Below are 56670 nucleotides of genomic sequence, written 5' to 3'. Positions count from 1 at the left end.
ATTATTGTAAAAGAATTTTAAAATTAAAATGGAACAATATTGAAATTGACGTAATTGTAAAAGAATTTTAAAATTAAAATGGAACAATATTGAAATTGACGTAATTATTGTAAAAGAATTTTAAAATTAAAATGGAACAATATTGAAATTAACGTAATTCTAAAAGAATTTTAAAATTAAAATGGAACAATATTGAAATTAACGTAATTATTGTAAAAGAATTTTAAAATTAAAATGGAACAATATTGAAATTAACGTAATTCTAAAAGAATTTTAAAATTAAAATGGAACAATATTGAAATTGACGTAATTATTGTAAAAGAATTTTAAAATTAAAATGGAACAATATTGAAATTGATGTAATTATTGTAAAAGAATTTTAAAATTAAAATGGAACAATATTGGAATTGACGTAATTATTGTAAAAGAATTTTAAAATTAAAATGGAACAATATTGAAATTGACGTAATTATTGTAAAAGAATTTTAAAATTAAAATGGAACAATATTGAAATTAACGTAATTCTAAAAGAATTTTAAAATTAAAATGGAACAATATTGAAATTAACGTAATTATTGTAAAAGAATTTTAAAATTAAAATGGAACAATATTGAAATTAACGTAATTCTAAAAGAATTTTAAAATTAAAATGGAACAATATTGAAATTAACGTAATTATTGTAAAAGAATTTTAAAATTAAAATGGAACAATATTGAAATTAACGTAATTATTGTAAAAGAATTTTAAAATTAAAATGGAATAATATTGAAATTAACGTAATTGTAAAAGAATTTTAAAATTAAAATGGAACAATATTGAAATTAACGTAATTGTAAAAGAATTTTAAAATTAAAATGGAACAATATTGAAATTAACGTAATTGTAAAAGAATTTTAAAATTAAAATGGAACAATATTGAAATTAACGTAATTGTAAAAGAATTTTAAAATTAAAATGGAACAATATTGAAATTGATGTAATAAAATTAAATGGAAACAATATTAGAAAACAATATTTTTTATTAAATGCAGAAAAATTTTTTAAACGATTTTTATCAAATACAGAAACAAATAAACATAATTCGAAATGATATTGTTCTCAAATCCATAATATGAGAAACATTTTACGTCATGTAATTCTTGCGGCGTTAGTACATGATCATTTGTTGTAGGTTTTCTTATATTGCATTTTCGATTTCGTTTTCTTATATTGCATTTTCGATTTCGTTTTCTTATATTGCATTTGCGATTTCGTTTTCTTATATAGCATTTTCGATTTTTTGCTTAGTATTAATGAGATCTTACTAGATTTTTTCTAATTTTAAAATAAAATAAAATGTTTAACTTTCAATAACTAATCAAACTGCATGGCTTTTAAAAATTATTTTACAATAATATAGTTTTATAATAATTAAGTAATTAATGATTAAAAAAATAATTAAATTCTTTAACAATTTTTTTTTTTTTTAATTTTTTACATTACGTTAATTTCAATAACCAATCAAATTATATTCTTACAAGCGGTGAAACCCCAAATATGTCTTAGTATTTTCCATCATATTTTGGTTTAAACTGCAAGAGAGCCTTCATTTCCTTTACATGTTGGCAAAATACATAAATTCCACTGAACAGAAGTTTAATGGCTAATTTATTGATTAAATTAAAGTGATTCTAAATTAAATAGAAAATAGAGTAATCTCCCTTACATTATTGTTATATAAACGATGTTAAAGAAAGGTAACTAATAACGGATTATATTGATTAAATTGAAATTAAATATAATTATCATTCTGAAAGTATTTTTATGTTAACTCAGTTAAAGAGCCGATTAAATAACCGTTATTTCTCTTACATTTGTGTGTATTAACACCGTTAGAGATTCTAATGTTCAATTTTATTGATTAAATTAAGTAAAATAGATTTATCTCCCGTACATTAATTTTATTATTATATAAATGCCAGAAATGAGATTATATCGATTAAATATAAGTTAGAATATATTATCTCCCTTAAATTATCGTTATATTTACTGGCTAAATACATTTTGTTATTGCCGATTATATTGATTAAATAAAAATTATCTCCTGATCATTATTGATATCTTAAGGTCGCATAATAATGGTTAGATGTTAAATAGGTATTACACTTACATTTTTAGCAAAATGAATGCCGATGATCCAAATGTATAAACATTTTGACCCCTCCCTTTACTTAAAAATTCACCAAAAATCAGGAAATTAACCAATTTTAATAATATTTTCAGGATTTATCAAGTAATGATCGCGGAATATAATGAACTAATTATTTTTATTTAAATATTAGTGAAAATGTATTATTTTGCTTAAACAAAAAATACCTTTACTAAAGTTATGGTTTTCAGTAGTAAATAAAAAAAAACGCAAGAATTTAATTTTGCTTCCTTTATATAAATAAAGCATCGTAATTTGTAACAATAAAAGAAAAATAAAATAATTTTTACACGGACATTACAAAAAAAAAAGCCCCTAAAGTCCGTATTAATGAATTCGATATAACTCGAAGAAAAATGAATTTCTCAAACTACCGATATTATAATTGCATTACAGCATAGCATTGTTTATTTAACATTTTCACACAAAAAAAATTATAATTGCAAAAATATTTCTACTTTTTTTTTTTGAAATTACAGATTTTGCATAATTTTTATATGCAAGATTTTAATAAGTTCCTTGCTCGCAAGAATGTGAAACTTTCAGCGCAACATAATTTTTATATAATCTCGAACAATAATTAAAAAAAAATTTAATTTAAAAACAGGAAAATAAAAAATAATTAAATTAAAAAATGATAAAAATTGATATAAACCTTCAGATTAGGATTGTACGGATTCACGTCTGGGGGAAAAAAAAAAGAAATCTGACACCCCTACCTCCTTTTACTATCATGACTTCATTTTGAAACAGCATTCTGATTGGCTATAATTTTGGGCTTTCATATAATCGTGTTTACAAACCTTTATTTGTTGCGTTTTTGGCGAACCGTACAATTACTTGCTTTTTGAAGGCTAATTAAGTTATATTTGCACAAACAAGATGTTTTTTTTTTGTTTTTTTTTCATTTAATTCAATGTTAGGACTTTACTAAAATAGGAAATAGACCTAGAAAATTAATGTTTATCTTTTAAAGGATTTTTACAATGAATTTATTTAACTTCAAAATTTACCTAAATTGGTTACCTCGCCGTAAAAACATTTTTCATAACTTTTTTTTTCACATGCACAAATATTTTTTTTCCTTTAGGAAATTAACTTTAGTCTCTAATCTTTCAAATACAGTCAAAAATTAATTTTAATCTTTCAAATACAATCAAAAATTAACTTTAGTCTCTAATCTTTCAAATACAATCAAAAATTAACTTTAGTCTCTAATCTTTCAAATACAATCAAAAATTAACTTTAGTCTGTAATCTTTCAAATACAATCAAAAATTAACTTTAGTCTGTAATCTTTCAAATACAATCAAAAATTAACTTTAGTCTCTAATCTTTCAAATACAATCAAAAATTAACTTTAGTCTCTAATCTTTCAAATACAATCAAAAATTAACTTTAGTCTCTAATCTTTCAAATACAATCAAAAATTAACTTTAGTCTCTAATCTTTCAAATACAATCAAAAATTAACTTTAGTCTCTAATCTTTCAAATACAATCAAAAAGTAGTCGGAAACCTACAAAAAATTATGATAAATCGGCTTTCAAAACAAGGTCCCTCTATCCACCCATTTTTTCCTTTACCTATTAAATAGAGATTCTAACGGCCAATTCTATTGTTTAAATAGCAATTAAATAGTTATCTCCCTTATTATATAAACGCCGCTAATGGCAAAATTATGTTGATCGAATAGAAGTTACATCCTTTCATTTTTTTATATATTAATACATCTCATTAGAGATTTTTAGGATTTATCTTGATTAAATAAAAGTTAAATTGTTAATTATGATTAAACTAGCGGGATGGGGGGGGACAAATTTCCCCAGGCAAAATATGCTTAAATATGATATTTTAATTTGTGAAGATTTTGTATATATTATTATAGTGTCATGATTTCAAAAAGTAAAAAACAAGTATTTAGGTGTCATCACCGAGAATCAAAACCGAAACTAGCATTCAAAGCTGGTGACGTTACCACTGTACCAACGTGACGCATATAAATCGATCAAAAATCAAATGTTTAATGATTTTTTTTCAATTTTGACCCATTTTTAAACCCTTATAAACAAATTTAACTGGCTAATGATCCATAAAAGAACGGCCCATAAAAAATCCAATCAGTCGAAGCCCCTAGCGCCGCTCTACGATTTTTAGTTTTGGAGGAGATAAAGTTTGAAAATATGGAGACAGACAAACAGACATATAGCCGTTTATATATTAGATTTTTTTTTTTATATAATCGTGGCTAAATCGAGTTAATGTTGAATTCGATTGATTAAATGGAAATTGAATAGAGTTTTTCTCCCTTGTGTTATTGTTACGTTAACATTGCTAATTAGAGATTTAAATGAATGATTCCATTGTTTCAATAAAAGTTTCATAAAGTTATTTCCCATACACTGTGGTTATATTAAGATTAGAGTTGTTTTTTTGTTTTTTTTTGAGAGTCACCACTTATCCTTGAGTGGCTTTTAAACCTTGATAAGGGTTAATGAATGTAAGGTGGTAGATTAGTAATTGTTAATGATGTAAATAAGGTAGAATTTTATTATTTGTGGGGATGGCTCAACAAGAACTTGTTTAAATTAGATTTGAAGGTTACTATATTCTATTCAATCGGGAAGCAGGTGAGCATAACAGTATTCCACAGATTCACACAAAACTATTAAATCTCCCCAGTATGCATGCTCATCATGTACTTTTTCATGCAGTATTACACAATAACGATAATGATACAAGCCTCACAAGAATATGGCTTATTGCCCACATGCGATTGCATGTGTGCACTCAATTCAAGCTCTGTCTTGTACGCTGCACTGCATAATTTGCAACATTTCTTTGCAGCGTGCATTTTTAAATATCATCAAAATGTCAATTTATTTTATATAATCATGGCTAAATAGAGTTAACAATCGATTCTATTGTTTAAATAAAGTTATTTCCCATACACTGTCATTATATTAGAGTTAGGGATTAGGATAAGGGTTAGGGTTAAATAAAGTTATTTCCAACAAACCATGGTCATATCAGAATTAGGCTTAGGGGTTAGGGTTAAGTTTTAAGGTTAGAGTTAGGGGTTAGGGTTAATAAATCATTAATTCACTAATTTAAAGGTTCAGCAAGATAAAATAAAAAATAGGTTTGTGTTCAGTATGAATAGGATGCAAACTTTTGGTACTTGTGCAGAATTTGAACCGTGCATAACTGACCCTCCACTCAGCTTTGCTTGGAACATAACGTCATGCATTCAGGTTTTACTGTAATCTATAATATAAATCTCACCTGTGTGTTTAAATGTATGTATGTTTGTTTGTATGTCTGCCTAAAACTTTCGACAGGCAATGGATTTTCACGAGATTGGTATCATTTTGAAGCTCGACCTTTCAGATGCCAAATATCGAAAAATTGGCTAAAAACATTAATTTCTTCACTGGGCACTTTTTTTTACAAGGCGGGGTCACTTTTTTCACTGATATTTTCGAAAATCATCCCCTCTTTTCATCTGACTAGGCTTAATTTAAAACTTTGCCACTTCCAGTTTGGCAATAGACGTAATGGCAAAGAAGTGAGGCTTTTTTTTCACTTTTATTTTCTCCTTCGTGGAACGGTTCGAGCTTGCTTGCCTACTACCACTTTCTTACTTTTTTTATTGCTCCAAACACCCAGGTAATGCCAAGCACCCAGGCTAGTCTGACATAAGACGCAGATCAATGCGCGACAAACGAGCAAATGATTTTTGGGGAAAATATTGAAAAAAAAAAATTAATGGGGCCAGCCGGGAGCTTCTAGACAGTTATCTTTATATTAGAAATAAGAGTAGGGGTTAGGATTAATGTATGGGTTAGAGTTAAGTTTTGTGGTTATTTTAGAGTTAAGGATGAGGTTAAGGATTAGGGTTAGTTAAAGTTAGAGTTAGGGTTAAATAAAGTTATTTCCCACACACTATGATTATATTAGGGTTAGAGATTAACGTAAGGGTTAGGGTTATGTTTTAGGGTTAGGGTTAGTCAGGTTTAGTGGTTAGGGTTAATAAATTACTAAATAACTTATGTAAAGTTTCAGAAACACAAAAATAAACAAAAAATCGATTTATGTTCAGTATAAACATGATATAAACTTTTAAGTATGTTTCAAGAGTAATTAACAACATAAAATTGCACAAAACTATGAAATCTCCCCGGTGTGCATGCTCATCATGTGTTTTTTCCATGCAGCATTACTTGATAACGATATGATACAAGCTTCACAAGAATATGGCTTATCGCCCACGTGCGATTGCATGTGTGCATTTAATTCAAATTTTGTCTTGTATGCTGCACTGCACAATTTGCAACATTTCTTTGCAATGTGTATTTTTAAATGTCGCCGAAATGTCGCATTATGTGCAAAAGACGAGCCACACAAACCGCAAGAATAAGGTCTTTCCCCGGTGTGGGTTCTCATGTGGATCGTTAAATCAGTTTTAGCACGATAAGATGAGTTGCAGACATTGCATAAATACGGCTTCTCGCCGCTGTGTATGCGCATATGCGTCTTGAGGTTGCCTTTGAAAGTGAATGATGCACCACACACATCACATAAGTAATACTTCTCGCCAGTGTGTATGCGCATGTGGATGTTTAGGACGGCATGACGTGAGAATGAGGCGTTGCAGACGTCGCACGAAAATGGCCGCTCATCCGTGTGCGTTTGCATGTGCGTTTTTAGGTTTCCTTTCAACGCAAATGATGCAACGCAAATGTCACAAGAAAATGGCTTTTCACCTGTGTGAGTTCGAATATGTCGTTGGAGGTCGGATTTCATTGCAAATGACACCCCACACACTTCGCAAGGATATCGCCGCTCTTCGCTATTGCCTGCGTTTCTGTTGCTCGTTTCGATCTTTGTTGTAAGGTCAGATTCACTTGGTGGTGATGATGATTCTTGCGCTTGGGATGATGCAATGGAATTGTCTGTTTGAAATGAAGACGAAAGAGGTTTATTATCTTCAGTGAGTTTTTCCATGGTTGGTTTAAGTTGGTTGATTGAAGTTGGTTTGTTATTTAGCTAAGACACTTTCCAGGAATGATATTTCTCTTTACGCTAGAATTTATACGGCACAATCACGTTGACATACCGGTTCTCGACAGATCACCAAAGTTAAGCTACGTTGAGCCTGGCCAGCACCAGATAGATGACCATTTGGGAAGGCAAGGCGCTGTATATACTGTGAGGTAAAATACCAGGTTGAGAAATTGGTGCAGTCTATCCTTCTCTTGGTAGATGGGACTCTCTTAAGCCATGGTAGGCACCCCATCTAATGATGGCGTCACAATAAAAAATACTCTTGATAACCCTTGCAAACCATCAAGTATTCAGCTACCGACAAGATTTGAATTACACTATAAACTAGTGTAATAAGTTCAATCTTGGCTGCAGCTGCGCTGGATGGATGGATGCTGGAATAGCATATAAATACCAGATCATTGTTTTGGAGTTTAAATATTTTTATCCATATGCTTTAAAATATTCATCTTTTTATTTCATAATGTTTGTTGTAAGACCATATTAACTTGGTGGCGATGATTCCTTCACTTGGGATGATGCAATGTACTTGTCCATTTGAAATGAAGACGAAAGAGGTTTATTATCTTCAGCAAGTTTTTCCATTGTTGTTATGGAATTTGAATGCAGATATAATATTTATCCATATGTTTCAAAAATATTAACCCTTTATGACCTGGTTGAACTAGTTCACCATAAGGTCACATTCACTTGGTGGTGATGATTCCTGCACCTGAGATAATGCAATGGACTTGTCTGTTTCAACTGAAGATGAAAAAGGTTTATTATCTTCCGTAAGTTTTTCCATGGTTCGTTAAAGTTGGTTGATTAATTTAGATAAAACATTTTCCAGGAATTATATTTATCTTTAGGTTGGAATAGCATGTAAATATTGGATCAATGTTTTTGAGTTTAAATGCAATCATAATATTTATCCATATGCTCCAAAAATATTAAGCTTTTTATTCCATAATTCTTCATTTGATATTTTCATTTTTGGCCTGTGAATGAATAAAAGATTTTATGTTACATTAATTCGAATATACATTAGCAGACAGATAACCAAAATTAAAAACAAATTTTACTAACTTCCTTAACTTAAAGGCAGTGGTGATATTCATTTTCACATGTAATTAATTAATCTCTAATTCAAATGTTCCGAAAGGAAAGAATGAGGAATAGTTTACAGCAAATACATTAATTCAAATATACATAAACAAACAACCAAAGTTGAAACCAAATATTATGACAAAAATATTTATTTGTACAAATTTTGAATATTAACATTTTCTATGAGAATGAACAAATATTTGTAAATTGGATTTTACTGTAAACGATAAGCAACACACTTCACAAGAATAACGTTTGTCTTCAGTGTTGCTGTGCATGTTTGTTGTTAGATCAAATTCACTTGAGGATGAGTTCTGCACTTGAGATGAGAAAGGTTTATCTTCAGTGAGTTTGTCCATGTTTAGGTTAAATTAGCATGTGAATGCTAGATTGATGATTTGTGCTTTAAATGCACTGGTAATATATATCCATATGCGTCAAAATATGTTTGGTTAGGGTTGATTGAATATTTAAATGAGACACTTTCCAGGAATGATACATCTTTAAGCTTGAATAGCAATATGTATATTGGACTTTCTATAACTAGTAATGCAGAATAAATTCAAGTACAGTAGAACCCTGGGATACAGTGGCCTTAGGATACAGTTTTTTCAGGTTACAATGTTGAATACAATGTTTTTCTGGCCCCCTGGTTATGGTATTTGTCCTGCCTGACGGTGTTATTTATATTTATAATATTATTTGATTATATACATGTGTATTATATACTGTACCATATTTTGTTACTAATTCTTAATGCCATATCTCGGGGTTCTACTGTATATATTAGCAGACAAAGCTAAAATAAAAAACAAATCATCAGCGGCTCTGCTTTTTTAACAGAATCAGCAACCATGCCTCTCCAAATTGTAGAGCTATGGTAATCTCAGAAAGACAAGTGAAGATGGTACTTTTCCTTTGCTTTCTGCCTTGATTTGGGCGTGCATCTCCCCTAGCCAGTTAAATGCAACCCCAATCAACCTGGAAATTTCTACAAGGAAAAGTGTCTTGTGATTAATAAATAACATAATTCCAGTTTAATTTTAAAATTTTACATAAAAGAATAATCTTTACTTTTAAATGATTTTATTTTGGAATAATTTTATTTTTCATAAAATGTTATAATCAAAATATATTTGTTTAGTTTTTACTTTGAAATGTTTTTTTTTTTCAGAATGGATTTATATACTAAAATATATTTTAAAAGTTTCAATACAAATAATTTTTAATTTAAAATGTTTTACCTTCTGATTAATTTTTACAGAACGGTTTCCAGTTTATAACTGAAAATTTAATGTGAATTTGTCTTTTATTCATATGTATAAATCAGAAGGGGCATTTCATCAATATAATTTCTGCTAAACAGAAATGGCCTAACTTTCACTACACAGAAATGGCCTGACTTCCACTGAACAGAAATGGTATAACTTCCGCTACCCATAAATGGCCTTACTTCGACTAAACAGAAATGGCCTGACTTCCACTCAACAGAAATGACCTGACTTCCGCTACACAGAAATGGTCTAACTTCTGCTAAACAGAAATGGTCTAACTTCTGCTAAACAGAAATGGCTTAACTTCTGCTAAAAAGAAATGGTCTAACTTCATCTAAAAAAAATGGTCTAACTTCCTCTAAACAAAAATGGCCTGGCTTCTACTAAACAGAAATGGCCTAACTTCCACTAAACAAAAATGGCTTGGCTTCCACTACACAGAAATGGTCTGACTTTCACTAAACAGAAGTAGCCACACTTCCACTAAACAGAAATGGCCTGACTTCCACTAAACAGAAATGGTCTACCTCCGCTACAGAAATGGTCTAATTCAAATAAACAGAAACGGTCTACCTTCTCCTAAACAGAAATAGTCTAACTTCACCCAAACAGAAATTGCCTGACTTCCACTAAACAGTTATGGTTTAACTTCCACTAAACTAAAATGGCCTAGCTTCAACTAAACTAAAATAGCCTAGCTTCCAATGAACCGAAATGGTATAACTTCAACTAAAGAGAAATGGTCTAACTTCAAAAAACAGAAATGGTCTACCGTCTGCTACACAGAAATAGTCTAACTTCCGCTAAGCAGAAATGACCTGACTTCCACTAAACAGAAATGGTCTAACTTCCACTAAACAGAAATAGCCTGACTTCTGCTAAATAGAAATGGTCCAACTTCCAATAGACAGAAACGACCTGACTTACACTAAACAGAAATGGTCTAACTTCAACTAAACAGAAATGGTCTATCTTCCGCTAAACAGAAATGACATGACTTCCACTAAACAGAAATGGTCTAACTTCCACTAAACAAAAATGGCCTAGCTCCACTACACAAAAATGACTTGACTTCCATTAAAGAGAAATAATCTCACTTCCGCAAAACAGAAATGGTCTAACTTCCGCTACACAGAAATGGTCTAACTTCCGGTAAACAGAAATGGTCTCACTTCTGCTACACAGAAATGGTCTAACTTCTGCTAAACAGAAATGATCTACCTTCCGCTAAACAGAAATGGTCCAACTTCCACTAAACACAAATGGTCTAACGTCTGCTAAACAGAAGTGGTCCTGACTTTCACTTACCAGAAATTATCTAACTTCCACTAAACAGAAATGGTCTAACTTCTGCTAAACAGAAATGTCTAACTTCCACCAAACAGAAATTGCCTGACTTCCACGAAACAGTTATAGTCTAACTTCCACTAAACTAAAATGGCCTAGCTTCCACTAAACTAAAATAGCATAGCTTCCAATGAATCGCAATGGTCTAACTTAAACTAAACAGAAATGGTCTAACTTCTGCTAAACAGAAATAAGCTTACTTCCACTGAACAAAAATGGCATCACTTCCAGTAAACAGAAATAGTCTAACTTCCACTAAACAGAAACTGGTCTAACTTCAAAAAAACAGAAATGGTCTACCTTCTGCTAAACAGAAATGGTCTAACTTCCGCTAAGCAGAAATTACCTGACTTCCACTAAACAGAAGTGGTCTAACTTCCACGAAACAGAAATAGCCTGACTTCCGCTAAATAGAAATGGTCTAACTTCCAATAGACAGAAATGACCTGACTTACACTAAACAGAAATGGTCTAACTTCCACTAAACAGAAATGGTCTAACTTCCGCTAAACAGAAATTACCTGACTTCCACTAAACAGAAATGGTCTAACTTCCACTAAACAAAAATGGCCTGGCTCCACTACACAAAAATGACTTGACTTCCATTAAAGAGAAATGGTCTCACTTCCGCTAACAGAAATGGTCTAACTTCCGCTAAACAGAAATGGTCTAACTTCCGGTAAACAGAAATGGTCTAACTTCTACTAAACAGAAATAGTCTAACTTCTGCAAAACAGAAATAGTCTAACTTCTGCTAAACAGAAATGATCTACCTTCCGCTAAACAGAAAAGGTCCAACTTCCACTAAACAGAAATGGTATAACGTCTGCTAAACAGAAGTGGTCCTGACTTCCACTAAACAGAAATTATCTAACTTCCACTAAACAGAAATGCTCTAACTTCTGCTAAACAGAAATGTCTAACTTCCACCAAACAGAAATTGCCTGACTACCACTAAACAGTTATGGTCTAACTTAACTAAACTAAAAAGGTCTAGCTTCCACTGAACCGAAATGGTCTAACTTCCACTAAACAGAAATGGGGTGACTTCCACTAAACAGAAATGATGTCACTTCCACTTCACAGAAATGGTCTAACTTCCGCAAAACAGAAATGGTCTAACTTTCATTAAAAAAAATGGCATGGCTTCGACCAAAGAGAAATAGCCCTGACTTCCACTAAACAGATATGGTCTAACTACCACTTTACTAAAATGGCCTTACTTCAACTGAACCGAAATGGTCTAACTTCCACTAAACAGAAATGGCCTGACTTCCAATAAACAGAAATGGCCTGACTTCCACAAAACAAAAATGGCGTGGCTCCGCTCACAGAAATGGCCTGACTTCAACTAAAGAGAAATGGTCTAACTTCTGCTAAACAGAAATGCTCTAACTCAAGCAAAACAGAACTTCCACTAAACAGAAATGACCTGACCTCCACTAAATAGAAATGGTCTAACTTCCAATAAACAAACATGGCATAGCTTCCATCATACAGAAATGGTCTGACTTCCAATCAACAGAAATGGCCTGGCTCCACTAAACAGGAATGGCCGGATTTTGACTAAATAGAGTTGGTCTAACTTCCAATAAACAAAAAAAGCTAAAAAGAAATGTCTAACTTCCACCAAACAGAAATTGCATGACTACCACTAAACAGTTATGGACTAACTTAACTTAACTAAAAAGGTCTAGCTTCAACTGAAACGAAATGGTCTAACTCCCACTAAACAGAAATGGGGTGACTTCCACTAAACAGAAATTATGTAACTTCCGCTACACAGAAATGATGTAACTTCAACTACACAGAAATGGTCTAACTTCCGTAACACAGAAATGGTCTAACTTCCACTAAAAAAATGGCCTGGCTTCGACCACAGAGAAATCGCCTGACTTCCACTAAACAGATATGGTGTAACTTCCACTAAACTAAAATGGCCTAACTGCCACTGAACCGAAATGGTTTGACTTCCGCTAAATAGAAATGGCCTGACTTCCAATAAACAGAAATGGTCTAACTTCCGCAAAACAGAAATGGCCTGACTTCTACAAACCAAAAATGGCGTGGCTCCACTCAACAGAAATGGCCTTACTTCAACTAAAGAGAAATTGTCTAACTTCTGCTAAACAGAAATGGTATAACTTCCACTAAACAGATATGGTCTAACTCCCATTAAACAGAAATGGTCTAACTTCCACTAAACAGAAATAGCCTGACTTCCGCTAAATAGAAATGGTCTAACTTCCAATAGACAGAAATGTCCTGACTTACACTAACCAGACATGGTCTAAATTTCACTAAACAGACATGGTCTTTGTTGCACTAAACAGAAATGGTCTAACTTCCGCTAAAAAGAAATGACCTTACTTCCACAAAACAGAAATGGTCTAACTTCCAATAAACAAAAATAGCCTGGCTCAACTACACAAAAATGACTTGACTTCCATTAAAGAGAAATGGTCTCACTTCCGCTGAACAGAAATGGTCTAACTTCCGCTAAACAGAAATGGTCTAACTTCCGCTAAACAGAAATGGTCACACTTCACCTAAACAGAAAGGGTCTCACTTCTGCTACACAGAAATGGTCTAACTCCTGCTAAACATAAATAGTCTAACTTCTGCTAAACAGAAATGATCTACCTTCCACTAAACAGAAAAGGTCCAACTTCCACTAAACAGAAATGGTCTAACGTCTGCTAAACAGAAGTGGTCCTGACTTCCACTAAACAGAAATGGTCAAACTTCTGCTAAACAGAACTGTCTAACTTCCACCAAACAGAAATTGCCTGACTGCAACTAAACAGTTATGATCTAACTTAACTAAACTAAAAAGGTCTAGCTTCCACTGAACTGAAATGGTCTAACTTCCACTAAACAGAAATGGGGTGACTTCCGCTACACAGAAATGGTCTAACATCCGCAAAACAGAAAAGTTCTAACATCCGCAAAACAGAAATGGTCTAACTTCCACAAAAAAAAATGGCCTGGCTTCGACCAAAGAGCAATAGCCCTGACATACACTAAACAGATATGGTCTAACTTCAACTAACCTAAAATGGCCTAACTTCAACTGCACCGAAATGGTCTAACTTCCACTAAACAGAAATGGCCTGACTTCCTATAAACAGAAATGGCCTGACTTCCACAAAACAAAAATATCGTGGCTCCGCTCAGCAGAAACGGCCTGACTTCAACTAAAGAGAAATGGTCTACCTTCTGCTAAACAGAAATGCTCTCACTCAAGCAAAACAAACTTCCACTAAACAGAAATGACCTGACCTCCACTAAATAGAAATGGTCTAACTTCCAATAAACAAACATGGCCTAGCTTCAACCAAACGGAAATGGCCTGACTTCCAATCAACAGAAATGGCCTGCTCCACTAAACAGAAATGGCCGGACTTCGACTAAATAGAATTGTATAACTTCCAATAAATAAACATGGCTTGGCTTCCACCAAAGAGAAATGGCCGGACTCACACTAAACAGAAATGGTCTAACTACAGCTAAATAAAAATGAACTAACTTCCACCAATCAGAAATTGTCTAACTTTCACTAAACAAAAATGGCCTAGCTCCACTACACAAAAATGACTTGACTTCCATTTAAGAGAAATGGTCTCACTTCCGCTAAACAGAAATGGTCTAACTTCCGCTACACAGAAATGGTCTAACTTCCGGTAAACAGAAATGGTCTCACTTCTGCTACACAGAAATTGTCTACCTTCTGCTAAACAGAAATAGTCTAACTTCTGCTAAACAGAAATGATCTACCTTCCACTAAACACAAATGGTCTAACGTCTGCTACACAGAAGTGGTCCTGACTTCCACTAAACAGAAATTATCTAACTTCACTAAACACAAATGGTCAAACGTCTGCTAAACAGAAGTGGTCCTGACTTCCACTAAGCAAAAATGATCTAACTTCTGCTAAACAGAAATGTCTAACTTCCACCAAACAGAAATTGCCTGACTTCCACTAAACAGTTATGGTCTAACTTCCACTAAACTAAAATGGCCTAGCTTCCACTAAACTAAAATAGCATAGCTTCCAATGAACCGAAATGGTCTCACTGAAACTAAACAGAAATGGTCTAACTTCTGCTAAACAGAAATGGTCTAACTTCCGCTAAGCAGAAATGACCTGACTTCCACTAAACAGAAGTGGTCTAACTTCCGCTAAACAGAAATGGTCTAACTTCTGCTACACAGAAATGGTCTTACACCTGCTAAACAGAAATAGTCTAACTTCTGCTAAACAGAAATGATCTACCTTCCACTAAACAGAAAGGTCCAACTTCCACTGAACAAAAATGGTCTAACTTCTTCTAAACAGAACTGTCTAACTTCCACCAAACAGAAATTGCCTGACTGCCACTAAACAGTAATGGTCTAACTTTACTAAACTAAAAAGTCTTGCTCCCACTAGACTGAAATGGTCTAACTTCCACTAAACAGAAATGGGGTGACTTCCGCTACACAGAAATGGTCTAACATCTGCAAAACAGAAATGGTCTAACTTCCACTAAAAAAATGGCCTAGCTTCGACCAAAGAGAAATAGCCCTTACTTCCACTAAACAGATATGGTCTAACTTCAACTAACCTAAAATGGCCTAACTTCAACTGAACCGAAATGGTCTAACTTCAACTAAACAGAAATGGCCTGACTTCCAATAAACAGAAATGGCCTGACTTTCACAAAACAAAAATATCGTGGCTCCCCTCAGCAGAAATGGCCTGACTGCAACTACAGAGAAATGGTCTAACTTCTGCGAAACAGAAATGCTCTCACTCAAGCAAAACAAAACTTCCACTAAACAGAAATGGTCTACCTTCCAATAAACAAACATGGCCTAGCTTCCACCAAACAGAAATAGCCTTACTTCAACTAAAGAGAAATGGTCTAACTTCTGCTAACCAGAAATGGTCTAACTTCAACTAAACAGATATGGTCTAACTTCCATTAAACAGAAAGGTCAAACTTCCACTAAACAGAAATAGTCTGACTTACGCTAAATAGAAATGGTCTAACTTCCAATAGACAGAAATTACCTGACTTACACTAAACAGAAATGGTCTAACTTCCACTTAACAGAAATGGTCTAACTTCTGCTAAACAGAAATGACCTGACTTCCACTAAACAGAAATGGTCTAACTTCCACTAAACAAAAATGGCCTGGCTCCACTACACAAAAATGACTTGACTTCCATTAAAGAGAAATGGTCACACTTCGGCTAAACAGAAATGGTCTCACTTCCGCTAAACAGAAATGGTCTAACTTTCGGTAAACAGAAATGGTCTAACTTCCGCTAAACAGAAATGGTCTAACTTCTGCTACACAGCAATGGTCTAACATAAATAGTCTAACTTCTGCTAAACAGAAATGATCTACCTTCCGCTACACAGAAATGGTGCAACTTCCACTAAACAGAAATGGTCTAACGTCTGCTAAAAAGAAGTGGTCCTGACTTCAACTAAACAGAAATTATCTAACTTCCACCAAACAGAAATTGCCTGACTGCCACTAAACTGTTATGGTCTAACTTAACTAAACAGGCCTTGCTTCCACTGAACCGAAATGGTCTAACTTCCACTAAACAGAAATGGGGTGACTTCCACTATACAGAAATGATGTAACTTCCGCAACACAGAAATGGTCTAACTTCAAAAAAACAGAAATGGTCTACCTTCTGCTAAACAGAAATGGTCTAACTTCTGCGAAGCAGAAATGACCTGACTTCCACTAAACGGAAGTGGTTTAACTTCCACTAAACAGAAATAGCCTCTTCCGCTAAATAGAAATGGTCTAACTTCCAATAGGCAGAAATGACCTGACTTACACTAAACAGAAATGGTCTGACTTCCACCAGAAAGAAATGGTCTAACTTCCGCTAAACAGAAATGACCTGACTTCCACTAAACAAAAATGGCCTGCCTTCACTACACAAATATGACTTGACTTCCATTAAAGAGAAATGGTCTCACTTCCGCTAAACAGAAATGGTCTCACTTCCGCTAAACAGAAATGGTATTCCTTCTGGTAAACAGAAATAGTCTTACTTCTGCTACACAGAAATGGTCTAACTTCTGCTAAACAGGAATAGTCTTACTTCTGCTAAACAGAAATGATCTACCTTCCGCTAAACAGAAATGGTCCAACTTCCACTAAACAGAAATGGTCTAACGTCTGCTAAACAGAAGTGGTCCTGAGTTACAACTAAACAGAAATTATCTAACTTCCATTAAACAAAAATGGTCTAACTTCCACTAAACAGAAATGGGGTGACTTCCACTATACAGAAATGATGTAACTTCCGATACACAGAAATGGTCTAACTTCCACTAAAAGAATGGCCTGGCTTCGACCAAAGAGAAATAGCCCTGACTTCCACTAAACAGATATGGTCTAACGTCAACTAACCTAAAATGGCCTAACTTCAACTGAACCGAAATGGTCTAACTTCCACTAAACAGAAATGGCCTGACTTCCAATAAACAGAAATTGCCTGACTTCCACAAAACAAAAATCTCGTGGCTCCGCTCAGCAGAAATGGCCTGACTGCAACTAAAGAGAAATGGTCTAACTTCTGCTAAACAGAAATGCTCTCACTCAAGCAAAACAGAACTTCCACTAAACAGAAATGACCTGACCTCCACTAAATAGAAATGGTCTAACTTCCAATAAACAAACATGGCCTAGCTTACACCAAACAGAAATGGCTAGACTTCCAATAAAAAGAAATGGCCTGCTCCACTAAACAGAAATGACCGGACTTCGACTAAATAGAATTGGTCTTACTTCAAATAAACAAACATGGCCTGGCTTCCACCACAGAGAAATAGCCTGACTCCCACTAAACAGAAATTGTCTAACTACCGCTAAACAAAAATGACCTAACTTACACTAAACAGAAATGGTCTAACTTCCACCAAACAGAAATGGTCTAACTTCCACTAAACAGAAATGACCTGACTTCCACTAAACAGAAATGGCCTGACTTCCACTAAACAAAAATGGCCTGCCTCCACTACACAAATATGACTTGACTTCCATTAAAGAGAAATGGTCTCACTTCCGCTAAACAGAAATGGTCTCACTTCCGCTAAACAGAAATGATCTACCTTCCGCTAAACAGAAATGGTCCAACTTCCACTAAACAGAAATGGTCTAACGTCTGCTAAAAAGAAGTGGTCCTGACTTCCACTAACCAGAAATTATCTAACTTCAACTAAACAGAAATGGTCTAACTTCTACTAAACAGAAATGTCTAACTTAGACTAAACAGAAATGGTCTAACTTCCGCTAAACAGAAATGATGTAACTTCCGCTACACAGAAATGATGTAACTTCCGCTACACAGAAATGGTCTAATGTCCGCTACCCAGAAATGGTCTAACTTCCACTAAAAAAAATGGCCTGGCTTCAACCAAAGAGAAATCGCCTGACTTCCACTAAACAGATATGGTGTAACTTCCACTAAACTAAAATGGCCTAACTTCCACTGAACCGAAATGGTCTTACTTCCACTAAATAGAAATGGACTGACTTCCAATAAACAGAAATGGTCTAACTTCCGCAAAACAGAAATGGCCAGACTTCCACAAAACAAAAATGGCGTGGTTCCACTCAACAGAAATGGCCTGACTTCAACTTAAGAGAAATAGTCTAACTTCTGCTAAACAGAAATGGTCTAACTGCCACTAAACAGATATGGTCTAACTTCCATTACACAGAAATGGTCTAACTTCCACTAAACAAAAATGGTCTAATTTTAATAAACAGAAATGGTCTAACTTCAACTATACAGAAATGGTCTAACTTCAACTATACAGAAATGGTCTTACTTCTGCTAAACAGAAATGGTCTAACTTCCGCTAAACAGAAATGGCCTAACTTCTGCTAAACAGAAATGGCCTGATTTCCACTAAGCAGAAATGTTGTAACTTCAGCTGAAAAGAAATGGTCTAACTTCCAACTGAACAGTAATGGTCTAATTTCCACTATACAGAAATTGTCTGACTTCAACAGAAAGGTCTTACTTCCACTAAACAGAAACGACCTGACCTCCACTAAATAGAAATGATCTAACTTCCAGTAAACAGAAATGACCTGATTTCCACGAAATAGAAATGGTGTACATTCCAATAAAACAAAATGGTCTGACTTCCACCAAAGAGAAATGGCCTGACTTCCACTAAACAGAAATGGTCTAACTACCGTTAAACAAAAATGACCTAACTTACACTAAACAGAAATGGTCTAACTCTCACTAAACAGAAAAGGTCTGGCTTCCACTAAACAGGAATGTTCTAACTTCCACAAAACAGAAATGGCCTTATTTCCTCAAAACAAAAATGGCGTGGCTCAACTGGCCTTACTTCCACTAGAGAGAAATGGTCTAACTTCCGCTAAACAGAAATGGTCAAACTCTAGCAAAACCGACATGGTCTAATTTCCGCTACACAGAAATAGCCTACCTTCTGCTAAACAGAAATGGTCTACTTTTGCAAAAAAGAAATGGTCTAACTTCCGGTAAACAGAAATGGCCGGACTTCCACTAAACAGAAATGGTCTAACTCCTGCTACACAGAAATGGTCTAACTTCTGCTACAGAGAAATTGTCTAACTTCTGCTAAACAGAAATAGTCTAACTTCTGCTAAACAGAAATGATCTACCTTCCGCTAAACAGAAATGGCCCAACTTCCACTAAACAAAAATGGCCTGGCTCCACTAAACAAAAATGACTTGACTTCCATTAAAGAGAAATGGTCTCACTTCCGCTAAACAGAAATGTTCTAACTTCCGGTAAACAGAAATGGCCGGACTTCCTAGTGGAAGTGAAACAGAAAGTGAAAAGAAGTGAAACAGAAAGTGGAAGTGAAACAGAAATGGTCTAACTTCTGCTAAACAGAAGTGGTCCTGACTTCCACTGAACAGAATCATCTAAATTCCACTAAACAGAAATGGTCTAACTTCTGCTAAACAGAATATCTAACTTCCACCAAATAGAAATTGAATTACTACCACTAAACAGTTATAATCTTAACTAAACTAAAATGGCCTAGCTTCCACTGAACCGAAATGGTCTAACTTCCACTAAACAGAAATGGGGTGACTTCCACTGAACAGAAATGATGTAACTTCCGCAAAACAGAAATGGTCTAAAATCTACTAAAAAAAAATGGCCAGGCTTCCAACTAAACAGAAATGGCCTGACTTCCACTTAACAGATATGGTCTAACTTCCACTAAACAAAAATGGCCTAACTGTCACTGATCCGAAATAGTCTAACTTATATTAAACAGAAATGGCCTGACTTCCAATAAACAGAAATGGTCTAACTTCTGCAAAATAGAAATGGCCTGACTTCCACACAACAAAACTGGCGCGGCTCCACTCAACAGAAATGGCCTGACTGCCACTAAAGAGAAATGGTCTAACTTCTACTAAACAGAAATGGTCAAAATTCCGCTATACAAAAATGGTCCTGACTTCCACTACACAGAAATGGTCTAACTGTAACTAAATAGAAATGGTCTAACTTCTGCTAAACAGAAATGGTCTAACTTCTGCTAAACAGAAATGGTCTAACTTCCGCTAAACAGAAATGGTCTAACTTCTACGTTCACCTAAACAAAAATTGCCTGGCTTCCACTACACAGAAATGGTCTGACTTTCACTAAACAGAAATAGCCTAACTTCCACTAAACAGACATGGCCTGACTTCCACTAAACTGAGATGGTTTTACTTCCACTACACAGAAATGGTCTAATTCCCAATAAACAAAAATGGCCTGGCTTTCATCAAACAGAAATGGCCCGCCTTCCAAGCAACAGAAATATCCTGGCACCACTAAACAGAAATGACCGGACTTCGACTAAATAGAAATGGTCTAACTTCCAATAAACAAAAATGGCCTGGCTTCTACCAAAGAGAAATGGCCTGACTTCACGTAAATAGAAATGACCTGATTTCCACTAAATAGAAATGGTCTAACTTCCAATACAAAAAATGGCCTGACTCCCACCATAGAGAAATGGCCTGACTTCCAATAAACAGAAATGGTTTAATTACCGTGAAACAGAAATGACCTGACTTACACTAAACAGAAATGATCTTACTTCCGCTAAACAGAAATGGTCTGGCTTCTGCTAAACAGAAATGGTTTAACTTCCACTAAACAGAAATGGTCAAACTTCCGCTAAACAGAAATGGTTTAACTTCCACTAAACAGAAATGGTCAAACTTCCGCTAAACAGAAATGGTTTAACTTCCGCTAAACAGAAATGGTTTAACTTCCACGAAACAGAAATGGTCAAACTTCCGCTAAACAGAAATGGTTTATCTTCTGACTTCCGCTAAATAGAAATGGTCTAACTTCTGCTAAATAGAAATGGTCTAGCTTCTGCTAAATAGAAATGGTCTAACTCCCAATAAACAAAAATGGCCTGGCTTCCACCAAAGAAAAATGGCCTGACATTCAGTAAACAGACATGACCTGATTTCCACGAAATAGAAATGGTCAAACTTCCAATAAACAAAAATGGCCTGGCTTCCACCAAAGAAAAATGGCCTGACTTCCACTAAATAGAAATGGTCAAACTTAAAATAAACGGAAATGACCTGACTTACACTAAACAGAAATGGTCTAACTTCCACTAAACAACAATTGTCTAACTTCCGCTAAACAGCAATGGTCTACCTTCCACTAAACAGAAATAGTCTAACTTCAGCTATACAGACATGGTCTAACTTCTACTAAACAGAAGTTAGCTTACTTCCACTGAACAAAAATGGCCTGGCTTCCACTAAACAGAAATGGCCTGGCTTCCACTAAACAGAAATGGCCTGACAGCCACTTAACAGAAATGGTCTAAATTCCGCTAAACAGAAATGGCCTGACTTACACAAACAGACATCGTCTGACTTCCGCTAAACAGAAATGGTCTAACTTCCAGTAAACAGAAATGACCTGACTTCTACTAAATAGAAATGGTCTTACTTCCAATAAACAAAAATGGCCTGGCTTCCACCAAACAGAAATGACCTGACTTCCACTAAACAGAAATTGTCTAACTTCTGCTAAACAGAAATCACCTGACTTACACTCAACAGAAACGGTCTTGCTTCCGATAAACAGAAATGGTCTAACTTCCACAAAATAGAAATGGCCTGAGTTCCACTCAACAGAAATGTCCTGACTTTCACTCAACAGAAATGGCCTGGCTCCACTAAACAGAAATATGCGATTTGAAATGGTCTAGCTTCCGCTAACCAGAGATGGCCTGACTTCTACTAAAAAGAAATGGTCTAACTTCTAGTAAACAAACATGGCCTGGCTTCCACTAAACAGAAATGGCCTGACTTACACTAGACAGAAATGGTCTAACTTCTGCTAAACAGAAATGGTCTGGCTTCCGCTAAACAGAAATTGTCTAACTTCCGCAAAACAGAAATAGCCTGAGTTCCACTAAACAGAATTTGCCTTACTTCCATTCAACAGAAATGACCGGACTTTGACTAAATAGAAATGGTCTAACTTCCAATAAACAAAAATGGCCTGGCTTCCACCAAAGAGAAATGGCCTGACTTCCACTAAACAGAAAGTGTCTCACTACCGCTAAACAGAAGTGACCTGACTTACGCTAAACAGAAATGGTGTAACTTCCACTATACAGAAGTGGTCTGACTTCCGCTAAACAGAAATGGTCTTACTTCCGATAAACAGAAATGGTCAAACTTCCACTAAACAGAAATTGCCTAACTTCCGCTAAAAAGCAGTGGTCTACATTCCACTAAACAGAAATTGTCTAACGTCTACTAAACAGAAATGATCTAACTTTCTCCTGAACCGAAATGGTCTAACTTCTGCTAAAAAGCAATGGTCTACATTCCACTAAACAGAAATAGTCTAACTTCTCCTAAACAGAAATGATCTAACTTCCGCTAAACAGAAATGCTCTCACTTCCGCTAAACAGAAATGGTCTACCTTCTGCGAAACAGAAAGGTGTAACTTCCGCTAAACCGACATGATCAAACTTCCATTACACAGACGATCTAATTTCAACTATACAGAAATGACCTGACTTCCACTAAACAGGAATGGTCTAACTTCCACAAAACAGAAATGGCCTGTTCCTCAAAACAAAAATGGTGTGGCTCCATTCAACAGAAATGGCGTGACTTCAACTAAAGAGAAATGGTCTAACTTCTGCTAAACAGAAATAGTTACACTCTAGCAAAACGGAAATGGTCTAACTTCCGCTACACATAAATGGCTAAACTTTCACTAAACAGGAATGTTCTAACTTCCGCTAAACAGAAATGGTCTAACTTCCACTAAGCAGAAATGGTCTAAGTTCCACTAAACATAAATGGTCCTGACTTCCACTGAACCGAAGTGGTGTAACTTCCACTAAACAGTAATTGCCTTACTTCCACTAAGCAGAAATGGTGTAACTTCCGCTAAACAGAAATGGTCTAACTTCACACTGCACAGAAATGGTCTAACTTCACACTGCACAGAAATGGTCTAATTTCCACTAAACAGAAATTGCCTGACTTCCATTAAACAGAAATGGTCTAACTTACAAACTAAACAGAAATTTCCTGACTGGCACTGAACAGAAATGGTCTAACTTCCACTGAACAAAACTGGCCTGGCTTCCACTAAGCAGAAATGGTCTAACTTTCAGTAAATAGAAATGACCTGATTTCCACTAAATAGAAAAGGTCTAACTTCCAATAAACAAAAATGGCCTGGCTTCCACCAAAGAGAAATGGCCTTACTTCCAGTAAACAGAAATGACCTGATTTCCACTCTAATAGAAATGGTCTAACTTCCAATAAACAAAAATGGCCTGGCGTCCACCAAAGAGAAATGGCCTTACTTTCACTAAACAGAAATGGTCTTACTTCTGCTAAACAAAAATGACCTTACTTACACTAAACAGAAATGGTCTAAGTCTCTGCTAAACAGACATGGTCTGGCTTCCGCTAAACAGAAATGGTCTAACTTCCACAAAACAGAAATGGCCTGATATCAACTCAACAGAAATGTGCTGGTTCAACTAAACAGAAATAACTGGACTTCGACTAAATAGTCTCACTTCCGCTAAACAGAGATGGTCTAACTTCTGCTAAACAGAAATGGTCTAACTTCCTCTAAACATAAATGACCCGACTTCCACTAAACAGAAATGGGCCGTCTCCTGCTAAACAGAGATTGTCTTACTTCTACTAAACAAACATGGCCTGGCTTCCACTAAATAGAAATGGCCTAACATCATCCAAACAGAAACCTGACTTTCACTGAACAGAAATAGCCTTACTTTCACTAAACAGAAATGCTGACGCCCACTAAACAGAAATGGTCTAACTTCCACAAAAAAGAAATGGTCTAGTTTCCACAAAAAAGAAATGGTCTAGCTTCCGCTAAACAGAAATGGTCTTACTTCCGCTAAACAGAAATGGTCGAACTTCCGCTAAACAGAAATGGTCGAACTTCCACTAAACATAAAATGTCTAACTTCCACTGAACAGAAATGGTATAACTCACGCTAAATAAAAATGGTATAACTTCCACTTAATAGAAATGGCCTAACTTCTGCTAAACAGAAATCGTCTTACTTCCGCTAAACAGAAATGGTCTAACTTCCGCCAAACAGAAATGGTATAACTTCTACTAAACAAACATGGCCTGGCTACCACTTAACAGAAATGGTCTTACTTCCACTAAACAGAACTTACCTGACTTCTACTAAACAGAAACGGCCTGACTTCCACTAAATAGAATGGTCTTATTCCACTAAACAGAAGTTGTCTAACTTCTGCTAAACAGACATGGTCTAACTTCCGCTAAACAGAAATGGCCTTACTTTCACTAAACAGAAATGTTCTAACTTCCACTAAACAAAGATGGCCTTACTTCAACTAAACAGAAATCGTCTAACTTCCCTAACAGGAATTGTCTATCTTTTGCGAAACAGAATTGGTCTAACTTCTAGTAAAGAGTAATGGTCTTAATTCCGCTAAACAGAAATGGTCCAACTTCCACTAAATAGACATGGCCTGACTTCCACTACACAGAAATGGCCTCACTTCAACTAAACAGTAATGGTCTAACTGCCACTTAACAAAAATGGCCTTACTTTCACTAAAAAGAAATGGCCTCACTTGTGCTAAACAGAATTTGTCTAACTTCCGCTAAACAGAAATAACCTGACTTCCATTAACAGAAATGGCCTGACTTTCACTAAAAAAAATGGCCTAGCTTCCTCTAAACAGAAATAGCCTTACTTCCACTAAACAGAAATGGTCTTACTTCCGCTAAACAGAAATGGTCAACTTCCGCTAAACAGAAATGGTCTCACTTCGGCTAAACAGAAATGGTCTCACTTCTGCTAAACAGAAATGGTCTAACTTCCGCTAAACAGAAATGGTCTAACTTCCACTGAACAGAAATGGTATAACTTCCGCTAAACAGAAATGGTCTAACTTCGACTTAATAGAAATGGCCTAACTTCCGCTAAAAAGAAATTGTCTTACTTCCGCTACACAGAAATGGTCTAACTTCCACTAAACAGAAATGGTCTAACTTCCACTAAACAGAAATGGTCTAACTTCCACTATATAGAAATGGCCTGACTTCTACTAAGCAGAAATGGTCTCACTGCCGCTAAACAGAAATAGTCTAACTTTTACTAAGCAAACATGGCCTGGCTTCCAGTAAACAAAAATGGCCTAGCCTCCTCTAAACAGAAATGGTCTTACTTCCTCTAAACAGAAATAGTCTTACTTGCACTAAATAGAAATGGCCTGACTTCCACTAAATAGAAATGGTCTAACTTCCACTAAACAGAAATTGTCTAACTTTGGCTAAACAGAAAAATGGTGTAACTTCCGCTAAGCAGAAATAGCCTGACTTCCACTAAAAAGAAATGGTATAACTTCCACCAAATAGAAATGGTATAACTTCCATTACGCAAAAATGTTTTCTACTTCTAACTTACTTCTTATGTCTAACTTCTGCTAAACAGATATGATCTAACTGTCACTAAACAGAAATGACCTGACTTCCACTAAACAGAAATGGTCTAACTTCTGCTAAACAGAAATGGTCTAACTTCCACTAAACAGAAATGGCCTGACTTCCACTAAACAGAAATAGCCTGACTTCCACTAAACAGAAATGGTCTTACTTCCACTAAATAGAAATGGTATAACTTCCACTATGCAAAAATGACCTTACTTCCACTAAACAGAAATGGTCTAATTTCTACTGAACAGAAATGGTCTAACTTCCACTAAACAGAAATTATCTGAATTCCACTAAACAGAAATGGCTTGACTTCCACTAAACAGAAATGGTCTAACTTCTGCTAAACAGAAATTGTCTAACTTCTGCTAAACAGAAATGATCTAACTTCTGCTAAACAGTAATGGTCTTACTTCTGCTAAACAGAAATGGTCTTACTTCTGCTAAACAGAAATGGTCGTACTTCCACTAAACTGAAATTTTCCTGACTTCCACTAAACAGAAATGGCCTAACTTCCACTAAACAGAAATGGCCTGACTTCCACTAAACAGAAATGGCCTGACTTCCACTAAACAGAAATGGTCTAACTTCCACTAAACAGAAATGACCTGACTTCCACTAAACAGAAATTGTCTAACTTCTGCTAAACAGAAATAGTCTAACTTCTGCTGAACAGAAATTGCCTTACTTCCCTTAAACAGAAATGGCCTGACTTTCACTTAACAGAAATGGTCTCACTTACGCTAAACAGAAATGGCCTGACTTCTGCTAAACAGAAATAATCTAATTTCTACTGAACAGAAATGGTCTAACTTCCACTAAACAGAAATGATCTGAATTCCACTAAACAGAAAAGCTTGACTTCCACTAAACAGAAATGGTCTAACTTCCGCTAAACAGAAATTGTCTAACTTCTGCTAAACAGAAATGATCTAACTTCTGCTAAACAGTAATGGTCTTACTTCTGCTAAACAGAAATGGTCTTACTTCTGCTAAACAGAAATGGTCGTACTTCCACTAAACTGAAATTTGCCTGACTTCCACTAAACAGAAATGGCCTTACTTCCACTAAACAGAAATGGCCTGTCTTCCACTAAACAAAAATGGTCTAACTTCCACTAAACAGAAATGACCTGACTTCCACTAAACAGAAATTGTCTAACTTCCGCTAAACAGAAATTGTCTAACTTCTACTGAACAGAAATTGCCTTACTTCCCTTAAACAGAAATGGCCTGACTTTCACTTAACAGAAATGGTCTCACTTACGCTAAACAGAAATGGCCTGACTTCTGCTAAACAGAAAGCATGAGTCAAAATAACATAAGTTTATTTACTTTACCCACAATAGATCTCGAAGAGCTAAATCTCAGTAAAAAATTTCTCTATACTCTATGGACAGTTGCAGTTAATAATTTAAAAGGATGGCAAAACATTCCAAGAGGTGTGTGGACCAGAAATCAGTAATTACTTTTGCTTCTGCCCGAGTATTTGTTGAATAATCTGCAGTATAACTGAGAATGATTTTCTTAAATACCATCTCAAGATAGTTCTTCTATATTACAAGCACAAGGAATGATATTATGACTCTAATACTTGTGGCAGATGCAATTGCAACAAACATAAGCAGCAGCGAATTCTAGCAGCTGGAGATTTTGAATACACTTCTTTCCTGGCTTGTTCAATCAGACACCAGCTCTCAGTCATGTAATCGTGTTTATAAACGGTTAAACTGGCAACACACTCTTTTTCTAGATCTTGGACTGACACATCTCTTTTAACAGGTGTGTCTAATCTTTAATCTATGTCTCCGCACAAGAACACTTTCCACAACTAACCTGTTTCCTTATTCTTACTAACAAAGATAACCAATAAAGTTGTTTCTAGAATGAGATTTTGTCAACTTCATTTTCTACATTTTGACGACTATGGACATGATTTTTTTTTTTTTTTACAAAGGAGTCACCATTCAAAAAGTCCCAGAAGTCACTCGAGGATAAGAGTTAATGAGTGTACAGTAGTCAATGGGAAAATGTTGTAGTAATCGTTAGTGGAAATTTGGTAAATTGGAATATGTAAGGGGACAATTCAACAAGAATTGGTTTACATTGGACTTCAAAATGACCAAATTGTAGTCAACTGGAAAGCAGGCAAACGGAAGAGAGTTCCACAGGTGTGCACTTCTAAGAAAGAAGCTTTGTTCATGGAATCTACGTTTAGGTTTAGGTTTAGGCACAGATAAAGAGTGGGGAAATAATTGATAGTGGTTTTAGTGGTTTCAGCTAGATGAGTGTTTTTCATGAAAGTTTGGTAAGGAAGGACCATAGATTGGAGCTCAGACAAGCACTTACCACAAAAATAACAATAAAGCAGAGACAGGCTCACAACATCTCTTCTGTGGGAAAGAGGTTGCAGGGGAGAGAGAGGCGCATCCTCCACTAGGCTACGAAGTCTATTTTGTACTCTGTCAAGGCAAGATAAGTCCTTTCAAGCAGCTCCTGGCCAGATGTGGCAACAGTACTCCATTCTTTGACGTACCTAGCTTTTATACAGGTAGAGAATTGCATCAGCAGTGAGATATCTACTGGAGTGATAGAACGATCCCACCATTTTTCCAGCAACCTTGGCAATAGATTTGATGTAAGTTTTCCATTTCAGATCAGGAGTAAAGGTCAAGTCCAGGAGCTTGTTAAAACATGGAGCCTCCCCAAGACGAGAGCCACTCATTTCAATTGATGCCAGATGAGGATCAGAGCGTTGATGATGTAAAAATAGAATCTTGGTTTTAGATGCATTAAAAGTAACCAGCCACCTCTTTCCCCATTGTACTACATGATCAAGATTAAAGGAGAGAGAATCAGAGAGAACTTGGTCATTATGGCCTTTGATGTGTTGCCATAGATGGTAGTGCCGTCAGCATAAATGTCTATGAATGATCTTAGGATGTGATTTGGAAGATCATTAATGTAGATCAGGAAGAGAGTTGGTCTCAGGATGGACCCCTGAGGGACTCCAGCATTAATACTGTGAGCTTCTGATTTTTGCCCATCAACTACTACTCTGATGATTCTATCAGAGAGAAATGATTTAATAATTGAGAAGACATTTCTAGCTATACCATAGTTGGAGATTTTATGAAGTAAACCTTTATGCCATACCCTATCAAAGGCCTTTGATGTGTCAAGAGCAATTGCCCTAGAAAAGAAGCCACCATCAATAAAGTCACTAATCATATGAGATATAACCATTAGCACATCTGCTGTAGATCTAGCAGAATGGAAACCATATTGCATATCACAAAGAAGGTTATTTTTACTGAGGTGATTGACTACTTCTCTATTTAACACAGATTCCAGCAACTCATGATGCACATACAATGTTTGCTGACATCTAATTCTATACATACTATTCATTGGATTTACAGTTACTAAAAGTGGGAGCCCAGATTTTTAATTTAACTGATGTTGTTACAATAAGTTTATGATAAAGCAAATAGCGATAGGAGACTAATTTTATCATTGCAATGTTATCCAATGTTAAAGCCAATGAAACAGCATTCATCTGATTTACATAGCAAAATTAGAAAAGATGCTGATTATGAAGTAAAGGATGGAACAATAAAATTGTTGCCATAGAAAAGACATGACTTCATTTCCATTTGATGAAAAGCAGTTTTTTAGGGGTTTTTTGGTGAAGACTCTCTACTAGTTTGTCAGTTGTGTGCAAATCCCAAGAGCGATAGGAACCTTCTATCATGCCTGAAAGTGACACAATGTTCAATGAGCAAAATCAATGATGCCCTACTGTACAACTCATGTTCTCTACTAATCCAAGTTATGACAACGGGACCATTGCCATCAAAATGCATCACTGGTTGGCCACAAATAACATGCCCAGGGTGATGAAAACAAAGGTTATGCCCATGTTATGGCGTTTGATGTGGTTTCAAATGAGAGCTACATCATGCCACCTCGCATCTTCGAAGTTGTCTTGAAAGTCAACACCAAAGTTGTCTTTGAAATCAACACCAAAGTGTACCAGGATGTGCTGAAGAGTGTGATGATCCCTTGGTGCAATCTGGTGGCCACTGAAAGACCTTGAGTGTGGCAACAGGACTCGGTGCTAGCTCACAAGTCCAAAGAGACCCAGGCTTGGCTTCAGAAGGAGTGCTACAACTTTGTACTCTTCTCTAACCCTCCCACTGCATTACTTTGTTTGATCATACGTCAAAAATATCATAAACATGACCTCCCACAACACCAAAGCCACTTACACTGATATTTACATGTCATGCATACAAGGGAAATATTCTATTATTACATTTAAATTTCATGGAAACTGTTATTAAAAATCACATGAAATATTTTTGCAATTATTGTAGAAAATTCCAGCTGCCTACCATGGTAGCTGGAATGATAAGAGGAAACAGTGGCCTTCTTTAGTATGCCTTATATTAAGTTTGTTGACATGAATGACGTTTTTACGGGATTTCATTACATACCTCCTCACTTTTTTCTTTAAAAGTGGCTTAGGTGTTGCTCAACTCTTTTGACAGGTTTAACGCATATCAGTCTACCAGAACTTGGAGATAGACCTAGACTGCAACAAGGTAACTTGTTGCAACGTCATTTACTTCTACATTTTATTTTGTGGGAATTCCTCATATTATTTCGATCACTTTGCAGTAAATTTTTTTTTCATATCTACCCAGATTAAATTCTTTTACAGGAATACAGTCTTCCCAGTTTGCATCTCTAAGTGACAATCGAGGTGATCATCCACTGGAAAGACTAGAGGCATTGAAACCCCTTGAAGCAGAAGTTCTAGAACTACATAGTCGGGAATCGATTTATGGTTGGAGGAGTTGAAACAATTAGATAAGGATATATAATCAGAGTAGCTCGTCTTGATGAAGTGAGTGCTCTGTTTGATGACATCTTCACCTATCAGACTGGCATATATTTATCACAAAGAGGCATAAGGAACTCTCTTCCCTCAGCAGAATTTACCACTCTTTTAACAGCTACCCCTCAACTAACTTTGCCAAAAGCTAGTCAGGTGGGATATGAGCTGGCAAAACCCAAGATCTCTTAGCTTACGTTTGATGGCCTCGATCGTGACAACAAGTTTGCCTTGAGGGATTTTTTTAGAAAAATTCAAGTTCTGCACATCGGGACTTAATACCGATAAAGAAAGGCTAATATGTTTAAAAACGTGTCAGGATGACCGTTCCACCTCAATTATACTCTTTCTAAGAACAAGTGGAATTACAATATTGCTATTGATATTCTCAAGGCAGAATACTGCGATAAGAATGCCATTCGAGAGGAGAGTTTTGAGAAAATTATTCAAGGCCAGCCCAAGATGGATAAAAACTATGAATATTTGAAGGAATATCTGGCCCAGGTGCACTATGAGCTTGGGGAACTAGACTCCAATTATGGATATGATTTTCTAGTGGAGGGTTCAGACAGTGGTGCCTTGGTGGTTCAAATTTTCTTTGAAAAGATTCCATATGAAGTCAGGGCTGAGCTGATTAGAGGATCAAACTTGCCTTATCCTAGCCAGGATTTCATACTTCATTATACTAGTGATGTGTAAAGGCCATCCTTTGAGCGAGACCTGAGCCTGCGCACGAGACTAATATCTCTCGTTTCCGTCCTAGGACAAATTCTTCATGGAATAGGAATGATCAAGGAGGGACCACAGAGGGATTTCATATTGATCTTGAGGAGAGTCCCTACTTCTGCAATTTTTGTGCCAGGAATGGGCATTCCAGTGTTAACTGTAAAGCCTATCCATCATACAGGGAATGGCTCAAGCAATGTAAACAACTGAGTTTGTGTCAGAGTTGTTCAGATCCCAGTCACCATAGCAGAGCTTGTCCAAATGGCAATTTTTGCCATGCTCATGGACATCTGTCAGTGTTGTGCCTGGAACTAAAATCAGATAAGTCTGGAATTAACATTAACGTGAGCACTAATGCTGAAACAGCCCAGAACATATTGCCTATGATCAGAACTACCATTAGAAGGGGAAATTAGTCGGTTTCACTGACCTGTCTTTTAGATTCCGGTAGTCAGAGGTCATATTTTTCTAAAAAGCCTTAGACCATATGCATTGTGACCAAGACTCATTTGAACATGTGGCTGTAGATATTGTCTCTTTTGTAAGAAAGAGGCACCGCCGTTTTATATTTAATGATCGTGGTTGATTTGTTCCTGGGTGCTGTCCCTCAAGTTCCAATTCTTATCGACAGTTAGCTAGATCTTAGTTAGCTAGGTTCTTGCTTTGCCTCTAATCTGGAAGAATCTCTGACGCTTAGGCTTGGATCTGACAACTGATATTACAAGTGGATCTGTTTACCTTTGGAGCCTGATGAGGGTGGATCTCTTGCAGCATATGTATCCTATTAGGGTAGTGGAGCGCATGCACAGAACTGCTTGGGAAACCCCAGTTGGTATAATCCTCTTCGAGGATACCAGACATTTCCTGTTCGATGACCAAATGAAGCCTCTCACTAAATTCTCCAAGAACCAAAGCTATGACTGAATTGTTAGAAGGTTTCCTTTCAATAGTTTGATGAATCCCTGCCCTTCTTATGTTGATCCTTTTTCAGACGTTTTTGAGGATAGCCAAGTGGACAGGGGTTTGAAGTGGATGTTCAGCCTCGAGTCACTAGGACTTCCTTTATTCCGAAGATGATTCTATGTTGGACGAGTTTATGGATAACATCTCTCTTAGAGACGGACACTATTTGATCACGTTTCCATGGTATGAGAATAGACTGAAAAGAGTTCAAGCTAACCACCATGTTGCCATTAAGGTCTTAAATAGAGTAGTTTGTGATTTGGAGAAAAAACGACTCCATGATGAATATTTAAGGGTTTTTGAAAATCTGGAACAAGAAGGAATAACAGAAGCCCTAAAGTGTTCCATTCATTCCTAACAGCATTCGTATGATTTACCAACACATTTTTTTTTTAAATTGCATTTTCACCCCAAACAAGGGTGCCAATTTGATGTAGGGGGCTACTATCTGGGCCATGATTGCAGGAATATTGTGTAGGGAGCTGAGCATTAAGATGTCTGCTTACACCAAAGGAATTCCAAAATTTAGCAGTTCTGGAAAAGAAACTATTAGAGTAGGCGGCTTTCTGTCATCTGGGGATTTCTACTGTGAAGAGGTGGGATTTTGCTGCTTGTCAGGTTTATTGGGAGTATTTATGTCGAGGGGGTACAAGGACTTGTAGTTCATCGGAGCATATGCCATAAAAATACTTGTAAAATAGGCAGAGGGATGCAACATTTCATCAATGGGACAGAGGCCAAAACCTAGTTCAGGACCTATTGGGTTGGCGACTCTTTTGAACCCTGTCCAGGAGTGAGAGTCCAGTAGCAGATGCACCAGCCCAAATGTGACAACACTACCCTATACATGGGCGAATGGTGGCCTGGTAGAGGTACAGGATACTTTCATGCGTAAGTAACTTTCTAGCACAGTAGAGAGAGCCCACCTTCTTCGCAGCAATGTCTCCTTCTTCAATGTATCTGTTCAAATTCATGTTCCCTCTAAACATTAAGCCGAGGAATTTGAAAGAAATACTTTCAGGTAATGTATCATTAGCCATAGTTATTATTGGTAGAGAAGGTTTCTTGTAATTATTGAAGGAAATAGGCTTGGTCTTGGTAGCATTCAATGTCACCATCCATTTTTGTCTCCATTCTACTACAGATTGGAGGTCTTCTTCTAGGGTTTCTGCTATTATCTTAGTTCATTTGTTTTCCCCTTGCACCTACTATGGAGTGTGGTGTCATCAGCAAATATCCTCATCTCAGAAACTATTTTATCAGAGAAGTCAATTATGAATATCAGGAATAATAAGTCCAAGGATCGACCCTTGAGGTACATCTGCATTTATATCATATTGATCTGACGTACGTCCATCAAGGACAACCTGGATTCTTCTCTTACTGAAGAAGGATTTAATTAAATTATCATCCAGTAATACCGTAGGATCTGATTTTCCTGAGAAGACCCTCATGCCATACCCTGTCAAAAGCTTTGGATATATCTAGGGCTACTGCCCTACCTTCTCCTGCTTTATCCAGTGTATGGTAAATATGTTCAGAGATTACAGTTAGGATATCTGCAATAGAAAGGGCTTGCCTAAAAGTGGTTTCTCTCCGCAAAGGAAAATCAGGGAGGGAGTGGTTTGCTGGGTCCACTGTAGAGTTTGAGACAAACTGACTGGCAAACATGTTAGCCTTCTCAGTTGCCATGCAAGCAATCTCATGATTGTTGAATAGTGGGGGAATTGTAGATTGCCCATTATGCACTACACTGTTGTAGATTTTCTAGAAATCACGAGTTCTTAATTTCTGCATTTCAATGCATTTTCTGGTGGTTTTGGTGTATTCCCCCTTACCTGTCATGATTTCCTTCTTTGCAATTACTTCCAGCTTCTATTAACTTTTGTCTGTTTGTACTGGACTTATGCCGGATAAATCTGTAGTATGCATGTTGCCTTTGAGCAATGACAGCTGTGCAAGTAGAAGTAAAATATTGGGGAGAGTGGGTTTGCTATAGAACTTCCATTGTGAGAACATGTGCTTCAATTGCCGCTTTGAACCATTTGGTGGTCTCATTTTTTCTGCAGGAAGAGAACAGATACTTCCCCATGAGCCATCTCTGATGAAATCTCTGATGGCTGCTCAGTCTGCTTTCTTAGAGTATCTTGTTGTTTTAAGCTTCAGCTTTAGGTCGAGAGTTAAAGTGATTTCTATCATTATCGCAACGTTATCAGCATTCCCGAGTGGGCTATGGGCATTCTTACACAATCCTCGAGAACTGTGGTCAGAAATAGATCAAGAAGTGAGGCTTGTTGATCTTGTTGATCTGGGAGATAGGTCGAAAACGTAACTGTCTCTGATGGGGAATGAGTTATAGAGAAGTTATATGTCATACTACCAGCTGCATCTGTATAAAAACCAAGCCAATTACTGTAGTGGACAGTAAAGTCACCAAATACATGTACTTGTGTGCTAATATCAAGGGAGAGTGCTGTATCTATGCCGTCAGAGACTTGGTCGATTAGGATGCAGTCTTGGGTCGAGGGAGACCTGTAGAGAAAATATAAGTAGCTAACGCTATGTTACAAGTCTAAAGCACATGAAGATCTGGTCATCTGATTCTAGTTTTGATTCTCTAGTCAAGAGTGTTTCGAATATACACTTCAAGTCCGTGCATATGTCTAAGTCCTTACGGCAAAGTGGGAGATAGGCATGTTAAAGTGGTTGTAGGGGATGAAGGAGCATAGGTTAGTTTCATTTAGCACTAAGATATCCGAGGAGTTTGTTAGGAGAAATGATTCAACAGCATCCAAATTAGTTCTAAACCTGTGGATATTCAATATGCAAGCCTCAAGGGGAGAAGCGAATTAGTTTTGTTTGAGTTTGCACTTGGTTTAATCATAATTTTTTATTGAAGTGTCATTTTATTTCATTTAAAAGTGTCAGTTTTAGAGTGAGAGGTACTGAACAAAGTAGTTGTGTAGAATTGTGTAGAATATCAAACATGCAACACAATTAGACCATCAGCGCATCTTCATCTGCAGAATTGTGGCCTTGGGAAAGCCCACCGGAGATGGATGCAGGGTCCCTTTCCATGCGCAACATGGCACTACAATCATCCCGATATAATACAAGTGATGATGGAGCAGTTGTTCTCAGTGCTACCAAAGAGTTAGGGCTTCTGTACTGTCCGTCGGAATACAGCAGCCAAATTGTCAAACCGGTGCCCTTAACCTATCAGACATACGGCATACCCTCGCACATCTACAGTGACAATGCAAAGTCATTTGTTGCAGGGTGCAGTGTGATACATGAAGCTTTTACCTCCAGTGCATACAAGGAAAGATTTGGGACATGTGAAATAGAACATGTTAAAATACCCTTGTACTCTTCTGGGTATGGAAGTGTTTGGGAGAGGCTCATTAGAACTACAAAGTCCTGGTTGTATAAACAGATTAATCAAGCCAGCTACTACATTGTCTGATGTCCAGACTGTTATAAATGACTGGCCTTTTATTTATAGGAGTTCCTCGGACCAAGGGTTGGAAATCATAAAGTCATGGTTGTATAAACAGATTAATCAAGCCAGCTAATACATTGTCTGATGTCAAGACTGTTATAAATGACTGGCCTTTTATTTATAGGAGTTCCTCGGACCAAGGGTTGGAAATCATAAAGTCATGGTTGTATAAACAGATTAATCAAGCCAGCTACTACATTGTCTGATGTCCAGACTGTTATAAATGACTGGCCTTTTATTTATAGGAGTTCCTCGGACCAAGGGTTGGAAATCATAAAGTCATGGTTGTATAAACAGATTAATCAAGCCAGCTAATACATTGTCTGATGTCAAGACTGTTATAAATGACTGGCCTTTTATTTATAGGAGTTCCTCGGACCAAGGGTTGGAAATCATAAAGTCATGGTTGTATAAACAGATTAATCAAGCCAGCTAATACATTGTCTGATGTCAAGACTGTTATAAATGACTGGCCTTTTATTTATAGGAGTTCCTCGGACCAAGGGTTGGAAATCATAAAGTCATGGTTGTATAAACAGATTAATCAAGCCAGCTACTACATTGTCTGATGTCCAGACTGTTATAAATGACTGGCCTTTTATTTATAGGAGTTCCTCGGACCAAGGGTTGGAAATCATAAAGTCATGGTTGTATAAACAGATTAATCAAGCCAGCTACTACATTGTCTGATGTCCAGACTGTTATAAATGACTGGCCTTTTATTTATAGGAGTTCCTCGGACCAAGGGTTGGAAATCATAAAGTCATGTTTGTATAAACAGATTAATCAAGCCAGCTACTACATTGTCTGATGTCCAGACTGTTATAAATGACTGGCCTTTTATTTATAGGAGTTCCTCGGACCAAGGGTTGGAAATCATAAAGTCATGGTTGTATAAACAGATTAATCAAGCCAGCTACTACATTGTCTGATGTCCAGACTGTTATAAATGACTGGCCTTTTATTTATAGGAGTTCCTCGGACCAAGGGTTGGGAACCATAAAGTCATGGTTGTATAAACAGATTAATCAAGCCAGCTACTACATTGTCTGATGTCTAGACTGTTATAAATGACTGGCCTTTTATTTATAGGAGTTCCTCAGACCAAGGGTTGGAAATCATAAAGTCATCGTTGTATAAACAGATAAATCAAGCCAGCTACTACATTGTCTGATGTCCAGACTGTTATAAATGACTGGCCTTTTATTTATAGGAGTTCCTCGGACCAAGGGTTGGAAATCATAAAGTCATGGTTGTATAAACAGATTAATCAAGCCAGCTACTACATTGTCTGATGTCCAGACTGTTATAAATGACTGGCCTTTTATTTATAGGAGTTCCTCGGACCAAGGGTTGGAAATCATGAAGTCATGTTTGTATAAACAGATTAATCAAGCCAGCTACTACATTGTCTGATGTCCAGACTGTTATAAATGACTGGCCTTTTATTTATAGGAGTTCCTCGGACCAAGGGTTGGAAATCATAAAGTCATGGTTGTATAAACAGATTAATCAAGCCAGCTACTACATTGTCTGATGTCCAGACTGTTATAAATGACTGGCCTTTTATTTATAGGAGTTCCTCGGACCAAGGGTTGGAAATCATAAAGTCATGTTTGTATAAACAGATTAATCAAGCCAGCTACTACATTGTCTGATGTCCAGACTGTTATAAATGACTGGCCTTTTATTTATAGGAGTTCCTCGGACCAAGGGTTGGAAATCATAAAGTCATGTTTGTATAAACAGATTAATCAAGCCAGCTACTACATTGTCTGATGTCCAGACTGTTATAAATGACTGGCCTTTTATTTATAGGAGTTCCTCGGACCAAGGGTTGGAAATCATAAAGTCATGTTTGTATAAACAGATTAATCAAGCCAGCTACTACATTGTCTGATGTCCAGACTGTTATAAATGACTGGCCTTTTATTTATAGGAGTTCCTCGGACCAAGGGTTGGAAATCATAAAGTCATGTTTGTATAAACAGATTAATCAAGCCATTGTCTGATGTCCAGACTGTTATAAATGACTGGCCTTTTATTTATAGGAGTTCCTCGGACCAAGGGTTGGAAATCATAAAGTCATGTTTGTATAAACAGATTAATCAAGCCATTGTCTGATGTCCAGACTGTTATAAATGACTGGCCTTTTATTTATAGGAGTTCCTCGGACCAAGGGTTGGAAATCATAAAGTCATGGTTGTATAAACAGATTAATCAAGCCAGCTACTACATTGTCTGATGTCCAGACTGTTATAAATGACTGGCCTTTTATTTATAGGAGTTCCTCGGACCAAGGGTTGGAAATCATAAAGTCATGTTTGTATAAACAGATTAATCAAGCCAGCTACTACATTGTCTGATGTCCAGACTGTTATAAATGACTGGCCTTTTATTTATAGGAGTTCCTCAGACCAAGGGTTCGAAATCATAAAGTCATGGTTGTATAAACAGATTAATCAAGCCAGCTACTACATTGTCTGATGTCCAGACTGTTATAAATGACTGGCCTTTTATTTATAGGAGTTCCTCGGACCAAGGGTTGGAAATCATAAAGTCATGTTTGTATAAACAGATTAATCAAGCCAGCTACTACATTGTCTGATGTCCAGACTGTTATAAATGACTGGCCTTTTATTTATAGGAGTTCCTCAGACCAAGGGTTGGAAATCATAAAGTCATGGTTGTATAAACAGATTAATCAAGCCATTGTCTGATGTCCAGACTGTTATAAATGACTGGCCTTTTATTTATAGGAGTTCCTCGGACCAAGGGTTGGAAATCATAAAGTCATGTTTGTATAAACAGATTAATCAAGCCATTGTCTGATGTCCAGACTGTTATAAATGACTGGCCTTTTATTTATAGGAGTTCCTCGGACCAAGGGTTGGAAATCATAAAGTCATGTTTGTATAAACAGATTAATCAAGCCATTGTCTGATGTCCAGACTGTTATAAATGACTGGCCTTTTATTTATAGGAGTTCCTCGGACCAAGGGTTGGAAATCATAAAGTCATGGTTGTATAAACAGATTAATCAAGCCAGCTACTACATTGTCTGATGTCCAGACTGTTATAAATGACTGGCCTTTTATTTATAAGAGTTCCTCGGACCAAGGGTTGGAAATCATAAAGTCATGTTTGTATAAACAGATTAATCAAGCCAGCTACTACATTGTCTGATGTCCAGACTGTTATAAATGACTGGCCTTTTATTTATAGGAGTTCCTCGGACCAAGGGTTCGAAATCATAAAGTCATGGTTGTATAAACAGATTAATCAAGCCAGCTACTACATTGTCTGATGTCCAGACTGTTATAAATGACTGGCCTTTTATTTATAGGAGTTCCTCGGACCAAGGGTTGGAAATCATAAAGTCATGTTTGTATAAACAGATTAATCAAGCCAGCTACTACATTGTCTGATGTCCAGACTGTTATAAATGACTGGCCTTTTATTTATAGGAGTTCCTCAGACCAAGGGTTGGAAATCATAAAGTCATGGTTGTATAAACAGATTAATCAAGCCAGCTACTACATTGTCTGATGTCCAGACTGTTATAAATGACTGGCCTTTTATTTATAGGAGTTCCTCGGACCAAGGGTTGGAAATCATAAAGTCATGGTTGTATAAACAGATTAATCAAGCCAGCTACTACATTGTCTGATGTCCAGACTGTTATAAATGACTGGCCTTTTATTTATAGGAGTTCCTCAGACCAAGGGTTGGAAATCATAAAGTCATGGTTGTATAAACAGATTAATCAAGCCAGCTACTACATTGTCTGATGTCCAGACTGTTATAAATGACTGGCCTTTTATTTATAGGAGTTCCTCGGACCAAGGGTTGGAAATCATAAAGTCATGGTTGTATAAACAGATTAATCAAGCCAGCTACTACATTGTCTGATGTCCAGACTGTTATAAATGACTGGCCTTTTATTTATAGGAGTTCCTCGGACCAAGGGTTGGAAATCATAAAGTCATGTTTGTATAAACAGATTAATCAAGCCAGCTACTACATTGTCTGATGTCCAGACTGTTATAAATGACTGGCCTTTTATTTATAGGAGTTCCTCAGACCAAGGGTTGGAAATCATAAAGTCATGGTTGTATAAACAGATTAATCAAGCCAGCTACTACATTGTCTGATGTCCAGACTGTTATAAATGACTGGCCTTTTATTTATAGGAGTTCCTCGGACCAAGGGTTGGAAATCATAAAGTCATGGTTGTATAAACAGATTAATCAAGCCAGCTACTACATTGTCTGATGTCCAGACTGTTATAAATGACTGGCCTTTTATTTATAGGAGTTCTTCGGACCAAGGGTTGGAAATCATAAAGTCATGGTTGTATAAACAGATTAATCAAGCCAGCTACTACATTGTCTGATGTCCAGACTGTTATAAATGACTGGCCTTTTATTTATAGGAGTTCCTCGGACCAAGGGTTGGAAATCATAAAGTCATGTTTGTATAAACAGATTAATCAAGCCAGCTACTACATTGTCTGATGTCCAGACTGTTATAAATGACTGGCCTTTTATTTATAGGAGTTCCTCAGACCAAGGGTTGGAAATCATAAAGTCATGGTTGTATAAACAGATTAATCAAGCCAGCTACTACATTGTCTGATGTCCAGACTGTTATAAATGACTGGCCTTTTATTTATAGGAGTTCCTCGGACCAAGGGTTGGAAATCATAAAGTCATGGTTGTATAAACAGATTAATCAAGCCAGCTACTACATTGTCTGATGTCCAGACTGTTATAAATGACTGGCCTTTTATTTATAGGAGTTCCTCGGACCAAGGGTTGGAAATCATAAAGTCATGGTTGTATAAACAGATTAATCAAGCCAGCTACTACATTGTCTGATGTCCAGACTGTTATAAATGACTGGCCTTTTATTTATAGGAGTTCCTCGGACCAAGGGTTGGAAATCATAAAGTCATGGTTGTATAAACAGATTAATCAAGCCAGCTACTACATTGTCTGATGTCCAGACTGTTATAAATGACTGGCCTTTTATTTATAGGAGTTCCTCGGACCAAGGGTTCGAAATCATAAAGTCATGGTTGTATAAACAGATTAATCAAGCCAGCTACTACATTGTCTGATGTCCAGACTGTTATAAATGACTGGCCTTTTATTTATAGGAGTTCCTCGGACCAAGGGTTGGAAATCATAAAGTCATGGTTGTATAAACAGATTAATCAAGCCAGCTACTACATTGTCTGATGTCCAGACTGTTATAAATGACTCGCCTTTTATTTATAGGAGTTCCTCGGACCAAGGGTTGGAAATCATAAAGTCATGGTTGTATAAACAGATTAATCAAGCCAGCTACTACATTGTCTGATGTCCAGACTGTTATAAATGACTGGCCTTTTATTTATAGGAGTTCCTCGGACCAAGGGTTGGAAATCATAAAGTCATGGTTGTATAAACAGATTAATCAAGCCAGCTACTACATTGTCTGATGTCCAGACTGTTATAAATGACTGGCCTTTTATTTATAGGAGTTCCTCGGACCAAGGGTTGGAAATCATAAAGTCATGTTTGTATAAACAGATTAATCAAGCCAGCTACTACATTGTCTGATGTCCAGACTGTTATAAATGACTGGCCTTTTATTTATAGGAGTTCCTCAGGACCAAGGGTTGGAAATCATAAAGTCATGGTTGTATAAACAGATTAATCAAGCCAGCTACTACATTGTCTGATGTCCAGACTGTTATAAATGACTGGCCTTTTATTTATAGGAGTTCCTCGGACCAAGGGTTGGAAATCATAAAGTCATGGTTGTATAAACAGATTAATCAAGCCAGCTACTACATTGTCTGATGTCCAGACTGTTATAAATGACTGGCCTTTTATTTATAGGAGTTCCTCGGACCAAGGGTTGGAAATCATAAAGTCATGGTTGTATAAACAGATTAATCAAGCCAGCTACTACATTGTCTGATGTCCAGACTGTTATAAATGACTGGCCTTTTATTTATAGGAGTTCCTCGGACCAAGGGTTGGAAATCATAAAGTCATGTTTGTATAAACAGATTAATCAAGCCAGCTACTACATTGTCTGATGTCCAGACTGTTATAAATGACTGGCCTTTTATTTATAGGAGTTCCTCGGACCAAGGGTTGGAAATCATAAAGTCATGTTTGTATAAACAGATTAATCAAGCCAGCTACTACATTGTCTGATGTCCAGACTGTTATAAATGACTGGCCTTTTATTTATAGGAGTTCCTCGGACCAAGGGTTGGAAATCATAAAGTCATGTTTGTATAAACAGATTAATCAAGCCAGCTACTACATTGTCTGATGTCCAGACTGTTATAAATGACTGGCCTTTTATTTATAGGAGTTCCTCGGACAAAGGGTTAGAAATCATAAAGTCATGTTTGTATAAACAGATTAATCAAGCCAGCTACTACATTGTCTGATGTCCAGACTGTTATAAATGACTGGCCTTTTATTTATAGGAGTTCCTCGGACCAAGGGTTGGAAATCATAAAGTCATGTTTGTATAAACAGATTAATCAAGCCAGCTACTACATTGTCTGATGTCCAGACTGTTATAAATGACTGGCCTTTTATTTATAGGAGTTCCTCGGACCAAGGGTTGGAAATCATAAAGTCATGTTTGTATAAACAGATTAATCAAGCCAGCTACTACATTGTCTGATGTCCAGACTGTTATAAATGACTGGCCTTTTATTTATAGGAGTTCCTCGGACCAAGGGTTGGAAATCATAAAGTCATGGTTGTATAAACAGATTAATCAAGCCAGCTACTACATTGTCTGATGTCCAGACTGTTATAAATGACTGGCCTTTTATTTATAGGAGTTCCTCGGACCAAGGGTTGGAAATCATAAAGTCATGTTTGTATAAACAGATTAATCAAGCCAGCTACTACATTGTCTGATGTCCAGACTGTTATAAATGACTGGCCTTTTATTTATAGGAGTTCCTCGGACCAAGGGTTGGAAATCATAAAGTCATGGTTGTATAAACAGATTAATCAAGCCAGCTACTACATTGTCTGATGTCCAGACTGTTATAAATGACTGGCCTTTTATTTATAGGAGTTCCTCGGACCAAGGGTTGGAAATCATAAAGTCATGGTTGTATAAACAGATTAATCAAGCCAGCTACTACATTGTCTGATGTCCAGACTGTTATAAATGACTGGCCTTTTATTTATAGGAGTTCCTCGGACCAAGGGTTGGAAATCATAAAGTCATGGTTGTATAAACAGATTAATCAAGCCAGCTACTACATTGTCTGATGTCCAGACTGTTATAAATGACTGGCCTTTTATTTATAGGAGTTCCTCGGACCAAGGGTTGGAAATCATAAAGTCATGGTTGTATAAACAGATTAATCAAGCCAGCTACTACATTGTCTGATGTCCAGACTGTTATAAATGACTGGCCTTTTATTTATAGGAGTTCCTCGGACCAAGGGTTGGAAATCATAAAGTCATGTTTGTATAAACAGATTAATCAAGCCAGCTACTACATTGTCTGATGTCCAGACTGTTATAAATGACTGGCCTTTTATTTATAGGAGTTCCTCGGACCAAGGGTTGGAAATCATAAAGTCATGGTTGTATAAACAGATTAATGAAGCCAGCTACTACATTGTCTGATGTCCAGACTGTTATAAATGACTGGCCTTTTATTTATAGGAGTTCCTCGGACCAAGGGTTGGAAATCATAAAGTCATGGTTGTATAAACAGATTAATCAAGCCAGCTACTACATTGTCTGATGTCCAGACTGTTATAAATGACTGGCCTTTTATTTATAGGAGTTCCTCGGACCAAGGGTTGGAAATCATAAAGTCATGGTTGTATAAACAGATTAATCAAGCCAGCTACTACATTGTCTGATGTCCAGACTGTTATAAATGACTGGCCTTTTATTTATAGGAGTTCCTCGGACCAAGGGTTGGAAATCATAAAGTCATGTTTGTATAAACAGATTAATCAAGCCAGCTACTACATTGTCTGATGTCCAGACTGTTATAAATGACTGGCCTTTTATTTATAGGAGTTCCTCGGACCAAGGGTTGGAAATCATAAAGTCATGTTTGTATAAATAGATTAATCAAGCCAGCTACTACATTGTCTGATGTCCAGACTGTTATAAATGACTGGCCTTTTATTTATAGGAGTTCCTCGGACCAAGGGTTGGAAATCATAAAGTCATGGTTGTATAAACAGATTAATCAAGCCAGCTACTACATTGTCTGATGTCCAGACTGTTATAAATGACTGGCCTTTTATTTATAGGAGTTCCTCGGACCAAGGGTTGGAAATCATAAAGTCATGTTTGTATAAACAGATTAATCAAGCCAGCTACTACATTGTCTGATGTCCAGACTGTTATAAATGACTGGCCTTTTATTTATAGGAGTTCCTCGGACCAAGGGTTGGAAATCATAAAGTCATGTTTGTATAAACAGATTAATCAAGCCAGCTACTACATTGTCTGATGTCCAGACTGTTATAAATGACTGGCCTTTTATTTATAGGAGTTCCTCGGACCAAGGGTTGGAAATCATAAAGTCATGGTTGTATAAACAGATTAATCAAGCCAGCTACTACATTGTCTGATGTCCAGACTGTTATAAATGACTGGCCTTTTATTTATAGGAGTTCCTCGGACCAAGGGTTGGAAATCATAAAGTCATGTTTGTATAAATAGATTAATCAAGCCAGCTACTACATTGTCTGATGTCCAGACTGTTATAAATGACTGGCCTTTTATTTATAGGAGTTCCTCGGACCAAGGGTTGGAAATCATAAAGTCATGGTTGTATAAACAGATTAATCAAGCCAGCTACTACATTGTCTGATGTCCAGACTGTTATAAATGACTGGCCTTTTATTTATAGGAGTTCCTCGGACCAAGGGTTGGAAATCATAAAGTCATGTTTGTATAAACAGATTAATCAAGCCAGCTACTACATTGTCTGATGTCCAGACTGTTATAAATGACTGGCCTTTTATTTATAGGAGTTCCTCGGACCAAGGGTTGGAAATCATAAAGTCATGGTTGTATAAACAGATTAATCAAGCCAGCTACTACATTGTCTGATGTCCAGACTGTTATAAATGACTGGCCTTTTATTTATAGGAGTTCCTCGGACCAAGGGTTGGAAATCATAAAGTCATGTTTGTATAAATAGATTAATCAAGCCAGCTACTACATTGTCTGATGTCCAGACTGTTATAAATGACTGGCCTTTTATTTATAGGAGTTCCTCGGACCAAGGGTTGGAAATCATAAAGTCATGGTTGTATAAACAGATTAATCAAGCCAGCTACTACATTGTCTGATGTCCAGACTGTTATAAATGACTGGCCTTTTATTTATAGGAGTTCCTCGGACCAAGGGTTGGAAATCATAAAGTCATGTTTGTATAAACAGATTAATCAAGCCAGCTACTACATTGTCTGATGTCCAGACTGTTATAAATGACTGGCCTTTTATTTATAGGAGTTCCTCGGACCAAGGGTTGGAAATCATAAAGTCATGTTTGTATAAATAGATTAATCAAGCCAGCTACTACATTGTCTGATGTCCAGACTGTTATAAATGACTGGCCTTTTATTTATAGGAGTTCCTCGGACCAAGGGTTGGAAATCATAAAGTCATGGTTGTATAAACAGATTAATCAAGCCAGCTACTACATTGTCTGATGTCCAGACTGTTATAAATGACTGGCCTTTTATTTATAGGAGTTCCTCGGACCAAGGGTTTGAAATCATAAAGTCATGTTTGTATAAACAGATTAATCAAGCCAGCTACTACATTGTCTGATGTCCAGACTGTTATAAATGACTGGCCTTTTATTTATAGGAGTTCCTCGGACCAAGGGTTGGAAATCATAAAGTCATGTTTGTATAAATAGATTAATCAAGCCAGCTACTACATTGTCTGATGTCCAGACTGTTATAAATGACTGGCCTTTTATTTATAGGAGTTCCTCGGACCAAGGGTTGGAAATCATAAAGTCATGGTTGTATAAACAGATTAATCAAGCCAGCTACTACATTGTCTGATGTCCAAACTGTTATAAATGACTGGCCTTTTATTTATAGGAGTTCCTCGGACCAAGGGTTGGAAATCATAAAGTCATGTTTGTATAAACAGATTAATCAAGCCAGCTACTACATTGTCTGATGTCCAGACTGTTATAAATGACTGGCCTTTTATTTATAGGAGTTCCTCAGACCAAGGGTTGGAAATCATAAAGTCATGGTTGTATAAACAGATTAATCAAGCCAGCTACTACATTGTCTGATGTCCAGACTGTTATAAATGACTGGCCTTTTATTTATAGGAGTTCCTCGGACCAAGGGTTGGAAATCATAAAGTCATGTTTGTATAAACAGATTAATCAAGCCTACATTGTCTGATGTCCAGACTGTTATAAATGACTGGCCTTTTATTTATAGGAGTTCCTCGGACCAAGGGTTGGAAATCATAACCCCTAACCACTTTTTACACCCAGTAATTAATCTTCAGTTGATACTAAGGATATACAAGAAGGATATCAGCAAAATTGAGCTCCCGTCTAGAAAGTATCTGTTGAAGTCTTTAAGTTACTGTGATGAGACATTAAAAAAATTCAAGAGAATCTGGTATCAGGAATACTTGTGAAGTTTGAATCTTAATCTGGAAGAATATCTAATTCAGTGTCTGAGGGCAAATAAGTGATAATCAAGGCTCCTAACCAGAGTCAGCCATTTTGGGTATTAGGAAGAATTACCCTTTCATATCCAGGTAAAGACGGATTGGTAAGATATGTTCAAGTTAAGCGTGGAGATGGATCTTTGCAGGTTCACTCATTGAAGAATCTTTACTTCTTAAAATTGACAGCTGAGAGAATTCGGCTTGTGCAGGATAACAGTGATGCTGAGGAAGACATCTCCCTAGCTATTATATATGAGGATAACCCCGTGGAAGTGGAATTCATTGAGAGTTGCCCGGTTTGCAGTTTACCAGATGATTGTAATGCTACGATTTGCTGCGATATGTGTGATAATTGGTTTCATTTAGCTTGTGTTGGCATGCATCAGTTTCTACCAATGGAAGAAAATTGGTATTGTCCAAACTGCCTCGATTGGAATTCCTTTATGGAGGATTTGCCGTCCTTCCATTCTGATAGTCCTTGTGTTGAACCATCTGATAAGGTGATGAGCAGATTTGGATCTGCCCTGGATGTGGACATCCAGATGATGAAACTGCTCTGATTTGTTGTGACAGATGGCAAACCTGGTATCATTTCCATTGCATAGGAATCCAACATCCTCCGCCTGAAGAGGAAAGTTAGTATTCTTCTCATTGCTTATAATTGAAGCAGTGATAAGTTAATAGCAAAAAAATATTCCTTTTTTTTTCCTTGTAAGAGGGTAGTGTGTAGAAAATAAGTACCTACCTGCCACGACGGCTGGGATGATCGAAGGAAACAGTGGCCTCTTTTAGTTTGCCTTATATTAAGTTTGTTGACATGCATAAATGACATTTTCACATGATTTAATCATGTGTCCACCTCTCTTTTTTTCTTCTTTAAAAGCGGTTGTATGCCACATAGGTATTGCTTAACTCTTTTGACACATTTAGTGCATTTCAGTCTACCAGACCTCCTATTATGTTATGCTCTAGTTCTTTAGTATTTAATTGTGTCATCTATTTAATCTGTTAAACAGTTCAAGTTTTTGACGAATGTATAGAAGGCAATTAGTTGTTTCACAAAAGACACTTGACGTAAGTTTATAAAAAAAGAATGACAATTTATTTTCTGTTCAATTCTTTCTCAATGTGCTATAGAGAGAGAGAGAGAGAGAGAGAGACAGACTGACAGAGAGAGAGAGAGATGGGGTGTGGTGGAGTGTTGTGGGTGACACAAAATGACAAATGGTCATCTTGATGCCCGTCTTCTGACTTTTTCATTGGCTGGCATTTGTTTTTATTTACAAAAACTTTAGATATGAATTTCATTTTTCCATGCCGCATTTCATTGGCCCTTACTAAATTCGTCCAAGGCCAAATTTCAATAGGACTGTTTTCAAAACTTGTCAATTGAAAAATGTTGATTTCAAAGTTTCTGCACTCTTCTTTCACTTGTTATGACTTTTGATGACATTTGTTGGTTTGAAGCTTTCCACAATATTTGCGTGATTGCATCCAGCTCCATATGCGTGTGTTCACAAGCAGCAATAATTCTGGCATTGCGCAGAATACTATTCAATACTCAGAGATAGATCTAGGTTGCAAAAAGGCAACGTGTTGCAATGTCACTTACTTCTAAACTTTATCTTCTGGGAATCTCCCATATTATTTCGATCATTATATCATTTGGGTGAAAATATTAAATAAACAATGCTTAATTTAATATGAGATTGTTAGTTTGAGAAATTAATTGTTTTCAAGTGCTGGAAATATTCTTCACAAGACTTTTTAGGGCAATTTGCATAAGTGAGTTTATGCAAATTCCCCACTATTACTTGAGGAGAGGCTATATATAAACACTAAAAAAAGAACCTTTGACGAGAAGAGGTCAAAAAAGAATTTACCAAAAGGATGAGAGAAGCTCAAAAGGAATTTACTGAAAGGAATGAAAACACTTCTCACTTCTGTTACCTAAATTTCTTCAACAAAAAAGAACGTTCCTCAGAAGACACATTTTTTAAACTACCAATCTTCAAACTGACATAAGTATTACTCTTTATTGTATTTGTAATTATAATTGAATATAATTTGTTTTTTAATGTAATAACTTGTTGGTTTTTAATTGCCTTTGCCCGAAAAACGTAAGGTTGTTTTGCTACAAAAGATTGTTCTTTTCTATAATCAAAAAAAAGTGTTAGAAATAACTCAAGAAAATTTCGAACACAAATTATAGTGATTTCATTAATACTGACTTCAAAGGCATTTTTTGTAATATTCATGTATTAGTTTTATTATTTTAATTGTTAACATCTTCAATGCTTTATTTTCATAAAAAAGCAAAAATAAATTCATATATTTTTTAATACTTAAAACTATAACTTTAATAAAGGTGTTTTTTTTACATAAAATAATACATTTTCACTAAGATTAAAAAAAAAATAATCAGTTCATTACATTTTATGATTGTACATTCAATAAATGCAGAAAATTTCATTAAATTTATTTCCTGAATTTTTGTGATTTTGAAGTGCAGGCAGGAGCCAAAATGTGTATATATTTTGAGGAGTGACTATTCATTTTGCACGTGTCTAACAAATACATGTTTTGTATAAAGAAATACACACTTTAAATATGTAAACATTATCTAAAGTTATCCAATATGGCAAAAAGACAGGCATTTTGGATAACTTGTTAATATTTATTTAATGTTTACATCTTTAAAGCGTGTATTTCTTAATATATTTTAACTCGAAAGATTCCTCATATAATAATATCTAACAAAAAAATTGACATTCCAGCATATTCCGAGACATTTCATTGTCGAGTTACTTCCCCTGCTTTCTAGACGGTGATAGATGATTCGGCATTCCTGACTGTTAAATGTTTTTGACTCCTAATAGGGGGGTATGACACCAATGATTTTAACGATCGTTTTTTATAACCACAACTTATAATAACCAATTAATAGGAAGCTCCCAAAGTTACTATAAAAACTGTCAAATTTTTTATTCAATCAGTTCACCGTCATCTCCGTCACAAACCTGCCTTTGATTCATCGCCAACATCTTTGTTACTGGGAATTACTTAACACTCAAGATCAGAACTGCACTGATTCTTCACCGCCATCTTTGTTCAACATAATGTCTCAACACTTAACACTGACAAAACATCTTCCAACAAATATTTTAACTGAAGAAATTTATCACATTCTTAGATGAATTATTATTATTAGTAGTAGTAATGTTTGTATTATCATAATTTGGCATAAGAATGATACGTTTCTGTAAAAAAAAAAAATTTTTATTTACTTTTAAGAATATTTCACATAAAGAAAGTTAAGTTACAAGAAATAAATATTACACATTTTTTAGGTACGACCTAAAATGGCAGGATAAGGATAAACATAGTTTTGAAAGCCAGTTTATCATATTTTTTTTTTTTTTTTGGTCTCTAACTACTTTTTGATTGTATTTGAAAGATTAAAGATTAAAGTTAATTTCCAAAAGGAAAAAAATATTTGTACACATGAAAAATTAAGTTATAATGAAAAATATTTTCACGGCAACCCAGCAAGCTAACAAATTCAGCTAAATTTTGAAGTTAAATTCATTTTAAAAATCTTTTAAAAGATAAATATTAGTTTTTTGGATCTATTTCAAAGATAATTAGTAAAGTCCTAAGATATTAAATTAAAAAGCACCTTGTTTGAACAAAAATAGCTTAATTAGTCCCCTAAATCGAAGAGAGAGTCTACATTTGCAGAATCACAACAAAACCAAAGTCGTGTAAACATGGATTATACGGAAGCCCAAAATGTCAGAAAGTCAAAAGGCTGTCTGAAAATGCGTCAGGTAGTTAAAGGGAGGTGGGGGTGTTGGTTTTCTTCTTTTTCCCCCCCAAGCCGTGCATCAGTACATTCCTATTGAGGACGTTTGTATAATTTTTACCATTCTTAATTTAATTATTTTTTTATGTTCCTGCTTTTAAATTAAAATATATATATTTTTCAAGATTATATAAAAATTATGTCACGCTGAAAGTTTTACATCTGTTCAAGTAAGGAAAATATTAGAATCTTACATTTAAAAATTATACTAAACCTGTAATCTAAAAAAAAACAAAGGTAGAACTATTTTTAGCAATTATAATGTTTTGTGTGTGAAAATATTAAATAAACAATGCTTAATTCAATGATAATATTGGTAGTTTGAGAAATTAATTTTTCTTCATGCTATATCAAATTACTTAATATGGGCTTTAGAGGCTTTTTTCATAATGTTCCTGTAAAAATTAATTTTTATTAATTGTTACAATTTACGATGCTTTATGTTCATAAAAAAGCAAAAAAAAAAATTCATACATTTTCTTTTACAACTAATAACTTAAGTAAAGGTATTTTTTTGTTTGAACAAAATAATACATTTCCACTAAAATTCAAATAAAAAATAATGGATTCATTATATTCCGTGATCATTATTTAATAAATACTGAAAATTTCATTAAAATGGGTTAATTTCCTGATTTTTGGTGAATTTTTAAGTAAAGGGAGGGGTCAAAATGTTGGCAGATTTGCCGTTTAGTTGTACAAATAGCCTCCAACCCTGTTATTAAAAAAGGGACACGTTGGATCGTCACCGGTACATATCTAGAAATTTGTTTACGTATAATTTATTTTATTTTAACCACATTGTTTAAGAAATAAAATGATTAAATATGTTTTATTTTATAATTTAAAATTTTGGTCGACCTAGACGAGAGTACCCAAAATGGCCGACCAGGACTGAGATATGACACGTGACCGGATGTAATGGAAGAAATATCTCATGTATTTAATTTAAGCCGTCGTTTCGTATCTTACAACATCGTATCTTACAACATATACAACAAATACTTTATTGTAACTTTTTCTTTAATAATCTATATTTAATAAATATTTATATAAAATTATCAGAATTGAAAAAAAAGCCAAGCTGGCAACCCTGATAGGCACTTGAATGTACTTTGGCAACACGGCTCTAGCTGAAATAATTTATTAAGGAAACAACGTAAATAAATAAATTAGAGAAAAGGGAAAAAAAACAATTTCTTTTTTCTGATAATTTTATATAAATATTTATAAATTATTAAAGATTAAAGAAAAAGTTACAATAAAGTATTTGTTGTATATGTTGTAAGATACGATGTTGTAAGATACGAAACGACGGCTTAAATTAAATACATGAGATATTTCTTCCATTACATCCGGTCAAGTGTCATATCTCAGTCCTGGTCGGCCATTTTGGGTACTCTCGTCTAGGTCGACCAAAATTTTTATTGTATAATTAAACATTTAAAACATTAAACAATACAAATAATACGTTGTTTAACAAATAAAAAAGAAATGGAAAATGAAGTTTGAAAATGATTAAATGTGTTTTATTTTATAATTTAAAATTGAAAACATTGAACAATACAAATAAGATTTTGGTTTGATTTTACATTTTATATTGTTCTCGGATCCATATGATAATACATCTCCACAATAATTCAATATTTAACTTCATCTTTCATTATTTCTTTTTTAGAACAAAACCAACTTTTTTATTTACATTGTTTAATGTTTTTATTTTTAAATTATAAAATAAAACATATTTAGTCATTTTAAAACTTAATCTTGTATTATTTCTCTTTTTTTATATTTGTTAAACAACGTGGCTTATTTTAATTAAATTTTTATCACAGGATTACATTTTCAATAATCACGTAAATATGAACATCTGTTTACGATATATATGCCGGTGTCGATCCAACGTGTCCCTTTTTTGATAACAGGGTTGGAGGCTATTTGTACAACTAAACGGCAAATCTGCCAAAATGTTTGTACATTTTGAGCATCGGCATTCATTTTGCACGTACCTATTTACGGTACATGGTTCAACTTCAATGTAATTGTTTGATTATGTTATAAAATGTTTCTTACTGATGTATGTCTTTTTGAATTTCCACGGGCTCTGCCATGGCCACCGAGATATAATCTATCGGGTAGCCGTGGTTCTGCTAGTAATACATTATATCTGTTGGAAGATATTTCGTCGGGGACGCCAAACCATCTATCACCGTTTAGAAAACAGGGGAAGTCTAATGAAATGTCTAATGTCAACAAAAAAAAAAAATTAATGCCTAAAATCATTCCGTGAATTTACCCATAAAAGTCTGGTAATTTCTCGATTTGTTTTAAATAGTTTAAAAAAAAAAGGGCAGATGAGGAAAGGTTCTTTGTTTACATGTAAAGCTGGTTTAGTTTGAACATCAATGTATCTAAAACAAATGAAATAATAATGATTGGCTTCCATCCTGCAATAAAAAAAAAATGGAAAATCAATTAAATTCAAGTAATACTTACTTTTTGTTTTGAAAAAGAAATAATTCTTAGATTATTTAATTGATGAAGTTAACGGATGAGGGGTCAAAATTCAAAATGGCCACCAGAAGAGCAAGTTCGCAGAAAATTAAAAAATGAAAAATTTTAAATTAAATGTTTTGATACAGGGACGATTTTTGGGTGAATTTTACTGGTAAAATTATTTTCGTTTTATTTTATTGTAATATTTTGATGTTAGCAAACCAGAAAAATCCCCGACTCAAAGTTCGCAGTAAACGGTGTCCGTTCAGATTTAATTCCTGATATTAAAAACTTCCTGTTTTGGTTAAAAAATAAATAATGAAATATGTGTTAAAGAGAACAAAGAACAATTTTGTAGTAATTTTTATTTTAAATAATTTCTTTTACAATAAAGGAGTTTGGGCTGTACGAGAGTGTACCTCCGTAAACGCGTTTGTTTCACCCCCCCCCCAATGATTATCATAGATTACAAACTTCATTATCATATAAGCAGAAAAAAAATTGGGAAAAAAAAAATATGACTTTTAAGAAGGGGGTTCACTTTCTCGTTGTAACGTTCTACTTATTTGGGTAATCGTGAAGAAAGAGAGATCCTGTTTCCTCCGTTCGACTATAGGTGGCGTTACTGTCTGTCCACCCAGTTACGGAAGCACAAAATCTATATAATGGCACCCTTGAAATAAAAATAAATGTTTTTGTTATATTTTAATTTTAAACATTTTGTTTTTTTTGTTTTGTTTTTTTGCAAACATATTTAAGTTTTATTTTTGTTCCAAACATATTTACGGTTTTGGGGGGGTTGCAAGCATATTTAAGTTTTATTTTTCCAAACATTTACGTGTTGTTGTTTGTTTATTTTCAAACATTTACGTGTTTTTTTTTGTTTTTTTTTACGTTTTTGTTTATTTTTGGCAAGCATGAACTAAATATTTTTGAAATATTTTTCTTTTTGAAAAGTTTGCTTATGCACTTATTGTACCGCGCTATTTTTTAATAGTAGTTTCAAATAAGATTCAGGTTTTACAATATCCTTTTTCAAATATATATATATATATATATATATATATATATACTGGCGGAAAAGGTAAAATAAGTGTAGAAAAATTAAGAGAAAGGGGGGGGTCCATAAAAAAAAACATAAAGGAAAAAACGTTGATTTTTTTTTATTATTGTAAGAGCGTAAAAAAATAGTCGCGGAAAAACGGTTGTACCCATAAATATGTTTAGAAGAAAAATATAGCAAAAACATTTAGTTTATGCTTGCAAAAAAAAAAAAAAAAAAAAAAAAAAAAACCGTAAATGTTTGAAATAAACAAGCAACAAAACGTAAATGTTTGGAAAAATAAAACTTAAATATGTTTGCAAAAACAAAACAAAAAAAAACGTAAATATGTTTGGAAAAAAAACAAAAAAACTTAAATATGATTGCAAAAAAAAAAAAAAAAAACAAAAAAAAACACGTTTAAAATTAAAATATAACAAAAACATTTTTATTTCAAGGGTGCCATTATATAGATTTTGTGCTTCCGTAACTGAGTGGACAGACAGTAACGCCACCTATAGTCGAACGGAGAAAACAGGCTCTCTCTTTTTTCACGATTACCATTATTTGCTCCCTGACTTACTGTACATCTCTTTACTGTAGTGTCACGTGATTAGTTACGGTGAGATTTCGTTAAATCCCCTTACAACAAACGGTATAAATAAATAAATAGATAAATAAAAATGTCCCATACTGATACTATAATATATCTTAAGCGTCTTTTAATTCGGATAGGATAACGAATTAATAAAATAAATATTAACTATAAAGGCAAAATTATGTTTTTTTTTTAAATAATAGCGACCAACGTTCGCTTTTTCATTTCAGAAACTTTTGGGGGGGTGGGAACATTTTAGATTTCACCTTTGTAAACACTCGTAACTCGTACGTACGTTATTGATATTGAAAATTAACGTCTGTTTATTATTTAATTTAAAAACATGATTTTTAGGCTTAATTATTTCGAAAGGAGAAACGAAAAAGACTTGTTTAAAATATATATCATTATTTCAAGTGTCTGCAGCGAATTTAAACATGTTTGTTTTATCTTTTTTAATTTGTTTTTCTATTAGGTTGGTGCAAAAATAATGTCATTTTCTGACGTTCAAACGAACGTCAAAAAAACAACCTAATATTTCACATCGAATTCTATTCGAAATTTGTATTAAAATATAGTAATACTCCGGTTTTATATTTAAAAAAAAAAATACTCCATACAATTCTAATCTACACATTCTTTAGAAAGCATAACCACATAAATTTTCAATAACTTGAGTTTTATTTCTTCCGCCCGTCACACCAATAATTTCCTGGGTAAGGTTAACACTTTTATCCAAACTTCCAACTCCCAAACTTCTGTATACGTAACGCACCTTCTCTCAACTCCCAACGAACTTCTGCTAATTCAACTTATTTCTTCAAAATCCAACTTCAAAATGAACCTCCCTCTAAAAAAATCAACCCTCTTTTATCTCCAACCAGGAGCATTTCATTTGCATATTGGGTGGTCACATTGCAGGCATATAAAGAGATAAGGCAGTCATTTTTGTTTCTTTCTTCTTCATTCATTTCATTCCACGACCGACCCGTTGAATTATGCACACGTGCTAATTAGGTAAGTCGCACATTTCCCTACACTCCCCCCTGATCTCATGATAACACACAGGGCAGGGGGGCAGTCGTCTTTGTCGGGTACTTCTTCGAAGAATTGGAGGAAGCACTTCCTCATTGCCATCTTCCTCATTACCACCGTTATTGCCACCAGTCTGTTCCATTAATCCCCTCTTGTGGTTCCCTATGCGGTGTTTCACAATCAGGGCAAGGGGGCAGTATCCGTCTTTGTCGGGTACTCCTTCGAATAATCGGAGGCATCACTTCCTCGGTTCCATCTTCCTCAGTATGTTTCATCATTCCCTCTCGTGGTGCTATAGGCGGCGTTTCACAATCACGGTGGGTGGGCAGTATTCGTCTTTCTCGGGTACTTTGATGAGGAACTGGTGGTATTACTTCCTCATGTCCATCATTCTCATCACTACTGCCACTAGTATGTTCCATCATTTCCTCATCTGGTTCTGTAGGTAGTGTTTCTATGCTCACCTGTAGGGGCAGTAGGCGATCAGGATCATCCCTGAACTGTATGTGATCTTCCTCGTTATCCTCAGAACAGAAGAGGTATAACAGGGCTGGATATCTTTTACATGACGTGCTACACAATTAATCAACATGGTCTGAGGACTTATGATTTTGTCTATTTTTTCCTCTGCAAAATTTTACAGTGTACCCAGCATTTGGGGGTTTTACTCAAACACGGTCTCCCACTTGATATGGTGTATTGACAACGCTAACCACTGATGGTGTGACATCAATTCCTTTTATATGCTGTTCAGAGCGGTAAATCTTATTAGCTGGTGCAGTTTCTGGTGTTGCATCGTCCTTGGGTAATAA

General features: G+C 35.5%; 1 protein-coding gene across 1 annotated transcript; it reads right to left on the bottom strand.

Moving 5' to 3' along the window:
• Positions 1 to 4621: 4621 nt before the first annotated feature.
• Positions 4622 to 53278, bottom strand: LOC145284030 (uncharacterized). Its single transcript, XM_080133121.1, has 2 exons — positions 53184 to 53278; positions 4622 to 8234 (listed from the first exon to the last, which is right to left on the bottom strand). Exon 2 carries the CDS (start codon positions 7192 to 7194, stop codon positions 6355 to 6357), a length of 840 nt encoding a protein of 279 aa, XP_079989247.1. The 5' UTR covers positions 7195 to 8234; positions 53184 to 53278; the 3' UTR covers positions 4622 to 6354.
• Between the last annotated feature and the right edge of the window lie 3392 nt (positions 53279 to 56670).

This window comes from Euprymna scolopes, chromosome 8, assembly GCF_053919585.1.
Source record: "Euprymna scolopes isolate OS-2025 chromosome 8, ASM5391958v1, whole genome shotgun sequence".
Lineage (NCBI taxonomy): Eukaryota > Metazoa > Mollusca > Cephalopoda > Sepiida > Sepiolidae > Euprymna > Euprymna scolopes.
The sequence above is the reverse complement of the archived record's forward strand: the minus strand, read 5'-3'. Positions and strand labels throughout refer to the sequence as shown.

Excerpts from the sequence above, each read along its gene's own strand:
- LOC145284030 (XM_080133121.1), bottom strand. The coding sequence starts at position 7,194 with ATGGAAAAACTCACTGAAGATAATAAACCTCTTTCGTCTTCATTTCAA.